Genomic DNA, 72,089 nt, shown 5'->3' on the forward strand with positions numbered 1-72,089 from the left:
ATATAATAATAATATTTTCATTGTTTACATTTATTAATGTAATTATTTTGTAATGATATGTTTCTTTCAAGAAATTATATAAATAATAATAAAATGTATATTCTATTTTATAAATTATATTTTATTAAATTATATTTTTTTAAATTATAGTATTTTCATAAATATTATTTTCTCCAGTCATTAACTCAATAAAAAAGGTCAATTATTAAATGGATATTTTTTTAATAAAATAAAATAAATAATCAAATCCATTTCTTGTTATAACTATTTAATAATAATATTTAAAAAATAATTTAATAAAAATATAGTAATAATAATACAATTGAAATTATTAAATACATGTTTTAATGAATATAATTTTCATCAGCTACTAATACTATATCATGAGGTACCTGCCTATAAATATCACATAATTCCCAAATTGACCGTGAACCAGGTTGTGCATATAGGTAGAATATATACAGGTGTGCTTGGATGACACACTCTAAGGTACAGGTATCAGATGGAGGTGTATATGTAGACGAAGACCAGCAGGAGGATGTTGAGGACGATGACGATGACTCCCAACATGGCCAGGAATTGCTCCTCCGGTGTGCCCAGGTGTGGACACCTGAGGTCCATGTAAAGCTCTTCCACTTCTACTAACCACAAAAACTAGTATTTAGGTGAATACCTGTATATTTGTGTAAATGTATATTTAATTGGGCTAAGAAGTGAAAAGGCTAATTGGTTATCTGTTGATAATAGTCTCAGCATCACATATCATCTCTCACTATCAACTTGTTTTGTCAAGTTACTTCAAAGGTGTGAAACTTTTAAAATGAGTCTGGAGTAAAATAAATTTATAATATCTTGATTGTTGAAAGACACATTTTTTACAAGTTCTGCAACACAGTCAAACATGGCCATCGTCAGATCAGAGACATATGAGTCATATGAAGACAGAGGTCTGGTAACAGTATTTTTACACCAGAGTGTGTGATGATTCCTTCTGCAGCTCCTTCTCCGTGATTGGTCGGCAGTCTTTAGCTCTTTATCTGGTGTAGATAAATAGGCCGACTATCCAGCTGAGCACACACACTGCTGATGACCCGCTCGCATCTCACTCTGAATAATTAAAATCTTGATATAAATACTTAAAAGAGGAGAAGCTGGAAGGTTTGGAGAGACATTGGAGCGACGCTGAAGAGACGTTGGAGAAACGTTGAAGAGACGTTGGAGAGACGTTGGAGAGATGTTGAAGAGATGTTGGAGAGACGTTGGAGAGATGTTGGAGAGACGTTGGAGAGATGTTGGAGAGACGGTGGAGAGACGTTGGAGAGATGTTGGAGAGACGGTGGAGAGATGTTGGAGAGACGGTGGAGAGATGTTGGAGAGACGTTGGAGAGATGTTGGAGAGACGGTGGAGAGATGTTGGAGAGACGGTGGAGAGATGTTGGAGAGACGGTGGAGAGATGTTGGAGAGACGGTGGAGAGATGTTGGAGAGACGGTGGAGAGACGTTGAAGAGACGTTGGAGAGACGTTGGAGAGATGTTGGAGAGACGTTGGAGAGACGTTGAAGAGACGTTGGAGAGACGTTGGAGAGACGGAGAGATGTTGGAGAGACGGTGGAGAGATGTTGGAGAGACGGTGGAGAGATGTTGGAGAGACGGTGGAGAGATGTTGGAGAGACGGTGGAGAGACGTTGAAGAGACGTTGGAGAAACGTTGGAGAGACGTTGGAGAGACGGTGGAGAGACGTTGGAGAGACGTTGGAGAGACGGTAGAGAGACATTGGAGTTGAGAGACATTGGAGAGACATTGGAGAGACATTGGAGTTGATAGACGTTGGAGAGACATTGGAGAGACGGTGGGTGACGGTGCCAACGTCTCTCAGGTGACGGTGGTGTAGATGTAGACGAAGATGACCACCAGAAGGTTGAGGACGGTTCCGACGATGCCCAGCACGGCCAGGAATCGCTCCTCGCGGTCGTTCGTGGCTCCTCCCTCTCGTGCGTGAGCGCTGCAGAGGTATTGGCCTCCGGGGACCATGGTTACCATCATCGGGCCCCGCCCCCGCAGGGCGCCACGCCTACAGGTGGATAGTGATGGGCGGATGAAGGGGAGGACCGAGTGGAGAGTAAAGGGAGGAGAGAGGCGAATGGAAATGGAGGGAGGGCAGAAGAGAGAGAGACCGGTCATTTCTTTCTCTCTTTTTTAAATATATTTTGTATCACATTCTTTTACTGTCATCTTCATCTTCGTCATCTTCTTTTTCGCCTCCTCAAATATTTCTCCCACCGTTCTCAACTTTCACTCGCCCTCCTTTTGCAACAATTTAGATCACAGATCACATTTTTATTTATTTGATCAACACTCAAAGCTGATTTTAAAATACGTTTGAGTACAAAGAACCTTTAAAACCAGGGTTCTTTAGAACCATTTCCTTAAATATTTCTTTAAAGAACCTATAATGGTGTCTCAAAGAACTTTAACAATGGTTCTTTAAGGCACCATATCTGGTTCCACGAAGAACCTTTCAAATCAGGGTTCTTTAAAGTACCATTTTCTTAAAGAGTTCTTCAAAGAACCTATAAAGGTGTCTCAAAGAACCTTCAAAAAATGGTTCTTTAAGGCACCATTTGTGGTTCCACAAAGAACCTTTCAAACCAGGGTTCTTTAAAGAACCATTTCCTTCAATATTTCTTTGAAGAACCTATAAGTCTCAAAGAACTTTTAAAATGGTTCTTTAACCCTTGTATTGCCTTAGGGTCATTTTGATCCGATTCAATATTTAAGGCGCCATATCTGGTTCCACGAAGAACCTTTCAAACCAAGGTTCTTTAAAGAACCATTTCCTTAAGGAGTTCTTCAAAGAACCTATAAAGGACTTTCAAAAAATGGTTCTTTAAGGCACCATATATGGTTCCACAAGGAACCTTTCAAACCAGGGTTCTTTAAAGAACCATTTTCTTAAAGAGTTCTTCAAAGAACCTGTAAATGGTGCCTCAAATGAAAAAAATGGATCTTCAGTAGGTAATGGTTCTTCGTAGAACCACAAAGAACCATGTAAGAACCATTATTACCTTCGCATTGAAAATGCCGGAAGGTTATGTTTTGATCGCTGTGTATTTATTTATTTATTTATTTATTTATTTGTATGCGTGTTATTCGCAAAACTCAAAAAGTATTGAACCGAATCGCATGAAATTTGGTGGGATGATTGTTTATTATCCGGGGACCAGTTGATTAGATTTTGGGATCGATCGGGTCAAAGGTCAAAGGTCAAAGGTCATGAACAGGTCAAAATCTTTCGCAGAACTCAAAAAGTATTGAACCGAATCGCATGAAATTTGGTGGGATGATTGTTTATTATCCGGGGACCAGTTGATTAGATTTTGGGATCGATCGGGTCAAAGGTCATGAACAGGTCAAAATCTTTCGCAGAACTCAAAAAGTATTGAACCGAATCGCATGAAATTTGGTGGGATGATTGTTTATTATCCGCGGACCAGTTGATTAGATTTTGGGATCGATCAGGTCAAAGGTCAAAGGTCATGAACAGGTCAAAATCTTTCGCAGAACTCAAAAAGTATTGAACCGAATCGCATGAAATTTGGTGGGATGATTGTTTATTATCCGGGGACCAGTTGATTAGATTTTGGGATCGATCGGGTCAAAGGTCAAGGTCAAAGGTCATGAACAGGTCAAAATGTTCTTGAATCGCATGAAATTTGGTGGGATGATTGGTTATTATCCGGGGACCATTTGATTAGATTTAGGGATCAATCGGGTCAAAGATCAAGGTCAAGGTCATGGAAAGGTCAAACTCTTTTTTTACCATAGCACGATACATTTTGTCCAATTGGCATGCAACTAATGCCAAAATGTTCATAATTCAATGCCCAATCTTGTGATATGCGAAGGTATGCGCTCTACCGAGTGCCCATTCTAGTTTTTGTGTATGAAGGTCAACTATAGTCGGTTTATCTTAGTAAATAATTCACTTTTCTTCATTAACACAGACATAACTAGATAATTGAACATGCACTGTTTTTTTAATGATGTATTGTTATGTAAAATCTCAACCCCACGCCCCCCCCCCCCCCCCCCCACACACACACACACTTCTACTCCGCCCTCCACTTGTTACCTTAGCATTGAAAATGCGGAAGGTTATGTTTTGATTGCCGTGTATTTATTTATTTGTATGCGTGTTATGCCATGTGATTAGATTTTGGGATCGATCGGGTCAAAGGTCAAGGTCAAGGTCATGAAAAGGTCAAAATCTTCTTTTTACCATAGCACGGCCAATTTTTATCCAATTGGCAACTAATGCCAACATGTTCATAACTCAATGCCCAATCTTGTGATATGCGAAGGTATGCGCTCTACCGAGTGCCCTTTCTAGTTGTCTTATCTTTTCGTTTTGTTGGTGCAGCTGCTTGAGGAGCCCGAGGTGTGTGTGTGTGTGTGTGTGAGTGTGTGTGTGTGTGTGTGTGTGTGTGTGTGTGTGTGTGTGTGTGTGTGTGTGTGTGTGTGTGTGTGTGTGAGTGTGTGTGTGTGTGTGTGTGTGTAGTAACACAGCACTGTCTCTTTTGATGCAGCTCAGCCATTCAACAGTGTAACGTGATTATTTCCGGCCCAATTAGAGGGAATGAATGGAAACACGGCAACACTCTCTCAGGGAAGAGAAGAAACAGAAAGAAGATAAAAGAAATGTTAAAAAACAGAATCCACGTGAACATCCGGACATGTCCCACCTTTATTCATATTTATTTATAAATAGACGTGTTTAAATATTGATTTAAAGGCTGACCGGTCGACCGGTACGTTAGGATGTGTGTTCTCCAAGGGAGGAAAGGAGGCAAGGAAAGAGAGTAGAAGAGGAAGCATTCTTGGAATAACTGCTACCGACAGACAGGACACACACAACAAAGAACAACAACAACAAAACAACATTAAATGATCATAATTTTGGGGCATATTTAGCCTCCTGGTGACATCAGGGTCAACGTGATATTTCTTCGGGGCTGTGCTGACCTTTGACCTTTGACCTTTGACCTTGTGTTTCCAATGCTGGAAACTGACATACATGATGCACAACACAACACAACTCACCACACATTGCACCCGGGGGGGTCCGCCCCCAAACTCCCTCCTCTTCTTCTTCTTCTTCTTCTTCTTTCTCTCTATCAGAGCATGTCGTCGGTTCTTTCTTCTCCTCCGTCCTGATGGTTCCTTTCACCTCCCTCTCATCCTCCTCCTCCCCTCCTCTTCCTCAAAAAGTTGCGATCGGTCCAAAAATAAAAAGAGGAACCGTTTATGAACGCTTCAGTTCTGGCTCAACCCGGTTACTGTAGTCCACCTAAAACAATATGGATCTGGTTCTGGTTCTCGAAGCATAGAAGTAGTTCTGGTTCTGGTTCTGGTCCTGTTTCTGGTCCTGGTCCTGGACTCAGGGATCTCTCTTCCTTCAGATGAAGGTCTAGTTTTCTCTCTCAGTTTTCATCCCCCTCTCCACTAGAAATATAAAAATCGCCACAAAATAAAGACGAAGCTCGTCGTCTCGTCTTCGTTTGGAGATTTAAACTCCGCCTCCCTCAGAGTGAGGATGTTCCCTCCCTCTGTTTCCTCTGAGCTCTCTCCCGATTGGCCGGTCTGCGTCTATATTTAGGAGACGGCGTCCCCGTGGTTCCCTCGTTCCCCGGGTTCTCGCGTCCCTCAGGTGGTCCTCACACCTCGTGTTGAGCATCTCTCATCCTTCTGGTCTTCTTCTTGAAGATTTTCTTCTGCCATCAAGAAAACCTCAGTTATGTTCCATGAGACATTCCGGACTCATTTCATTGAGTCTTCTGTCCTTCTGTCCTTCCTTGTTTCTGTCCTTCCCTGTCCTCTATCCTTCCCTATCTTCTGTCCTTCTGTCCTTCCCTGTCCTCTGTCCTTCCCTATCTTCTGTCCTTCTGTCCTTCCTTGTTTCTGTCCTTCCCTGTCCTCTGTCCTTCCCTATCTTCTGTTCTTCTGTCCTTCTATCCTTCCCTTCTGTCCTTCCCTGTCTTTCTATCCTTCCCTATCTTCTGTCCTTCTGTCCTTCCCTGTCTTTCTATCCTTCCCTGTTGTCTTTCCTTCTATCCTTCCCTGTCTTCTGTCCTTCCCTATCTTCTGTCCTTCCCTGCAGCAAACCTTCATCCAACCTTCCCTCAGCCGTCCTCCACTTTTCTAGACTCACCCTCTTCCCTCCTTCCCTCCCTCCTCTCCTTCCAGTGGGCTGACTCACGTGACCTACATCTCACTCCCTCATCATGTGTCTCACCATCACGTCCTCCTTCTGTCTCCTGACGGCTCAATGCTATGTCTCCTCTACCCTACCCCCCCCTCACCCCCCCTCTATATATCTCCTTCTTCCTCTTCTCTTACATTCGACATCTCTGACTCACACCGCTCTCTCCCCCCTTCTCCTTTGAAGTGTGCTCCCTTCTTTCCTCTCTTCTCCCCCTTCGGGTTTTCAGAACTTAAACTGATGAGTTACGTGTATTTAAGTGTATTTAAAGGGGAGAGTTCAGTGGGAGGAAGAGGGAGGAGGCGGGGAAGGATGAAGGTGGAGGGTTGTGGAGAAAATCGTGTTTGTGAAGTGATTGTAAATATATGAAGAAAAGGAAAAGAAAGGAAAGAAAAGAGTGGATGAGTGGATGGAGCACATGGATGGATGGAGGGTGCATAGAGGGACGGATGCTCTGACGGGTTGACTCCTCTTCTTATCAGTTTAAACATATATATACATATATATATGTATATATATGTATAGTTTTTTTATTTAAAAAAATATATAACTGTTTGATATTAGTTTGAAGCCGATATGGGAATCTCTCCTCTTTCTTATTTTCTCTCCTCTTTCTCCCAGTCTCAGTCTGTGCTGTCACCAAAAAGGCAGCATCCCTCTTCCCTCCCTCCTCCACCGCCTGTCTTTCCCCCTCTCTATATATATATAGGTTTTTAAAAATATTTTCTTTATATATATTTATAAATAAACATATATATTTAATTACACATATCTATTTATATATATATTTATTCATATATATATATATTTATTTATATATACATATGTATTTATATATATATTTAGTTATATGTATTTATATATATATATTCAATCTCCACCTCCCTCTTTCCTCATCAAATAAACATATATATTTAATGATATGTATTTATTTCTATATATATTTATTTAGTTATACAAATATATGTATTTATATATGTTTATTTAGTTATATATATATATATGTATTTATATATATATATATTTATATATATTCAATCTTGGCTCTTGGAGTTGAAAGCTCTCAGGACATGTGAACACCATTCATAACCGTGCCACATGAATAATACACACACATACACACACACACACATCTTTCATATGCATGTGAGTGTGACAAAAACACAAACACACTCCCTCTCTCTCTCTCTCTCTCCCTCTATCTCCATCTGACGAAAACAACCAGACGTCCTTCCGAAAAACTAAACATACAGTTTTTATTATGCATGTACGCCACACACACACACACACACACACACACACAGTGTACATGCTGAGTAAACACCACTCTCATTTGAAATTGGAATTCTGTTTGAGAAACAACAACAAAGTTGTTGAATGTGTGTTTGTGTGTGCGTGCGTGTGTATATGTGTGTGTGTGTGTGTGCGTGTGTCTGCATGATGTGTGTCAAGATCTATGCGTCGCTGTGTATTGACATCATATAACTGTGGCATGTATCACAATGTGTGTGTGTACGGTATATGTGTGTGTATGTGTGTTTGTGTGTGTGTGTGTATAACTGGTTAAATCTGTCCATTTGGCTTCTAGCATCACTCACTGCCTCCATCTGCCCTGTGCCAGCCAGATGGGAAGGGTGTGTGTGTGTGTGTGTGTGTGTGTGTGTGTTAAGATCAGTGCGTTGCTGCGTATTGACGTCATATAACTGTGACAAGTATCAAAATGTGTGTGTGTGTGTGTGTGTGTGTGTGTGTGTGTGTGTGGTCATCATTGGAAATGCTGGTTGTCATTTGGTAGACGTTATACTTGAAGTTCGATAAAGACTCAGGATTAAACCTCAGTGAAGAATTATTCACTATAACTCTTATAATGATTATCTGGTCTAAAGTTGTGCGTTGTGAACTACACACTACACACTACACACTACACAGTGTTAGTGTTGCCTTTCTTCTTCTTTCTTTCCTGTCAGAAACTGCAATTTTTTTTATAAAGTCTGATAAATAGTCTAATAAATATTAAAATAAATAGTCTGATAAATATTAAAATAAATAGTCTGATAAATATTAAAATAAATATTCTGATAAATATTATAGAAAATCGTCTGATAAATATTATAATAAATAGTCTGATAAATATTATAATAAATAGTCTGATAAATATTATAATAAATAGTCTAATAAATATTAAAATAAATAGTCTGATAAATATCATAATAAATAGTGTGATAAATATTATAATAAATAGTCTGATACATATTATAATAAATATTCTGATAAATAGTTTAATAAATATAATAATAAATAGCCCAAATGTTGTTCTCTTCTACGGTGACGTTGGTTAATTTAAGGGACGTATTTCATCGGGTTAATGTTCCGCTTTTTAAATCCTCTCCGGGTCACATGACTCACATGTTGCTTTAAAGCTATACGACCTTTCAATGAGAACGCATGTATTATTAATAATGTTTGATTCTCCCGTGAGTCACAACACAAATTATTCATTCTGACATCTTCACTGAATGTTTATGTAACTCTGGAAGTTTCTTCTCTTTTTTCCCCTCAAAAGGTTTTTTTCTATTTTTGGGGGAGTTGTTCCTGATCCGATGTGAGGTCAAAGGTCAGGGATGTCGTGTATGGTTAAAGATTTGTAATTTGTGATATTGGGCAATATAAAATAAACTGAATTGAATAGAAATTTAAAATATGATAACAGCACCAACACTTTAAACGCACTAGGCGGTTAGAGCGTCATTTTTTACCCAGAAGCCTCTCTGTCTGGGGCATCAGCGCTGTAGCTCTGGTACCGCCTGTCCATGGACTCGTTGGTCTCATTTCTTTAATGATTTAATGGTTTTGATGGGAAAAAAATCTGTTTTTTTCCTGTTCTGCAATTCTGCTGCTCCCTTTTTCTTTTTTGCATTTTTTTAAATTTTATTTAAATTTATTTAACCAGAAAAAGCCTAATTGAGATTAAAAATCTCCTTTACAAGAGTGTTGGATGAAGTTTCAGACGTGAAATGTGAAACAGTGACAGACAATAAAAAAAATAAAAAAATTGGGGGAGGCATTCGACAAATAGCCCGATGAACTGCGAATAAAAAGGTGGTAAGAATGATTTAAATACAAGTGTTACGTTTCTGTCCGTGTTCTTTTTCTTTTCTTGTTGTTGTGTATTTTTATTCAGTGAATCATTGCAAGACAATATTATTCAATATAATGTACAGAACAGAAAGACTGAAAAGGTAGAAGCAAAAATGCTTATATATTCCTATCCTACGTTATTATTATCAAATAAATCAGAAAATTAATATGAAACAAGAAAAAAAGAATAAAGAAAAATAAAATATATATATATATATACATTTTCCATATACATACGCTGTTACGCAATTTTTATTTATTTGTTGTTGTTTTTTGTTGTCTGGTAATGCATAACTTGTAAAAACTTAAAATAAAACGATTGAAAGAAAGATTAGTCTCTCTACACATGAATATGTCTCTCCATCTCCATCACTCCTTCTTTCCTTCTCTCCATCTCTCCGTCTCTCATGGTCTCTGATGCAATATTCATACATTTAGGGGCCGGAAGCATTTTTTTTTTGTGCCGAATCCGTCGCTTCCAGTCATCGTGGCCACGGCCTATTTTTAATTTTTAAATGCGAAGGAGGAATTCATCTTCATCTGCCTGACTGCCGATGATCCGCTGCCCCTCCCCCCCCCCCACTCCCCCGTCTCCACTGCTCATCGTCCACCACACGCCTCACTGACTCCGCCCCTTCTCGTCTCTCAAAGACTCTTCTTTTAAAAAACCAAGTATAATACATATTTATTTGAAGAACCCCCCCATGAAGGTGCCATCTGGAACCGAAAATGGTTCTTCAGAGTGATGCCATAGAAGAACCATTTCTGGTTCCACACAGAACTTTTGAAACCAGGGTCCTTTAAAGAACCATTTCCTTAAAGAGTTCTTCAAAGAACATATAAAGGTGTCTCTAAGAACCTTAAAATGGTTCTTTAAGGTACCATTTCTGGTTCCACACAGAACCTTTCAAACCAGGGTTCTTTAAAGAACCATTACCATAAATAGTAACTTCAAAGAACCTATAAAGGTGTCTCAAAGAACCTTCAAATAATAGTTCTTTAAGACACCATTTCTGGTTCCACACAGAACCTTTCCAACCAGGGTTTTTTAAAGAACCATGTCCTGAAAGAGTAACTTCAAAGAACCTATAAATGTGTCTCAAAGAACCTTCAAAAAATATAAATAAATATTTGTTCCTGATTTTGTGAATAAATGAACTCATGTTTCTGAAGATGCAGCCTGTGGCTCCTCAACACAAAGTGGAAGTTTACATCCAGAAGCAGATCCACTGGGAGAGTCGTTACATCTTCCTCGTGTGCTGCAGCGTGACGCGTGACTGCCCCCTGCTGGTCTGGAAGCAGAAGCAAAACAATTATAACGGAATATTTTGTTCACAATTGAATCTATAAACACTTCTGATTCCGTTTATACAGATTATTTTAATATTTGATGAAACTAAAATCTTCTTTCTGCAGATGTATTCAAATTCTACACTGGAAACACGGAGGGACGAAATAAGACGCTTGCTTTTCGCCCCTCTTCATTTCCTCCAATGCCTCCTTACCGTGTCTCCTTACCTCCTCACTGTGCCTCCTCACGGTGCCTCCTCACCTTGCCTCCTTACCGTGCCTCCTTCCCTTGCCTCCTTACCGTGCCTCCTCACTGTGTCTCCTTACCGTGCCTCCTTACTTTGCCTCCTTACCGTGCCTCCTCACCATGCCTCCTTACCGTGCCTCCTTACCTTGCCTCCTTACCGTGCCTCCTCACCTTGCCTCCTTACTTTGCCTCCTTACCGTGCCTCCTCACCTTGCCTCCTTACCGTGCCTCCTCACCTTGCCTCCTTACCGTGCCTCCTCACCATGCCTCCTCCTCACCTCCTTACCGTGCCTCCTCTGCCTCCTCACCTTGCCTCCGCCTCCCTTGCCTCCTCACCATGCCTCCTTACCGTGCCTCCTCACCTTGCCTCCTTACCGTGCCTCCTTACCATGCCTCCTTACCGTGCCTCCTTACCTTGCCTCCTTACCGTGCCTCCTTACCTTGCCTCCTTACCTTGCCTCCTTACCGTGCCTCCTTACCGTGCCTCCTCACCTTGCCTCCTTACCTTGCCTCCTCACTGTGCCTCCTCACCATGCCTCCTTACCTTGCCTCCTTACCTCCTTGCCTCACCGACTCCTGAGCCTCCCTTCTCCCACCGATATGATTCATCTACTCTACCATGTATGTTGCCTCAGCCTCTTCCAGGTCACATATTGCTTCATAGGTGAGACGCCCTTCAGACCTCAACACAAACAGCTGAAATTGTAAGATGGCTGTGTCCAGACGCTGTCGAGGGCTAGCTCCTGGAGATTGTGCGCTCTTTAGTTTTTGTGTTTATTTTTAATGTTTTCTTACAAACACATCGGCCACCTAACAGCATACCATGCGCAGTATACACACTTTTGGACATAAACTTTTGCGCAAAACAAGGGTTTTTGTCCACTTTTTCCACCGATCCAGCTGGCCGGCAGAGATCGTCGATGAGCCAACCACATCAACAACAGTGGAGCCGCTTATCACCTCACAGGGGAGACGGTTTAAAAACATCGAGGAAACGGAGCGGAATTCGGAACAGACTGAGAGTTCAAGCCCACTGCCCACCTCTGCCCAGCATCCTTAAGCGTACACTGCGTCAGTCTCTGGAAAATAAGATGGATGATGTTAGGGCAAGGATCAGATTCCAACGGGACATGAGGGACTGTAATATCTTTGTCTAGCGGATTTGAACGTGGCTGACCCCGGTGCTTGGATCGAGTCATATGCCCAACCAAAGTCCTTCTCTGTTTTTTCCGACGTGCAGACAGAACGGAAGAAGTACTGGTAAATCTATAAGTGGAGGGGTTTGCTTCATGACGTAACAACATGTGAATTAGCGTACCCCAAGAGTTACATTAAGACTCTTTCTCGTTCCTGTTCTCGCCGAACCTGGAAACATCTGACGATCTCATGCAAATCCATTCTACCTCTTCCCCGGGAGTTCAGCTAGAGTCATCACCACAGCCGCTCACATACCTGGCCGGACACCGACGTAGGCTCACTATCGACCCACATGATGTGTTATACTGGCATCAGGGCCTCAAGTATCCCGACGCCGGGGCTGTGGTGGTGGCTGGGGACTTTAATAGAACTAACCTAAAAAGTCATGCCGAACTTTCCGCAGCACATTACGTGTGCTACCAGAGAGGAAGAACGTTGGACCACTGCCTCGTACGCCATTCAAGAGAGGCTACAAGGCTGTCTCTCTCCTCCAGTTAGGAAAATCAGACCATGCCGCCATTTTCTTAAGCTTCCGGGATACCGGCAAAAGATCGCTGAAGCGGGTAGTGACGAGGAACGTGAAGCGGTGGTCTGACCAATCAGGCCCAGGCTGGGGCTACATTTATGCTGGCTGCGGCATCGTCGACTGGGACACTGATCCAATCCAGTTCCAGTGACGCTAGCGAAGTTCTGAAGTAGCAATGAGCCTGCATAGCAACGCTTAACGGACACCATCGTCCCCCACGGTGCAAAGATTAGGGTCTTTCCTAACCAAAGCCGTGGGTTGATAGATCCATCCATTGAAGCTGTGAATTGCGCCCGTGCTGCTGCCTATAACTCCGGGTCTTGTAATCCGCAACATGGGCGAGTACACGGTGCTGGCAGCGGTCTATGGACTGAGGAGGCGTGAAGGAAGCAAGAGCCAGGAAGTACCGAGACAGAGTGGAATCACCCAGATGGAGCAGCGCGACAATTGAGGCGCCCTATGGCGGGAGCTACTGGGACTATCACAGACTACCAGAGCAGACCCGCATGCTATGGTGAGTGCCCGGCGCATCCCTAGCGGATGAATTTGGACCTCATTTTATGCACGGTTTGAGAGCTAGGCAACAACTCTTGTAGCTTAAGCTCGCTGCAACAATACATACACGTGTAGCATGCGAGGTGAGTTCTACCGCTGGGGATGAACACACACACTCTGTGACCGAGGCACACAGTGTGGAGGAGGGCTCTGTTGAGGGTGAAGACCAGGAAAGCTGCAGGTGCAGATGGCATATCTAGGCGAGTACTGAAAGACTCTGTGCAACCCAGCTAGCCTCCAGTGTTCACTCACAATATTCGGAACCTCTCCTGGCTGGAGTCCTGGGTGGGTCCCCTTACTCGCTTCAAGAGATCCAGTACTATTGTCCCTGTGCCCAGAGAATGCTTCTCCAGCATGTATGAATGACGCTACCGACGGTGGCCCTGCACCTCGGGTGGTCATGAGGAAATGCTTTGAGAGGCTGATAAAGGGACTACATCCTCGCCTTCCTCCCTTCCTCCATGGACCCGCCTGCAGTTTGCTTATCGCCCCAAACAGATCCAACGGATGATGCTGTCTCCAGGTACTGCACACCACACTCTCTCTCATCTGGACAGCCAGGAGGGGCTATGTGAGACTGCTGTTCGATTGATTATAGTTCAGCTTTCAACACCATGAGTCCCCTTCAGACTGGCCGTGCAGCTGATTGAGCTGGGTTCTGAACACCCCTGTGTGCTTGGATCCTGGACTTCCTGACCGCCAGGCCACAGGTGTCAGGGTGGAGCGAACATTACCTCCAAACCTCCTCACCCTGCCTCCCACCCTCCTTACCTTGCCTCCTTACGTGCCTCCTCACTGCCTCCTTACCTTGCCTCCTTACCGTGCCTCCTTACCGTGCCTCCTCACCATGCCTCCTCACTGTGTCTCCTTACTTTGCCTCCTTACCGTGCCTCCTTACCTTGCCTCCTTACCGTGCCTCCTTACCGTGCCTCCTTACCGTGCCTCCTTACCGTGCCTCCTTACCGTGCCTCCTCACCTTGCCTCCTTACCGTGCCTCCTCACCTTGCCTCCTTACCGTGCCTCCTTACCGTGCCTCCTTACCGTGCCTCCTTACTGTGCCTCCTCACCTTGCCTCCTTACCGTGCCTCCTTACCCTGCCTCCTTACCGTGCCTCCTCACCTTGCCTCCTTACTTTGCCTCCTTACCGTGCCTCCTCACCTTGCCTCCTTACTTTGCCTCCTTACCGTGCCTCCTCACCTTGCCTCCTTACTTTGCCTCCTTACTGTGCCTCCTTACCGTGCCTCCTCACCTTGCCTCCTTACTTTGCCTCCTTACTGTGCCTCCTTACCGTGCCTCCTCACCTTGCCTCCTTATCGTGCCTCCTTACCGTGCCTCCTTACCGTGCCTCCTCACCTTGCCTCCTTACCGTGCCTCCTCACCTTGCCTCCTTACCGTGCCTCCTTACCTTGCCTCCTTACTGTGCCTCCTCACCTTGCCTCCTTACCGTGCCTCCTTACCGTGCCTCCTCACCTTGCCTCCTTACTTTGCCTCCTTACTGTGCCTCCTTGCCGTGCCTCCTCACCTTGCCTCCTTACTTTGCCTCCTTACTGTGCCTCCTTACCGTGCCTCCTTACCTTGCCTCCTTACTTTGCCTCCTTACTGTGCCTCCTTACAGTGCCTCCTTACCGTGCCTCCTTACCGTGCCTCCTTACCTTGCCTCCTCACCTTGCCTCCTTACTGTGCCTCCTTACCGTGCCTCCTCACCTTGCCTCCTTACCTTGCCTCCTCACCGTGCCCCCTTGCCTCCTTACCTTGCCTCCTTACCTGACTTGAGCTCTAAGATATGATTCATATACCTACCATGTATGATGCTTCAGCCTCTTCAGGTCACATGTGCTTCAGGTGAGACGTCCTCTCAGACCTCAACACAAACAGCTGGAAACAGGTTTTTTTTAAGGTTTACACTCTTGCGTAAGATGACATCACCGCTGGTAGTTTCCTCACATTCAAAGGACTTCAACACTTCCCATCGCGGAGGTCCTCTCTCTGTTTAGGCTACGAGTTATGAGTTCATTAATCCAGGAATGCTTCTATCGGATCTTGTTTTGAAGTCAGATATTTACATTCTACAGATGTTCTCGCCTGAACCTTGAACGCATCGTCTCATCCCCAATTATCTTTCAGATTTGCAAGATTTGATTAAATATTAGAAATTCCATTATTGTATCTTCTGAGAAAAAATTGTACTAAACGGGCAGAATACTTGCATTGTGGTAAAAAAAGGAAAAGGTGACCAAAAAGATGCTAATCAGTAATATTTCTGTTTCATTTCACTTTTATTCTCACAGGGTTTCCTGAACGTTGTGACCACAGTGGATGATTTAGGAAAATCCAGTAACAGAGGACACCATCTCACCAGGGTTGCCAGGTCTGTGTGACAAAACTAGCCCAATGGCCAAAAAAACCAGCCCAAAAACCAGCCCAATATCAGAACTCAAAATATGCCCGTGCCAAACCATATCCACTGCTTTTAAAGTCCATGTCCATGTGTGTACGTGCTGATCTGGAGTCAGTTTAGTAGGATTTGGGTATAAATAAATTATTTCATATAAAATATGGATTTTTATTTAAAGATATTCATGTAATTTGCATGCAAAATAGGTCTACCCGAACCAGCGGACAAAAAATTCAACCCGCGGCAACACTTCAAAAGTAGCCCAATTCCGCGGGAAAACCGCGGACCTGGCAACACTGCATCTCAGAGAGCCATAAAATGGGAAACACTATTTTATTTTGAGAGGGTGTGTTCATTTTGCAGTTGAATTTTTATTGTTATAACAGACACTCAAATGTCATTAAAGTGTATACATTTAATTACATTCATGGTAAAAATCCAGCATTTCCTTCTTAAAACTCTTAAGATTTTAAAAGAAAAATGTGTTTTTTAGAAAATAAAACTGCTGAAAATATCCAATAAACACTCAAGACGATATGATTAAAGTTTCTCCAACACTCAGTCATTTGATCCTTTTCTCTCAATTTCTTAATCTCAATTAACAATCATGAACAGCTAATTAAATATTATCTCAATTAACTAACTATATTATAATATTCACTGAAACCATGTGTCTTTTGTTGAATGCGTCACAGTCTACGCTGCAGGGTCCATATAATTGGATGAGCAACGAGGCAAAAATGTCTGTGAAAAGTTCAAATATCTGAACGTCATTAATAAGCGTCCACAAGCAACTCCACCGAAAATATAGCTGGAAGGAATTCTGATATGACCTGATTCTTCAGTCCACAGCTGATGGAGAAGATTATGAGGTTGGCTTGGCTAGAGAACACAGACTGTTTTATATATATACAGGACTGTCTCAGAAAATTAGAATATTGTGATGAAGTTCTTTATTTTCTGTAATGCAATTTAAAAACAAAAATTCATGCATTCTGGATTCATTACAAATCAACTGAAATATTGCAAGCCTTTTATTCTGATTTATTGCTGATTATGGCTTACAGCTTAAGAAAACTCAAATATCCTATCTCTAAATATTAGAATATCATGAAAAAGTATACTAGTAGGGTATTAAACAAATCACTTGAATTGTCTAATTAACTCGAAACACCTGCAAGGGTTTCCTGAGCCTTGACAAACACTCAGCTGTTATAAATCTTTTTTTTTACTTGGTCTGAGGAAATATTAAAATTTTATGAGATAGGATTTTAGAGTTTTCTTAAGCTGTAAGCCATAATCAGCAATATTAAAAGAATAAAAGGCTTGCAATATTTCAGTTGATTTGTAATGAATCCAGAATGCATGACATTTTTGTTTTTTCAATTGCATTACAGAAAATAAAGAACTTTATCACAATATTCTAATTTTCTGAGACAGTCCTGTATATATCAGCGTCTTTGGGTCATTGAAAAGCGCTTTACAAATATAATGAATTATTATTATTATTATTATATATATATATATATATATGGATATAATTAAAACATTTGATATATATATATATATAAAAACAATAATCATATATATACCGTAGATATAATTATTGTTTTTTTAATAGATATATATATCTATAATTATTTTATTTATTATATCCATGTCCACTTCTTATATATATTTTTAAAATATTAAAATATATATACTAAAATAAATATATATAGATTAATTTTTTTATTATACATATAGAGAGATTTTTAAAAGTAAGTATATATATATAATAATAATAATAATAGAAAAATCTATATATATTTACTTTAATATATATATATAATACATTATGTATATTCAAAATATATATATATATTTTTTTAATATATATATTATAATAAAATTATAAATATTGAAAGAGTATATATATTTATTTTAATATACATGTTGATTGTGACATATACACATGTCAAATGTAATTTAACTAAATTATGTCTCAATTGCCGGGTGACGTGCAGGTTCATTAAAAAAAAAAATCTGTAGACCTTTGATTCTATCTTTCTCTTTTCAACCTTTTTAATCAAACCCGTTGCATAGACGTCTTCAGTGTGTGCTTCACTCTCTTTTTTTCAAAATTGTAGATCATATTTATTCAAGAGAGTGTAAAATTCGTGACTCCAGAGTTTTGGAGAAACTCTCAAGGTCTATGCTCCTCTGAAAGGTGGAAATAAAATCCCCAAAAACAGAACATTTTAATATATGTACGGACATCATTTTTGCATTCGGCTGTGGGCGAGAAATTACAAATCAAACATCAAAATGAAAACAGGAAAACAGAATAAAATACAACTTGTTGACATTTTTTGCTAAACTGCCATCACCAACATCAATGAGCAGTCTGTAAAAACCTTTTACTCCTTCAAATGATCTCTCATCATTTTTGTATTCTTCTCAGGGAAACATCCATTTATTTCTCCATTTTCTCTCCTCTTTTCTTCTCCTCCTACCCGCAGATCACCCCTACGTCCTCTCCGTGTGAACAGTTGTGTTTCCCGACCCGCGACCTCTTGCAGTCCAGCAGCGACCTCTCCCCGCCCTCACACTCCACGTCGTCCAGCAGGATCTTGACGCCGGCGTCCGCCTCCCCCATCGCCGCCCTCTTCATCACCGCCAACGCCGTCGTGAAGCCGACCTGCCGACACACCACCGTGCCCGCCCTGCTGGTGAAAAGGTCGTCGCACACCGTCCCCCACTCGCCGTGGATGAAGACCTCCACTCGGCCTCGATCCGACAAACCGTCGACGCTCACCAGTCGCACCGAGCCGGCGGGCGGCCTCCTCCCTCCTCTTCCTCTCTTGTGGCCGCGACCTCTTTCTCGAGGCCTCTTATAGTCTTGGTTACCCTCCCCGCCGCTCGCCAGCTTCTCTCCGAGCCACCGCTGGTCTTCCCGTGTCTTGGGCGCCGTCGGGTCGATCGGCGGTCTCCGGGGTTTGGAGCCCGACGATGTCGTTGGTTTCTGGCTCCAATACGGCGCCCGCGGCGTGGTCAACGCTTCGGGGCGCTCGGAGTATCGTGAAGAAGAGGTCAGAGCCGTCTGGGGTAGTTTAAGGGATGAGGTCAAGGGTTGGGAGGTGGTAAAATGGGGGTACTGAAGGGGTCTCCAATGACCTGATGGAGAGACAGAATCACCCTCTTTATATGTAGTTTAACAATTTTTTTCTTTTAAATAATTGTTTGTTCATTTTTTGGAAATGCGCCTGTTTGCTTTCTTGGCGAGTGTCAAGTAAATAAATGAGATATAAGATATAAAGCGTTAATTAGTCCCATTGTTTCCTCGTCTTTAAACTATAAGCGTAGCTAACTGGCTGCTGTTTGGGATGAAAACATCAATAACTTTTTCCTATCTTCTCATCTAAAGTTGCAAGAAAGCAAATAAGCACATTTACCAAGAATGTCAAACATATCTTTAATTAATAAATTGGTCATTTTGAGTTATTCTTGAAAAACAAGACGAGGAGAAGACGTAAACACAGACAACACAAAGATGAATGTCCAAACTGAAGCTGATGAAGAACCATTTATTCAAAATAAATAATGCCAAAGTAACCCGATTTAAATTAAATTAATACCCCCGAAACATAAATAAGCAACATTTATCCTGCTTTATACTCTTGTACCAGCCAAAGAATATCGTTCAAGCGGGAATTAAAAGTTGCCAAATAAGAGCTAATTCCCCCTGAGTTTGACTTGAAAGGCTCAAGCTGCATTTACATGAAATCAGGCAGGCGGCCGACGGAAGACATGTTGGTGAATGTGCTTATATTCGGGGTTTTCCGTCCACCTTATCCATGTAAATGAAGCATTATTCTCACCCTCTAACTCCGCAAAAGGCAAATTGTCTTTTTGGTCAGTATGCAGAACATAAGCAGACATTTAGACATTGGAAAACTAAATGTACTTTATGCAAGTTTTCTAACAACTTGACTTAAATGAAGTGAATACTTCTAATATTGGGAATTAGTGACCTTTTGGGGGTTTTCTCCCCTTGCTTTTCCAGTTAAAGTGCTAAGACTGATACATAGCAGAAGTAAAGAAAGGAAATTTGATTAAAGAACTTACTACTGGATCGATGTACAACGGTTTGCGTAACGTCTTTTAAAAAGTTACTTCTCCTACAAATGTCAAAACTACTTAACCTACATAACCGCCATAGTTGGCGTTAGCTAAGAAATAAGTTATGTAACTAAAGTAAAATATGTCATTGTTCACGAGCTCCGGGGTTTCTATCCACCGCCTCTCCTCATCACCACTATTTAAGACTTTTTTAGGCCTGCATGTCTTGGCTCACAATGTTGTGGGTTATATACAAATTACAGTTCATAATTGTTAGTCTGTTAAAAAGCAAGCAGTGGATGAGAATAGCCTGATTGGCTGCATATTGATTTATGGACTCTCAGAAGAGGTAAATATGAGTATTAAGATCTTGAATATACATAACGCTTTAATAGCCAGAAGACAGTTTCTACCTTGCAATATTTTAAACTTGTGTGCAAACCAAAAACTGGTTTAAAAAAAGGGGAATAATCCATATTTACACTTAACCAACTTCGACTTAGCTGCCAAACAACTTCAATTCATATTTACTATTCATATATAACGTGTAGCTAACGCGTGCAGCAACCCATATGGCGACTTTCAGTTATAGTTTCTTAATTTTAAAGTGGTTTGATTTTAGAGAAAATTTCTATTGATCGTCCAAGGAAATTAAATTGCACAGACGTTAGCTAAACCAGCTCCTAGCATGTTAAAATGTGAAGCAACCAACTTCGACTTGCCTGCCAAACAATTTAAATTCATATCTTCTATTCATATATAACATGTAGCCAACACGTGCAGCAACCCCTCTGGCAATAATTTGCAGCTTCAACTCATATTTTTTAAATTTTAAAGTGGTTTGTGCAAATTTATATTAATCGTCCAAGGAAAGTAAGTTGCACAGACGTTAGCTAAACCAGCTACTAGCGTGTTAAAATGTGAAGCAAAAACAAAATGCAGATGAAGAAAGGGTTTCTATCCCCTGACTTTCTTTTGGCCTGCATTTCTTGATTCATAATTTTATATATTTAAATATATTTTATAGATTTATATACAAATTATGGTTAGTAATTTAGCCAACACATGCAGCAAACCCTCTGGCAGTTATTTGAAACTGCAACTTATAGTTTCTTTCAAAGTGGTTTGTGGAAATTTCAATTAATCGTCCAAGGAAAATAAATTACACAGACGTTAGCTAAACCAGCTACTAGCATGTTAAAATGTGAAGCAAAAACAAAATGCAAAGAAAGAAAGAAAGAGTTTCCATCCCCTGACTTTTTTTAGGCCTGCATGTCTCGGCTCACAATTTTGTGAGTTATATACAAATTATGGTTAATAACTTAGCCAACACGTGCAGCAACCCCTCTGGCAGTTATTTGCAGCTTCCACTTATAGTTTCTTAATTTCAAAGTGGTTTGTGGAAATTGCTATTATCGTCCAAGGAAAGTAAGTTGCACAGACGTTAGCTAAACCAGCTACTAGCATGTTGAAATGTGAAGCAAAAACTAAATGCAGAGGAAGAAAGGGTTTCCATCCCCTGACTTTCTTTAGGCCTGCATGTCTTGGCTCATAATTTTATATATTTAAATATATTTTATAGTTACACTACCGTTCAAAAGTTTGGGGTCACTTAGAAATGTCTTTATTTTTCAAAGAAAAGCACTGTTTTTTCAATAAAGATAACATTAATCAGAAATACACTCTATACATTGTTAATGTGGTAAATGACTATTCTAGGTGGAAACGTCTGGTTTCTAATGAAATATCTCCAGAGGTGTATAGAGGCCCATTTCCATCAACTATCACTCCAGTGTTCTAATGGTACATTGTGTTTGCTAATCGCCTTAGAAGACTAATGTCTGATTAGAAAACCCTTGTGCAATTATATTAGCACAGCTGAAAACAGTTATGCTGGTGATATAAGCTATACAACTGGCCTTCCTTTGAGCTTGAAGTTTGAAGAACAAAATTAATACTCCAAATATTAATCATTATTTCTAACCTTGTCAATGTCTTGACTATATTTTCTATTCAATTTTCAATTCATTTCATAAATAAAAGTGAGTTTTCATGGAAGACACGAAATTGTCTGGATGACCTCAAACTTTTGAACGGTAGTGTATATACAAATTATGGTTAGTAATTTAGCCAACACATGCAGCAACCCCTCTGGCAGTTATTTGCAACTGCAACTTATAGTTTCTTTCAAAGTGGTTTGTGGAAATTTCAATTAATCGTCCAAGGAAAATAAATTTCACAGACGTTAGCTAAACCAGCTACTAGCATGTTAAAATGTCAAGCAAAAACAAAATGCAGAGGAAGAAACCGCTCGGCTTGTTGCCGGTTGCTTCTCCCAGCAACACGGCGTGCACCAGAGGACCGGTGGGTTCAATGTTAGTAACATTTGACTTAGTGGTTGTGTACATTGTGGGTCTAGTGGTTGAATAATCAGCGGAGCTGGTTTGGTAAACAGCTGCACCAGGAGGCCTACCGGTGGGTGAGGTGGTGGCGGGGGTTGTTGCCATGGTGACCTGGACCGATGTTGGTACGGACGCTGTTGTTGTTGTTTTTATTGTCGCTGCCGCTTTTAAGGTCGGTGGTGTTGTTGACGGTGGCGGCGACGTCGTTTTCCTCGGCCGTAATATATTTGTTGTTGTCGTTCTTGCTGTTGTTGGGGGTTGTGGCGTTTTTCTTAACGTTTTTCTCGTCGGGAACGGTGGTTTCATGATTATTATCGGGAATTTTCTTCTCGCCGGCGCTTTCGTGGTCGTGGTTGTTCTCGCGGTTGTCGTGGGAACGGCCGTGGTGGTCGGTTTCTTGTTGATTACGAACTCTGTCAACAAGAAAGACATTTTTTATTGATTTGTTTTAGCTAGAGAGACTATGTAAACATATATTAACTAAATATTGCACATTGACAAGATTATGAGAATTATAGACATTATATTTTATTTAGCATACAACAAATAAAGCTCCGATGTGTGGCTTAGAGTCTAATGTTATTATACACAACAACAACTAAAGACAAATGAGAAAACACAAGTGTAACCAGAATGTTTCAATGAAACCAAAACGTTATTTTAAGATGTCCGAACCTTCTTTGGGGTAGAAGTGAATCAGTTTCCCTTTTATCTTCACGTGTGACGGCTTGATGCTGCATCTCCCTGGCGCTGCTCGCCTGAAACAAACAAGCATATTCAATGCACCTCTTACATGCTTTTATTTTTTTAATGTAGCTTTTAAAAGTTTCTTGGTCATAATTCTATTGTATTCTAAGATCAGTTGTTCTACATTGATATTAGATTAGTGGTGATACACGTGTCCATGTGTATCGCAGTCACTAAGCAACAAGAATGATGAGCACAGAAAAAAAGATTAAAATTAAAAAAAGTATGTGTGATCATTTAGAAAAAAAATCTATATGTATATATATTTCTACTTTATAAATACATGTGTATATATATGTAGTTCTTCTTTTTTTCATTTATATATATATATCATTTATATGTATGTGTGTGTATATATATATACATATCTTTATATATATATATATCTTTATATACATATATATACATATATTTATATATGTATATATATCTTTATATATATCTTTATATATATCTTTATATATATATATATATATATATCTTTATAAATATATATATATACATATATACATATATACTGTATATACAGTGTATATATAAATGTCCTGCTCACTTCAAGTCTTGTTCAAATTTTTTTGATAACATTTAAGAAGCGTAGACAAAATAATAATTAGACAAAAACGCGCCCTGGATATATACATATATATATATGTATATGTATATAATGATGAAACTGTGTGTGGCGCTGCCGTTCTCTACCTGGAGGGGTCCACGATCTTATAAATGACTCCGGCTCTGGCTGTGGCGCTCGCGGTTCCAGTGGCTAAGAAATACATTTCCCCTGAAAAAAAAGAAAGAAAAAAAAGACGAAGATGGTCGACGGCAGGGAGAAAGATAAGGAGGAGGGACGGGAATATTTAGAAAGTGAAGAAAAAAGGAGAGAAACCACTTAACAGACTAAAAATGTGTGTTACGACTAAATTTGAGAAATCTGGAGGGGAGAAAATCTTTAAGACCAGTTCAGGTGAAACTGAAACCTGTATTGTGAATTTAATATCGTCAACATGTTAAGTAATTACACTGGAAACAAACCCCTTAAGCCTTAAGGAACCATATATTTGAACTTCACATCTCTTTGATCTCGCTGATGTCGAGATGTGAATCTCTTTTCGCGATGCAGCATATGTGTGAAGGTTGTTAACTCACCTGCTTCATCCTCAGCAAAAGAGATGATGTATTTGTAGTAGCTGTTGATGAGTTTGGGGAACCTGCAGGTCTGGTCTCTCCCCATGCAGATCTCATTGTACTCCCATTCGCCTGAAGTGACGTTCTCCTTCAGAGACATCAGGCGCCTGGAACAGAAACAATGGGACATGAACCCGAACAGCCCCACCAAAGTATTTGGTTTTCTACCTATAGATCTTCTACCTAGATATATCTGTGCATCTTTGAATGAGGCTTTGTATCACACTCAGCGCCCGTTGGACCAGGTCCAATGGTCTCTTCAGGGATCGGAGAGACTTCTATCCTTTCCAAAGTTTAGATTTTTTTTTTGAATAACGCAGAATCACGAACCCGCTCATGAAATCCCCGAAGATGTAGAGTCCGTTGAGGTTGGGCATCTGGCAGCCTCTGTATACGTAGCCTCCCGTCACCGACTTGCCCAACTTGTGGGGGTAAGCGAAGATCGGCAAGACGTCGTCTAGAGGAAGATAAACAAACGCATCGGTTCATCATCACCGCGACGACGGCAGCAATATGTACAAAGAGAAATGAAGTGTGTGTGGAAAGTCACTCAAACACACACACTTGCAGTATGCGTGCAGGATCCACCAGTATGAGTGCAGGACGCACCAGTATGCATGCGATACACACCAGTATGCATGCAGGATGCACCAGTATGCATGCGATACACTCCAGTATGCATGCAGGGTGCACCAGTATGCATGCTGGATGCACCAGTATGCATGCAGGGTGCACCAGTATGCATGCTGGATGCACCAGTATGCATGCGATACACACCAGTATGCATGCAGGATGCACCAGTAAGTGAAAGCAAAGTGAGCTCACCCAGCGAGGAGTTGTGACAGAGTTTCCGGTCGTAGCAGCTGAAACCTTCTCTGGCTCGCCAGCCGTAGTTTCCTCCTTTGAAAACATGCAACGACAAAGTTAGAGCAACTTCTCAAGGAAAGAGATTATCCTCCTGTTGTTCACAACGCAGAACATATACTTTTGAAACACACGTCTCAGAACTCTGAGGCCACTTTTAGATCTCTAGATAATACGATCCCAATGACCTTCATCCTGAGAGAGAAGACGGAGATTAAAATGATCTTAAACACGCACACAGAAACATGAAGGTGGCATCTGGAACTGAAAATGGTTCTTCAGAGTGATGCCATAGAAGAACCATTTATGGTTCCACCAAGAACCTTTTAACCCAGGGTTCTTTAAAGAACCATTTCCTTAAATAGTTCTTCAAAGAAACTCTGAATGTGTCTCAAAGAACCTTAAAAATGGTTCTTTAAGGCACCATTTCTGGTTCCTCAAAGAACCTTTCAAACCAGGGTTCATGAAGGTGTCTCAAAGAGCCTTAAAAAATGGTTCTTTAAAGAACCATTTCCTTAAATAGTTCTTCAAAGAACCTATAAATGTGTCTCAAATAACCCTACACAAATGTTTTTTACGGCACCATTTCTGGTTCTTTAAAGAACCATTTCCCTAAAAAGTAGGTGATGGTTCTCCATAGAACCACAAATCCTTTTAAGGAACCATTTTAAGAACCATTATTCCTCCGTGTGCAGAAGAAGGGGTTAAATCTCTCGCCGTCACACCTTTGACGATGAGGTCCACTTCTTCGTATTTGTTCTGGCCGACGTCGCCGCAGAACATCCGGCCTCCCCCGCGGCCCGTCGCGGGGTCGCCGCGGTCGACGGAGCAGCGCCACATGTTCCGCACGCCGTACGCGAAAATCTCTGCGCGGAAATGTAGACGATGACACAAAATAGAGCGAATACGTCCTCTGTGCTTCTCGACCGACGCAGGTCTGATAGCGTTCATCAAGTTCATCTTACAGGCGACTTAAAGGACGTAACGGCTTCGTTATGTCGTGAGGAAGAGTTTTAGGGATTCACCAGATCGAGAGTCCTTCTCCCTCAGGAAGGGGTTGTCTGGCGGGATGCTGTAGGGGGCGCCGGCGTCGTTGTTGTCCACGTCCACGCGAAGCACCTTGCCCAGCAGAGTGGATCTGGAACACAGCAGAGGAGGAAGAGTCAGAGAGGAGGAAGAGGCGGAGAGGAGGAACGAGTCAATGAGGAAGAGAGTCAGAGAGGAGTAAAGAGAGGAAGAAAGAGACAGAGAGGAGGAACGAGTCAGAGAGGAAGTGAGAGGCAGAGAGGAAGAGTCAATGAGGAAGAGAGTCAGAGAGGAGGAAGAGGCGGAGAGGAGGAGGAGGAGAGGAGGGAGAGACAGAGAGGAGGAACGAGTCAGAGAGGAAGTGAGAGGCAGAGAGGAAGAGTCAATGAGGAAGAGAGAGTCAGAGAGGAGGAAGAGGAGGAGAGGAGGAGGAGGAGGAGGAGGAGGAGGAGAGTCAGAGAGGAGGAACGAGTCAATGAGGAAGTGAGTCAGAGAGGAGGAAAGAGAGGAAGAAAGAGACAGAGAGGAGGAACGAGTCAGAGAGGAGGAACGAGTCAGAGAGGAAGACAGAGGCAGAGAGGAGGAAGAGTCAATGAGGAAGAGAGTCAGAGAGGAGGAAAGAGAGGAAGAAAGAGACAGAGAGGAGGAACGAGTCAGAGAGGAGGAACGAGTCAGAGAGGAAGAGAGAGGCAGAGAGGAGGAAGAGTCAATGAGGAAGAGAGTCAGAGAGGAAGAGAGAGAGGAAGAAAGAGACAGAGAGGAGGAACGAGTCAGAGAGGAGGAACGAGTCAGAGAGGAAGAGAGAGGCAGAGAGGAGGAAGAGTCAATGAGGAAGAGAGTCAGAGAGGAAGAGAGAGGCAGAAAGGAGGAAGAGTCAATGAGGAAGAGAGAGTCAGAGAGGAAGAGAGAGGCAGAAAGGAGGAAGAGTCAATGAGGAAGAGAGAGTCAGAGAGGAGTAAAGAGAGGAAGAAAGAGGCAGAGAGGAGGAACAAGTCAGAGAGGAGGAAGAGTCAGAAAGGAGGAAAGAGAGGAAGAAAGATGCAGAGAGGAGGAACGAGTCAGAGAGGAGGAAGAATCAGAGAGGAAGACAGAGTCAGAGAGGAGGAAAGAGAGGAAGAAAGAAGCAGGGGGGAAGGAAGAGTCAGAGAGGAGGAGGATAGTCAGAGATGAAGAAAAAGAGGAGGAACGAGTCAGAGAACATCAAATGATGCGAGCAGCTCCCAGACTCCGTTTACAGGAAGATAACGTCTTTAAAAGCTTTAATTCATATAAAAAGAGCAATTTGAACTCTGAAGTTTATCTTCTGCATAATTGTAATTTTTAACTTTTAATATATGTTTATGTCGGCAACATCTCACGTCACCTGACACCACGGTGAGCTTTAAAACTGTCAACAACCTCAGAAAAATCTAAAAAACGAAGATATACGTTACTTTTTTGTATATAATATTAAATTACACACAAGGCCGGAGCTTCTGCGAGGAGAATGATTTTCGTCAAATTTTTCCTTTTGCTCACATTTTCAAATGTTCTAAATATATTTCGTCACCACAATGAACCACTTGGAAAAGACTGAAGTGGCCGTCATCAAGCGCCTTCATTTCTCACTTGTTCTGTGCGTTGCCAAACTTTCCAAACGGGTCCCCCGCCCGCCCTCCGTCACCGATGAAGACGTACAGGTACTCGTCGTGGCCGAAGAGAAGCTGTCCTCCGTTGTGATTGGATGCCGGCTCTCTCACCTCAAGAATGGTCCTAAACCAGAAAGTACGAGAACCAGAGCTTACAAGATATTCCTTTTCATCCAAACATCTAATAATAATATTAATAATACTAATATTATTATTATTAATAATTATAATAATTTTATTATTATAATAATAATTAATGCTATTATAATAATAATTATAAAACATTTATTTTTATAGCGCTTTTCAAGGTACTTAAAGACATTTTACGTCACATAATTAAAACATCCTTCAAATCTATCAAATTTCTATAAAAAAATAAGTTGCTGTTTACACACATAACTGAAACATTGTTAGCAGCGTAACTTTTTTAATAGATATTTGACTGAAGGAAATTAAAACTTCCAGGTCATGTGAAGCCAGAAAGAAAGACTCTTAGATATTTATTTTAGGTATGATTTTTAAGGGAGATCAACTGTCCACTTTGAACCAATGAATTATTCTTATTTATTTTTAATTTGTATTTAAACATTTATTTTACCAGGTGAATACTATTGAGATTAAAAATCTCTTTTTCGAGGGTGACCTGGACAAGACAGGCAGCGACATAATAAACACATAGTTACAAACAAAAAAACATAATAAACACATAGTTACAAACAAAAAAACATAATAAACACAGTTACAAACAAAAAACATAATAAACACATAGTTACACACAAATAAACACAGAACAGGATGAGTTAAAAGGAACTAAAAGTTAAGAGACTGACATAACCTGAGTTAATTTAAGAAACATTGACATGTTTGGGAACCTGCCTCCATTTCGTTCCTTTACATGTAAAATGTAAAAACAGTGAGTGGTATCAGTTCTTTGAGTTTTAAATGGTACTTATTTAAGTCGCTATGACTTGACCGCGTGATGCATATGTTTGGATAATCTCCTCATAATTAAGCTCCTGAAGCTGTTGTCTGGTCTCCCTCCTGCAGGTGAGCGCTCACCTCTCCGAGGCGTGGTCCAGCTGGTTGTCGTCGTGCGTTTGCAGCGTGAACTCGCTGACGCGGATCCTCTCCTCCTTCTTCACGGACACAGAGTAGTACACATAGGCCTTTCTGACCGTACTCATCCTGTCAGCATGAGAAGAAGCACGAAGAACACTTCACAAAGGGAGCTTTTACTTTGAAAATCCATTGAAAATCATGCAAATAATGAGTATATTCAATTTGAGTACACCTGAAGTCTTACTAATCATAAGTATACTTAAAGTGTGTTATTTTGGAAGAACTTATTTTTTACTTAATATATAAATAGTATTTCGGTACTATTTGAAGTATACAAAGTACTCTTGGTGCACAATTAATATCAATGGCATTTTTCTTTTGGGTATATTTAAATCTGTATTTATCAAATGTGATTTAAATACATTGTTTCAATGATAATTTAGAGCATATATTTTGAAATATACAAAACATATGTTTGAAAACAAAGTTTAAAGAAGTGCATTTAAGTAACTGCACAGAACTTACACTTAAAGTATATTTTTCTTAAAATATATTTCTTGAAAGTATAAACTACAGAACAATTATTTTAAAGTGTGTTAAAAGTTGAATTTTTAAAATAGGTGAAAGCGTGACTAGTATTATTTTTTATATATTTTCTGGAAGTATATTTCTTTGATAGTACATTTTAAATGTACTATTGACATTCTAAGTATATTTTAAATACATTAAAGTATATATTTCACCTATATAGCATATATTTTGAAATATACAAGAAATATTGTTTGAAAACAAAGTTTTAAAATGTACAATTAAGTTGTTGCAGATAAATTACACTTAAACTATATGTTTCTCATATTTCTAGTACAATTATTTTAAAGTGTATTAAAAAGTAAATTTTTAAAATATGTGACTTTACTATACGTTTTATGTATTTGCAGAAAGTACATTTCTATGATAGTATATTTGAAATGTACAATTGACATTTTAAGTATATTTTAAAATACATTAAAGTATATTTCTTTGCCCGGGTTTAGAGCATATATTTTGAAATATACAACAAATATTGTTTGAAAAAAAAGTTTAAACAAGTACATTTAAGTAATTGCAGAGAAATGACACTTAAACTATATTTTTCTTATATTTCTTATATTTTAAAATATTTCTTATATTTTAAAAGGTGAATAAAAAAAAAAAGTTGACTTTACTATATGCGTTTGCAAAAAGGTACATTTCTATGATAGTACATTTGAAATGTACAAATGACATGTTAAGTATATTCTAATTTAGCGTATACATTAGACATCTTAAGTATATTTTAAATACATCAGAGTGCATGTATTTGTGCACCTGGGGTGCAGGGCGATGCAGAGGAAGCCCCTCTCGTCTCCGGCCCACGGCGAGGTGAGCACGGCCTGCGTGAGGTTGAGGAAAGGTCGGTCCAGCCTGGAGCCGTTGGCCAGGTAGACCCAAACGTAGCCGAGCTGCTCCGCCACGAAGAACCGGTGGGAGCCGTCGTTGGCGTGGACCATGGCCACCGGGTTACGCAGCCCGTTGGCCACTTCCTGCAGGCACAGCTCCAGACACCCTTTGGGGTCCTCGCGCACCAAGCCCAGGTTAGCATTGAGCTCTGGGGACAGAGGAGAGGACGCAGGAGGTGAGGAGGGAGGACAGGAGAGAGGACGCAGGAGGGGGGGAGGGAGGACAGGAGAGAGGACGCAGGAGGTGAGGAGGGAGGACAGGAGAGAGGACGCAGGAGGTGAGGAGGGAGGACAGGAGAGAGAGAGGACAGGAGGAGGTGAGGAGGGAGGACAGGAGAGAGGATGCAGGAGGTGAGGAGGAAGGACAGGAGAGAGGACGCAGGAGGGGGGGAGGGAGGACAGGAGAGAGGATGCAGGAGGTGAGGAGGGAGGACAGGAGAGAGGATGCAGGAGGGGGGAGGGAGGACAGGAGAGAGGACGCAGGAGGTGAGGAGGGAGGACAGGAGAGAGGATGCAGGAGGTGAGGAGGGAGGACAGGAGAGAGGACGCAGGAGGTGAGGAGGGAGGACAGGAGAGAGGACACAGGAGGAGGGAGGAGGACAGGAGAGAGGATGCAGGAGGGAGGAGGAGGAGGAGGAGGAGGAGGAGGAGGACAGGAGAGAGGACGCAGGAGGTGAGGAGGGAGGACAGGAGAGAGGATGCAGGAGGTGAGGAGGAGGACAGGAGAGAGGATGCAGGAGGTGAGGAGGAGGACAGGAGAGAGGACGCAGGAGGTGAGGAGGAGGACAGGAGAGAGGACGCAGGAGGTGAGGAGGGAGGACAGGAGAGAGGATGCAGGAGGTGAGGAGGGAGGACAGGAGAGAGGACGCAGGAGGTGAGGAGGGAGGACAGGAGAGAGGATGCAGGAGGTGAGGAGGGAGGACGGGAGAGAGGAGGCAGGAGGTGAGGAGGGAGGACAGGAGAGAGGACGCAGGAGGTGAGGAGGGAGGACAGGAGAGAGGACGCAGGAGGTGAGGAGGGAGGACAGAGGAGAGGATGCAGGAGGTGAGGAGGGAGGACAGGAGAGAGGACGCAGGAGGTGAGGAGGAGGACAGGAGAGAGGACGAGGAGGTGAGGAGGGAGGACAGGAGAGAGGACGCAGGAGGTGAGGACAGGAGAGAGGATGCAGGAGGTGAGGAGGGAGGACAGGAGAGAGGACGCAGGAGGTGAGGAGGGAGGACAGGAGAGAGGATGCAGGAGGTGAGGAGGGAGGACAGGAGAGAGGATGCAGGAGGTGAGGAGGGAGGACAGGAGAGAGGACGCAGGAGGTGAGGAGGGAGGACAGGAGAGAGGACGCAGGAGGTGAGGAGGGAGGACAGGAGAGAGGATGCAGGAGGTGAGGAGGGAGGACAGGAGAGAGGACGCAGGAGGTGAGGAGGGAGGACAGGAGAGAGGATGCAGGAGGTGAGGAGGGAGGACAGGAGAGAGGACGCAGGAGGTGAGGAGGGAGGACAGGAGAGAGGACGCATGTAGGAGGTGAGGAGGAAGGACAGGAGAGAGGACGCAGGAGGGGGGGAGGGAGGACAGGAGAGAGGATGCAGGAGGTGAGGAGGGAGGACAGAGGAGAGGACGAGGAGGAGGGAGGAGGAGAGGACGAGGAGGGGAGGAGAGGAGGAGGACAGGAGAGAGGATGCAGGAGGTGAGGAGGGAGGACAGGAGAGAGGACGCAGGAGGTGAGGAGGGAGGAGAGAGGACGCAGGAGGTGAGGAGGGAGGACAGGAGAGAGGACGCAGGAGTTGAGGAGGGAGGACAGGAGAGAGGACGAGGAGGTGAGGAGGAGGACAGGAGAGAGGACTCAGGGACAGGAGAGGAGGAGGACAGGAGAGAGGACGCAAGAGGTGAGGAGGGAGGACAGAGGAGAGGACGCAGGAGGTGAGGAGGGAGGACAGGAGAAAGGACTCAGGAGGTGAGGAGGGAGGACAGGAGAGAGGACGCAGGAGGTGAGGAGGGAGGACAGGAGAGAGGATGCAGGAGGTGAGGAGAGAGGACAGGAGAGAGGACGAGGAGGTGAGGAGGGAGGACAGGAGAGGACGCAGGAGGGAGGGAGGACAGGAGAGAGGAGGGGAGACGCAGGAGGTGAGGAGGGAGGACAGGAGAGAGGACGCAGGAGGTGAGGAGGGAGGACAGGAGAGAGGATGCAGGAGGTGAGGAGGGAGGACAGGAGAGAGGACGCAGGAGGTGAGGAGGGAGGACAGGAGAGAGGACGCAGGAGGTGAGGAGGGAGGACAGGAGAGAGGACGCAGGAGGTGAGGAGGGAGGACAGGAGAGAGGACGCAGGAGGTGAGGAGGGAGGACAGGAGAGAGAGGAGGAGGAGGAGGAGGAGGGAGGAGGGAGGAGGAGAGAGGACACAGGAGGTGAGGAGGGAGGACAGGAGAGAGGATGCAGGAGGTGAGGAGGGAGGACAGAGAGAGGAGGAGGAGGAGGAGGGACGGAGGGAGGTGAGGAGGGAGGACAGGAGAGAGGACGCAGGAGGTGAGGAGGGAGGACAGAGGAGAGAGGACGCAGGAGGTGAGGAGGGAGGACAGGAGAGAGGACGCAGGAGGGGGGGAGGGAGGACAGAGGAGACGAATGAGTCCTCATGAGCACACGAGACAGAATGAGGTGTCTCAGGTGTCTCAGGTGTCCGAGACTCAATTAGTCCAGATTCCTTTCTCAGGTTTCATCAGGTGAGCGATCAACAACACACCGCTGCCAGAATTTGATGTTTAGCTGCCCCTATTTTGCCTGTTTTGCGGACCCTTTTATTGCCGGTCTTGCTCCCCATTTTTTGCCTGTTTTTCTACCCTTATTTTGCCTGTTTTGCTGCTATTTTAGCTGTTTAGCTGCCCCTTGTTTGCCTGTTTTGCGGACCCTTTTATTGCCTGTTTTGCTGCCCCTTTTTTTGCCTGTTTTGCTGCCCTTATTTTGCCTGTTTTGCTGCTATTTTGCCTGTTTAGCTGCCCCTTTTTGCCTCTTTTGCTTCTGTGGCAGCTGTGTCTGATTTGGCCTCGGCTGCTGGTGATTGTTAGTCAGCGCAGCAGCCCCACCTTATAAATGCTCCCACTTGAGAGTGGAGGGGAGAGGAGAGCAGAGCGGCACGTTGCTCGGTCTGCTCGGAAGCGTAAAAGTGCTAAATGGAACACAACTCTTCTTGCTAACTGGTGTCTTCTGTCTGGGTGGATCAGCTTCTGTTTCGCATGGTTATGAGTTGTGCATCTTTTGGCTTTTAATTGTTTATTTGTAGATTATTTTCATGGTTTCTTGTAATAATCTCCTGGTTCCTTTGACTAAACATGTCTCTGGACAAACATCAGGAATGAATCTGTGTCCTTAACACTTCTCAAACTATATATTGGGGTTGTTAAACTCTATTTCTTGGGGTGTAAGCCCCCAGGTGGCGCTGTTGCGTCCCTTCCATCCCCCTCCCTTCAGGTCTCGCCACATTCAAGTGAAGTTCAGGTTCCTCCCATTGAGACATTTATTTGTCTGTTCACGTCGACTGAATGAAATAAGTGTGTCTCAGTCGATGCCCCCGCCAGCTGCTGGACATAAACACCTGTCCCCACATGTCCACCTGCACACCTGCGTTGGTCAGGACATTCGGATAGCAGTACTGTTTGTCCTTCAGCTCCAGGAAGTTGCAGAACTTCCTGCGGTCGTCCTCGATGGACGCCGTCAGGTTGGCGAAGCTCTGCGCGCTCCCCGAGTCCTCCAGCAGGAGGCTGAGCGTGTAGCGGCAGCGCCGCCAGTAGTCGGAGCAGTACGCGCCGCACAGGCCGGGCAGCGCGCGCATGGGCGTGTTGGCGTCTTCGGCGTCGTACAGGTGGGCGGCGTACGGAGAGCACTCCTGCAAAAAAGAGAGATGAATATCGGGGAAACTCTCGAGAGCGATTTAAAGTTACAAAGAAGCCGTCACTGCACCGGTACGGGGGCGGAGCTCAGAAATTACACAGGGGGAGACTCACAAATACACACAGAACAATTCACAAATATATTGGATTTACGAATAATAATAATAATAATAATAATAATAATAATATAATAATATAAATAATAATAATTATTATTATTATAATAAAAATAAAAATTATAATAATTATAATAATTACTATTTGTATAATACAAATTATTATTATAATAATAATTATGATAATAATTATTATTATAATAATAATATAATAATTATTATTATTATTATTATTAATAATTATTATTATTATTATACAAATTATTATTATTATAATAATAATAATTATTATTATTATTATTATTATTATTATAACTTTATTTATAAAGCACCTTTCAAAACAAAGTTTGCAAAGTGCTCTACAGAGAGTCAAGGCAAAATAAATAGAATGGTAAGATACAAATATAAAATTTTAAAAATAAAATGAATTAAAAAACACAAACAAAATTGGGGGAACCACAGAACTGCATAAAAGGACGACATCACTTAAAAGCTGTTCTATAAAAATGGGTTTTAAGAAGTGATTTAAAAGAAGTTACTGATTCAAATGCACGCAGAATCATTCAAAAGTACATTCCAATGCAAACATACATTTTCTATGTGGATTGTTGTGCATTTGTGGGTTTTTGAGACTCCAAATTGTTTTCAACCAGATCAGATGTCGCTCTCATTTTCAACCAATCACATGAGCGTGGGCGGGGCTTATCTCCGTGGCTTTACTCCGTGGAAACAGTTATCATCTCCTTCATCCACCGTGAAGAAATAACCACTATTTCTGCTTTATTCTTGTCGTGGACGTCCCACAAACACAATCTGTGGTTGCGTGTGTGTGTCTGTTAGAGCCGATGTGTTTATCTTTCGTTAAAGTTAGGGAGACACGTATGAATACGGGACCGCTGCTCGCCGCCTCGCTGTGATTGGTCGGGGTTACACGCAGGAGAGCCGTGAGAGCCTCCGGTATAAATGGATCCCAGGAAGGTCCACTCAGTGATTAAGTCACGACCACACCGTCCACACGCAGCCGAGCTGCAGTCACGTCATGTGGTCGCCGTGGTGATCGTTCTCTCGGCGGCCAGAGCGTCGTAACCGAGAAGATGAGAACCGAGAGAACCGAGAGAACCGAGAGAGACACGCGAGTGGAAAAAGAAAACAGATACAAACAATTCAGTTCAGTTTATTTTGTATCGCCCAATGTCACAAATTACAAATTTGCCTCAAAGGGCTTTAGAGTCTGGACACATGCGACATCCCTGACCTTTGACCTTTGACCTCACATCGGATCAGGAACAACTCCCAAGAAATAGAAAAAACTCTTTCACAGGCAAAATAAAGGACAGAGGAGGATCCCTCTCCAGGATACAATAGATGTCATGTGACCAGATGAACAATAGATGAACAATAGATGTCATGTGACCAGATGATCAATAGATGTCATGTGACCAGATGAACAATAGATGAACAATAGATGTCATGTGACCAGATGATCAATAGATGTCATATGACTAGATGAACAATAGATGTCATGTGACCAGATGAACAATAGATGTCATATGACCAGATGAACAATAGATGTCATGTGACTAGATGAACAATAGATGTCATGTGACCAGATGGAATCATTACAGAGTAACAACACATTCAATGAGTATGACAGAGTGTATGAATAGTTGGTAGTCGGCAGGTAGTTTTGCGGGCGGCTGAAGCTCAGTGGGGTAAGAGGGCCGTCCTGCAACCCCAAGGTTGTCGGTTCGATCCCCGCTCTCCCCATTAGTTGCAAGTCGAAGTGTCCTTGAGCAAGGCACTGAACCCCCAGTTGCTTCCCGGGCGCATCACTGAAGCCCACTGCTCCTTAATAACTAAGGATGGGTTAAATGCAGAGAACTAATTTCCCCTTGGGGATTAATAAAAGTGTATATATATATTTTTTTAAAAATATTTTAGTCGGCATGGACCACGATCCAGACCTCCGTGACCCATCAGGCAGGTGGAGGTAGAGAAGAGGAGTGGGCGGAGCTTCAACAGGGCCATGGCAACTGACTAGATGGTCACCTGATCCAAGACTTCAGATTAAGGGCAATACATTTAATTTCTCCTGCCCGGAGATGAGCTCATCTTTATTAGAGATCATTTTTGGAAAAGGAAAATAACTGGATGCAAAAAAGTTTGAATAATTCAGAAGACGTTAGAAAAACTTTGGCAAAGAATTCGTATATATAAGTAAGTCGAAATAATGAGATCGTGTCGAAATAATTATGACTTCCAGGATCCTCCTTTGTTTTCTCTCAGTGGCGGCAGTGGGCTTCCACAGCTGCGCCTGCAGTGGACCTCCAATATATTATAAATAAACCTTTATTGACCCCAAACAAAGAGACACAGAGAAGCTAACTGTGAAACAAAGACTCTTTATCACATGACATGAAAGAGCTTCACTGGACCGAGATCAGAGCAAAACAAAAATCTGTGTTCCGTCTGCAGATTCTGCTGACGCTGCAGTTTTCGCGGTGACCTGGGATGCGGAGCATGATTTATTAAACTTTGATTTATTACGCAATCATCCAATAGGATATTTTAGTAGAGAAGCAAGAGCGATGCAAATGTTTCACATCAATGTGTCTGATGCATCGTCTTTATATTCAGGAGACGTATCACATTTAAAGGTGCAGTACAGAGTTCTGTTATTCGTCTACGTGCCTCTCCTGTTCGACCCACTGAAATATATTTTTTTTAAAGCCATTGTTCTGAGTTTTATTTTGGCTCCTCGTATCATAGGTTGGGATAAATGTGTGTAAGTACTAACAGCTGTTCCCTAACAACGCCGCCTCTTCTAACTACAATAATGTGTGTTTACGCGCAGTTTTTAGAATATACTGAAATAAAAAAGCAAATAAGCCTCTTTTTTTTCTGACTTCACACAATGCAATGGAAGGTTTTATTAGAGAGAGAAAAGAGATGTACCCCAAAAACATTTTTGACAAAGAGAAATATTAAAATATTAAAAAAGAGAAGTAAACTGATCTTATTGGACTAGGACCGACCCGACTGGAGCCAGTTATTGAGTTTGAAAAGCTCGGCTGCCTCCAGGGATCGAGCTCGTTGTTGTGGTGCATTCACTTCGTGTCGGGAAACTTGAACATCTGCAATGTTCTGCTGCTGTCACAGCAAGCCGGGAGGACGGCCTGGAACGTATTAACAATGCAACGTGGGGAAAGCAATGAATTCAATGTTCTGTTGTTCTCACTCTTTGTCTGCAAGTGGTTTTATAGTTGTATTACATTTTAAATATTGAATTTACTTGAATCAGAAATCAAGTTAAAACACACACACACACACACACACACTCAAACACGTCATTCTAATATAGTCAAAATGTACAATTTGACTTTTAAACTTGTTTATTGATCTTCGGTTTTTTAAAAGTTTTCTCTTCCTGCTTTTCTTTTTATTTTATCTTTATCTATCTCTTTATCTAACTTCACTGCTTTTATCTCTCTTTCTTTCTTCCCCTTCTTTCTCCCTCTCACAGGAAGTCGATAAATCCTGCGTGTGTGTGCCCTCGGCCGGAGGAGGAAACGGTTGTTTGTTTGGTCAGTTGAGCTCCGGGGTGGTGACAATCTCCCTCTTGTCTCCCTGACACACACGCGCACACACACACACACACACACTTCTATCTGTCTCTCTCTCTCTCGCTCCACATCGTTTACCTCAAACAACACAACGTGGAGTTCTAGAGAAGATTTGGAAGTGTTTATGAAAATATATATAATACGATTACAATCTTATAATTTGTATACATATATAAATATATATAAATATATATGTAAATATAATATATATACATATATATATATATTAAAACAAATATATATATAAGTATATATAAATATATATATATTTATATACATATAAATATATATTATATAAATATATTTATATGTATAAATGTATATAAATATATATACATATAAATATATATATAAGTATATGTACATATAAATATATATGATATATATAAATATAAATATATATATATATTTAATATATATATATATATATATACATAATATATATATATATTATGAGATTGAAATTGTAAAATATGGAGAATTTTTTTATCCAAATTGTTAATTATTATAAATTATTATACTGTAATGACTGCTCAATGACAGTATAGGAGCTTGTTACTATAAGTAGCAGCTCATGCATTTAAAAAAAATAATATTTACATTATTCTGGATTCTATATCTCTCTATCTAACTCAAACTAGACTCCCTGTGAGCTGCAGGGCTGTCGTAACACACACAATCCACACAACCACAGCGGGCTATAATTACCACTATGATGGAAACCTATACTTTAGGAGTCACGACTTCAACATGACGTACAACTTCCAGGAAGATTTAAGGTTGTATTCACTGCTTTTGCAGAATGAAAGATCTTCACATGAGTAATATGGGCCGGGACGAAACGTTGCACACACCATCTGCACAGAGTTAGTGTTTTCTGCAAAGTCAGCACCTAATTATGCAATCAGCATGTTGGACTATAAGCTCCCCGGGCTCAGTCTGCCAGGGAAGGAGAGGTGAATCTGTTTCAGATCAGGGAGCTCAGAAAAGAAATTAAAAAACTTAGAGATACCGATACAGAAACTCTGATTGAATTACATCACAAATCAATGCCACTCGGAAGGAGCTGCAGTGGTGAGATTCTACTGCATCCCTGAAGCTATGATCACAACATCATCAACACCGGACCGAGTTGTGATTGGTTATAAAAAGGTTGCATGCACTGTAAATGTAATTATATATATATTAGGGCTGTCAATCGATTTAAAAAAATTAACTAATTAATCGCATATTTAGAAATTCATTAATCGTGAATTTTTTTCTTTCTTTTAAAGACTAAATCTTCTAAATGAACGAGTAATCCCTTCAGACAGCGTGTATTTTAGACACTTGTTTAAATGTATTCTTTTTTAAAGACAAAACTTCACACAGAGCTGTGTTTTCAAAGAGGCTGCTACATATAAAGTGCCAGCGAGGTATTTAATATTGTGGATGATAAATTGTTTCTTCAGTGAAACATCCAGATCAGTAAGAAAAGGTGTATTAGAGACCCCATTGGTCCTGTCATCTTTAACATTGAACAGCAGCAGAACCAGTGGCCTTGGTAAACTGACTGACATTCAAATATGTAATGTTAACCCTCTGGAGGCTGGGCTCATTTTATACATTTTACAAAAACATGTAAATTCACCTTTTAAAGTCTTTTGCATGTGACACATCCCAGTGTTTCCCCACCATTCTATCAGGTTGAGGCCCCGCCCCCCTGTAATGTTCTCTATAGCGCCAGATTACAGCAGAAGTAATGTACGGTTCTTTCCTTAAAGACGTCTTTGTTCTTTTATTAAACTAAACGTCTGTTGTTGGTCGTCTCTCCAGCAGCGTGTCATTCTGTCTCGACGTGTCGTTCACACTTCTCGGCTCTCCGTCTCGCGCGCCGCAGAGCTCCATGCCGGCGTGTCTGCGCGAGCATCGGGGCGGAGCAAAAAAAAAGAAAGTCACCGACACGTCGCCCTCTGCTTCTCTGTGAATATCGAGGAGCAGACGGGAGGAAGGAGGCGGACTGCCGCGGCTTGACACTCAGAGGAGTGCAAAAACTTCAACGCACACCGGAAGTAAACAAAGTTGCGTTAATTGCGTTAAAATATTTTAGTGCGTTAATCGCGGCCAAATTAATCGCATAGATTAATGCGTTAACGCTGACAGCCCTAATATATATATACATACATATTTATATATATCTAAATATATATCTAAATACATATATATAATATATTATATATATATATTATATATTATATATATGTATTTATATATATAAATGCATATATATATACATATATATGTATTTATATATAAATATATGTATATATAAATACATATATATATAATATATTACAGGACTGTCTCAGAAAATTAGAATATTGTGATGAAGTTCTTTATTTTCTGTAATGCAATTAAAAAAACAAAAATGTCATGCATTCTGGATTCATTACAAATCAACTGAAATATTGCAAGCCTTTTATTCTGATTTATTGCTGATTATGGCTTACAGCTTAAGAAAACTCAAATATCCTATCTCTAAATATTAGAATATCATGAAAAAGTATACTAGTAGGGTATTAAACAAATCACTTGAATTGTCTAATTAACTCGAAACACCTGCAAGGGTTTCCTGAGCCTTGACAAACACTCAGCTGTTATAAATCTTTTTTTACTTGGTCTGAGGAAATATTAAAATTTTATGAGATAGGATTTTAGAGTTTTCTTAAGCTGTAAGCCATAATCAGCAATATAAAAAAAAATAAAAGGCTTGCAATATTTCAGTTGATTTGTAATGAATCCAGAATGCATGACATTTTTGTTTTTTTAATTGCATTACAGAAAATAAAGAACTTTATCACAATATTCTAATTTTCTGAGACAGTCCTGTATATATATGTATTTATATATAGATATATTTATATATGTACATATATACATATATATATATATATATATGTATTTATATATATATATGTATATATATAAATATATATATACATATATAATATATATATATAAATATATATTATATATGTATATGGAGTGACCGGGCCTTCTCGGCAGCTGCACCCCCCCTCTGGAACGCTCTCCCCATCCACATCCGTCAGGCTCCCACGCTACCATTATTTAAGCAAGCCCTCAAAACACACCTCTTCCAAATCGCGTTCACCTGCTAATCCCTGACCCTGATACGACTCATACAGTTTCTCCAGTTTGTCACCCTGTTTGTTTTCCTTTCTTCACGTTACTGTTTGTTCGTCTTGTCTGCTAACTTTTTGTTTTGTTCTGTCTGTCTCTTGTTCCCTGTAAAGCATCTTTGGGTACTTAGAAAAGCGCTATAGAAGTCCGAATTATTATAATATATATATATAATTATATAATCACAACATTATTTAACATAAGACAGTTTTTGATGTGATTGGTTATAAAACGGTGGCATGCACTGTAAATGTAAGATGATTTTAACTAATTCACAGTGGTTTTCCTTCACTCATTATTTATATTTCTATAGAACTATGGGTTAAATTTAGTTTTTAAGGTGGAACAGAAAGACTGGGATATGATTGATAGTAGAAGCCTAAAAATAAAAAAAATTCTTCCAGCTCATTTTGATCGGGTAGTTAAAAACTACAACGTGTAATTTTGTGGGATTTCCAAAAAGTTAAATAAATGTGTTGTTATTCTCCCTCTGAGTCTGGAGTTCAGCTGACTTGTGTTGTTTATATGTATATATATATATATATATATATATCTATATATAAATATATAGATCTATATATTTTTATTTATTTAAATATATATATAAATACATATATATATGGATATTAAAACATATATATAAAATTCTAGATAATTATATGATCACAACATAATTTACATACACATACACATACATACGTTTTTAATGCGATTGCTTTTAAAAAGGTTGCGTGCACTGTAAATTTAAGATGTTTTTGACTAATTCGAAGTGGTTTCCTTCATTCACGATTTATATTCATATAAAATGACGGTTTAATTTAGTTTTTCGAATCCACAACTTAAGGTCGAATAGAAAGACTGAATATTGTAATGTTGTGGTATTTCCATAAAGTAAAGTAAGTGTGATATTATTCTGCCTGAGTCTGGAGTTCAGATGACTTACGCCTGTGTTTGCCTCCCGTGAGAGAAAATACACCCAAAAAAAGTGTTTTCTGGGAATCTGGAAGGGATGATGCATGAAGCAAATAATTCTTACAGGATGCTCTGCATGAGAAACTGTAATACAGTGAGTTGTTTTCAGGTCGGGACTTTTTCTTATTGCATATCTGGCTCAAAGGATTCCCTCCGAGTTTAGGTGATGTTTGATATTCCAACTCTTGCTTTATTCCATGTTATTATTTGGCTTGTTTATTGTTCCCAGGCTGCAATTAGCAAGCAAACCCATTAAAATTATCAATAATTAAGATGGTTACAATCTCCACGTCGCCTTTGAACCTCACATTGAGATCGGATTCATACCGATGAATCATCCCTAGGGGAAACAACTTTGAGGATGCATATCTCTTGGAAAGATGGAGCGCAAAGGTCCAAACTAACTCAGACCATAGATACATATGTGAAAAATCTATGCTAGAAGTTTGACTTTGAAAAAGTGAAGCGGGACAAAGTTAGAGAGGTTTTAGTACAGAGCATTTCCGTTAGCTAGTTGATAGACAAGTGTATGTGTGTATATATATATATATACGGCATGGTTTCAGTCACATACTCAAATTTAAAAACTTTGAGGATGCATATCTCTTGGAAAGATGCAGTGCAATGGTCCAAAATAACCCAGACCATAGATACATATGTGAACAATCTCTGCTAAAAGTGTGACTTTGAAAAAGTGAAGCGGAACAAAGTTAGAGAGGTTTTAGTACAGAGCATTGACGTTAGCTAGTTGATAGACAAGTGTGTGTGTGTGTGTGTGTATATAGGTCATGGTTTCAGTCACATACTCAAATTTAAAAACTTTGAGGATGCATATCTCTTGGAAAGATGGAGTACAAAGGTCGAAACTAACGCAGACCATAGATACATATGTGAACAATCTCTGCTAGAAGTTTGACTTTCTTTGACAAAGTTAGAGAGGTTTTAGTACAAACAATGTAGGTTAGTTATTTAGTTAGTTGATAGAAAAGTATAGGTGTGTATATATATAGGTCATGGTTTCAGTCACATACTCAAATTTAAAAAATTTGAGGATGAATATCTCTTGAAAGGATGTAAACCAAAAGTCCAAACTAACCCAGATCATAGATACATATGTGAACAATCTATGCTAGAAGTTTGACTTTGAAAAAGTGAAGCGGGACAAAGTTAGAGAGGTTTTAATACAGATCATGTAGGTTAGTTATTTAGTTAGTTGAGTGTGTGTGTGTGTGTGTGTGTGTGTGTGTGTGTGTGTGTGTGTGTGTGTGTGTGTGTGTGTGTGTGTGTATATAAATAAATCGTGGTTTCAGTCACATACTCAAATGTAATTAATAACACATATTATCCCTCCCTTGAACATCTGGAGTGTAGACACACATTCACGATATAACAGGTGGGTGCTGGGCTCACCTGGCAGAGGATGCTGCGTATGTACTGGGCGCAGGTGGTGTACCCCGCGTGGTCGAAGTTGGCCATGATGGTGTAGAACTTGACGGATATCTCTCCGTCCTTCTCCAGATCGCAGCATCCGAACTTGGAGTACTCCTTGCAGAACGCCAGGGGCTGCCGGGGTTCGAACGGAGGCTTGTAGTCCAAACACTGCGGGTGACAGCGCCCCCGCCTGGCCTGGAGGAGCAACAGCAGGACGAGGACGAGGAGGTGCCGCAGAGTGCAGGTCCGTAGGGTCATGATGGGACAGGGTATCGGCTCTAAAGGCCGCCTGGGTGTGATATTTCACTTCAATGTGTGAAGAGAAGAGGGAAGCTTTGTTGTTGGACAGTGGACACGTGACATGTCCACACACGGCTGTCAATCACGCGCGTGACGCTCTAAGCGATCTTTCCTGGAAGTTTGGATGTCCTCATTCGATTGCTGGCATTGGATCTCGGCCACCATGTGTGTGTGTGTGTGTATCAAACACACGGACCCAGCATCACACCTGCCCTCAAAACCAACACATGGTAGATGGCGAGCCGCCTCGTGGCGTGTTGGAGAAGAGGTCACGTGAGGTCGGGCAGGTCCGGTGGATTCTTTCGATGCTGATGGTGAACCGACGTCCCCGAAAAGTCCCGACGACGTGGAGAGAGTCGGTCCGTGGTGTCGGTCGTGGTGTCGTCCAAAAGAAAATACACACAACTTCTTGCGAGAGTGTCCAAATCTTCCAGGAAACTGAACGTCCGTCACATGGTCGTTTCTTGTGGATATTCAAAACCCTAGAAGTAATGCAGCAGGAGGAGAAAACATGAATTCAAGTTGCCCCTTCGGCCCGAAACTTTCTGCAAAGATATTTCCGTCCCTCGGAGAGTCTGACATGAGCCGTGTGGCGGCGGCAGACATGCAGAGTGGGAGAGAGAGAGCTTTCCTTTCATTTAGACACACACACACACACACACACTCACACACACACACACACACACACACACACACACACTCACACACACAGCCACGCTGCAGAACTTAGATCCCTCCCTTCTCTTTCCTGCTCCTCCTCTTTTCATTTGCTCTTTCACTCTCTCTACAAAGGACACGTGCATGCCTTGACATAGCATGTGGTCTATATTGCCCTGAAGTTGCAACTTCCCACCCCCCCCCCCCTCCCCCCGCCGCCTCCCGACAGCATTCCCAGACCTCCTCTCTTTCTCTACCGTTTTCCAGACAAACTCACTGGTGTGTGTGTGTGTGTGCGTGTGTGTGTGTGTGTGTGTGTGTGTGCGTGTGTGTGTGTGCGCGTGTGTGTGTTCAGATGATTCAGGAACCGATGGGTTCTCCAGGCACGGATCCAAATCTCCTGTTGGAGAACAAAGCCGGACGGCGTTTGCATCTTAATTTATCGCTTTAAGTATTTGTAGCCACGTTAACTTTTTTTTCCCGAAGCAGCGCTTAAAATATAAATAACTCAAAGAGCCGTAAACACTGACGTTTCGTTTTTTAATTTCCGGTTTTCAGGTTGCGGCTTGAATCAGATTAAGTTGTCACGGGTGGAATTTGCCTTGTTGTTGTTTTGGGGCTTTAAAGTCAAAAGACAGCGTGTTGATCTTAAATATGAAATAGAAATTTACAATAACATTTTATTTTTAAGTAAAATGTGTGTTTACAATGGAGAGGGAGCAGTGTGTAAATATATGCTTGAGACGTGACTACTTGCTTATTATTGAAAAAATCTGTTATGCTAGGTTTGCATTAGCATAAGCAGCTAACGCAACAGTTAGAAAGCAGCTAACGTAACACTTAGAAAGCAGCTAACGTAACACTTAGAAAGCAGCTAACGCAACAGTTCGAAAGCAGCTAACGCAACACTTAGAAAACAGCTAACGCAACAGTTAGAAAGCAGCTGACGCAACACTTAGAAAGCAGCTAACACAACAGTTAGCATGTCAGCGTGGTGTCATGTGTAGTTAAAATGAGTTCTCATTGTAAACTTCACAGAATCGGCTTTAAAAACTAATTCTATTTTTATATCCTCTTAAAAACAGATAATGACCCAATGTTAATGGAACATGACATTATATTGTGTGTATGTGTATGTGTGTGTGTCTGTGTGCATGTGTGTATGTGGGTGTTCAGGTGTCCAGGTGTCCAGGTGTCCAAGTCTTCAGGTCTTCAGGTCTTCAGGTGTCCAGGTGTCCAGGTTTGCTGGGCTTTTTTTTTTTGCGCCCCCCCCCCCATCTATATCTCCAACCAATATTTTGACATTAAAAAAATAATCTAACATTAGGGTAAAATGAGCCAAAAATCGAAAACGGAAGGAAACAGAAAACAAAAAAAGCATTATTTGCAGGCGACGAGGGAGTGAATGTGCTCCGTTGATCAGGGGGGCGTGGCCGGAGCCGAGTTCAGCACAAGACGTGACATTTTTTCAGGGATTTTGTTCTTTATTTAATGTTTGTTCATTGTTGCGATCGTTGTTCTGTTTATTTGAAAGAAATTCAGTCTTGCAGTGCAAAATAGCGTTTGAAAGTGCAAAATCGTTTTTTGGGGGGGGGGGGGGGGGGGCGCCACGAGTGAAGCTCGCCTAGAGCGCCAAATGTGCTAGGGCCGCCCCTGCCCCCACACACACACACACACACACACACACACACACACACACACTCACATCCTTGACAAGATAAAGAGGCCCTCACACCGATTTCTAGATCCACATATCTGCCTTCTTCAAATTCTGCCAACAACTACACACCTGTAGTGTTGTGTGATTGTATGTTGTGGAAATAAAATCACTGCATTGACTTAGTGACTCTCACACACACACACACACACACACACACACACACACACACACACACACACACACACACCCTTGTTTCTATTGAATAGCTGTAACTTATTTGAGGAAACCCAACAAGGGCCCTCTACTGCCTGCATTCCACCAATACTCCACCAGAGGGCAGTAGAGGTGCCTTATTGGATCCAGTAGGGTTGTCACTGTGTGGCTGGTTCTGTTTCGCACAGTGTGTGTGTGTGTGTGTGTGTGTGTGTGTGTGTGTGTGTGTGTGTGTGTGTGTGTGTGTGTGTGTGTGTGTGTGTGTGTGTGTGTGTGAGTGTGAGTGCGAATGTGTCTGTGTGAGTGTGTGTGTGGGGGGGTATGTGCGTGTGTGTGTGTTTCTGTGTTTGTGTGTGTGTGTGTGAGTATGTGTGTGTGTGTGTGTGTGTTTGTGTGTGTGAGTCTGTGAGTGTGTTTTTGTGAGTGTGTGTCTGTGAGTGTGTGTCTGTGTGTGTGTGTTTCTGTGTTTGTTTGTGTGTGTGCGTTTGCGTGTGTGTGTGTATAAAAAATAGTCGCATACTTCAGTTTATTCACTATTTAAAGGAGCATTTCATAAACATCATCATTGCACATTTTAATTAAATAAACACGTCCACCGACCTGTAAAGATAATAATTGTAATCTTCTGTGTGCACATTTCTGCTCAATAATTTCACTTTTCAAAATAAAATGTATTTCTCTAACTGCATATTAATTTTATTGCAGAAAACCGTGGCAGCAAAAATTTTATTTTATTTTGAAGCCTTGGCTTTTGTGTTCAATATTTGCACATTTAAAATCTTAAATGAAGTCCAAAGCATTAATTAACTGTATTTAATAAAGATGATTAAATATAATTAAAGATGAATAAAGATGATTAAAGATGATTAAAGATGAATAAAGATGATTAAATAAAATTAAAGATGATTAAAGATGATTAAATATAATTAAAGATGAATAAAGATGATTAAAGATGATTAAAGATGAATAAAGACGATTAAAGATGATTAAATATAATTAAAGATGAAGCCATGTTACCATTAATTAACATGGAGTCAGTTCCAGGAGAATGAAATCCTGTAGTTTCACATTCGCTGGTAGAAATCTTAATTCATAATTTCATTCATACACATATAAGACCAATTATAGGAATGTGACCTCATAAAGTGAGAATGATGAGCACTGATTATCACGCATGTCTTATCAGTAAACCAGTAGATCACAAGCAGTTGGATTAATATCGGCATATTCATAAACAACCCTGATGCACAAACTTCTCACATTCTTATCAATTTATTGAAGATATATTACAGAAGTTCAAATTAAAAAAAGGTCCTTCTTTACAAAACGTCCTTGTAAGATAAGGAACCGTGATGAATTCCATCAAATACAACATAAACATGACATATGGAAGAAAAAATAACATGAAATATAGATTCAAACCCCGAAAAATATTCATTAATAAACCTCAGATGCTGTTATTTTTATGACATAAATGACTCGTGGAGAGGCGAACGTGTGACTCCACGAGGTCGACAGTGATGGGAAAGAGAGAAATCTGCTGGTAGCCATGCATGTCGCAATCTTCACCTTTAATATCCAGTTCTTCTTCATGAGATGTTCATATTTCTCATGTATTGTCTGGGGGGTGTTTCATCGTCCTCCTCCGTCTGTATCCGTGAGCGTATGTTTTATAACACTTTTTTTCCTCTTTTTTTTGGTAAAAACCATCTGTAAAATATAACGTCTTTCTCACTTTGGGGCCTCCCAGAAGAAATCATCGTCACGGTTACGTCATCCTGTGCTCAGCAGGTGTCGCTCGTCACTTTTTTTTGCATTATTAAAGCTTGAATCGTAGTTTTGAACGTCTCGGCCGTCCAGTCATGTAAATAAATCCCTCGTTCTTTTACTCCCTTCTCCAGAAAGTGGGCGTGGACTTCATTTGAAGGGTGGAAAATCTTCCATAAATCCCAAATATTTGAATATATCTCAGCAAAAATATGTCTCTCTATCAGATAATTAGGAAATAAAGCAATATTCCAACGTTTTTTACTCCATCTTCATGCAAATCCATCATGGCCACCATGACCCAGCCCTGTCTCCACGTGCACTTCTTTCTTCTTTTCGGCGGATCAGAACAACGTCCGTGCCGCTCGCCATCTCGTCGTCTCCGAGATGTTCTCAGAAGTTCTTCCTCGGAGGTCGAGGCCGTGGGTCTTTCTACGCAGAAAGCAGGCAGAAAATATTCAGTTTATTTCTTTTTCAGAGCAAAAGTCCCAAATGTTAAAAGAAAACGTTTGCCATCATAGTTTTTATTATTGGTTTTTTTCCAACTTTTGTGGCAGTTGTAATTGGTCGGGTTAATTTTCTGTCATTTTTATGTCCATCGTGTTAAAAGAAATACAAAGAAAATTGGGAAATGGCCAAAAACTCTGAAAATAAGAAGGTTTGGACGTGTGAAACTCAGAGTTAAAAGTAAAGGAGGAAGTTAGGGAGTGAGTAAATAAGTAGGTAGGTAAGTAAATAAATTAAAAAATAAGTAAGTTAGTAAGTAAATAAGTAAGTAAGTAAATAAGTAAGTAAATAAATAAAAAAGTAAGTAAATAAGTTAGTAAGTAAATAAGTAAGTAAATAAATAAAAAAGTAAGTACAAAAGTTAGTAAGGAAATAAGTAAGTAAATAAATAGGTAAATAAGTTAGTAAGTAAATAAGTAAGTAAATAAGTTTGTAACTAAGTAAGAAAATAATGAAAGTTTATATATGACATAGAATATGTAATTTAAGTCAGGTGAAGGAGTATGAAGAAAGTCCCACAGGCGGGATAATTAGATCTTTATGTATTTTATTCTACGTATGACGAGAACCCAAACGCTGAAAAAACTGCAAAACTCGACAGCGTTGACCCCATCAAACTGATCCAGGAGCTGCTCAACAAACTCAGAGCTTCATGTTCAAGGTACCTCATCTTTAAAAATGAACCACAGCAGTTCTATCATTATGACTTTAAAGAGTGTAAAAGATAAAATATGTAACCTTTAAATTCACATAAACAGCATTCTGCTCTTTGTCATCCGTGTTTTTGATCAATCAAGAGGAGACGGCGGAATCTGGAGGCCCTCATTAAAGTCGCCGCACCACACTTCCTGTCTCACCTCTCCGGCAGCTGCTGATCGTCTGGAGATCCTTCCGGATGAAAGGATCGGCGAGGCGCGCTTCCTGCCTTCGCGGAGGCCGCCGAGTGGCTTCGGGGGTCTCTTATTGGTCGATACCGTACAGCTCTGCTTTCGGCCTCCGCCAAATCTGGCTGCCGATTGGACGGCGAGGGATTTGGGGGTGAAGACGTTGACCTTTGACCGAGGATCGCAGACGCCCTCTGTCTGCGGCGTGCGTGTACTGCGTGGTCGTGTTCCTCGCCGCGTGTTGCATAGTGTAGAAATATAGCGAAATTAAAGAGAACAAAAAAGAAAGGAAAAAAAGGCTTTAAAGTTTAAATTTCAGTTTTTAGTTTGGTGGGATGTCCGGAGCTCGAAATTCCATCTTTCTATAAATATATATTTATTAAGTTGGCTCTATTCTGTCTGTATAATTATCTTCTAATAACGTCAAAAGATACGACGAGGACACACTTCGCTCTGGAATAATGAGCGAGGGATGAAGGGGGGGGGAAAGGAAAAAAATGGAGAGGAAGCTCATTACTCGACCGCAGCGTCGGAAACTCACGAGGGCAAAGGTCAAAACTGCCCCTAAGAGATATAATGTGGCCCCTGATGTCACTAAAGATTAACCCCGTAATTTCCTCTAATAATTCTGATAATTTAATAGCGTTTTGTTTTTGTTGTGTGTGTCCTCTCTGTATTTTCGGTACCAGGTAGGTACACGAAAAATATATAATTTAAATATAATTTGTAAAAAAAAAAAAATTCAAGAAATATGTTAATAGTTGTATAAAAAATGTAATAACAGTAAATAACCACAAAGAAATAATGATAACATTGAATATGATTGTCTGATTTAGGTTTTCTGTTAAAAATAATCTAAGAAAATACTTCTTATTATTGCATAATAGTCTTATTATGCAATAGTCTTATTATTGCATAATAGTCTTATTATTGCCATTTTTACGACAGTTGCTCATACACTGTAAGCCTAATTAAGTATATTTATTTATTGTTGAACAAAGGTTAAATGTTATGTGCCCCCAATTTCTTTTTTTAATGCCCCTGGATTTCAGTCATTGGGGAAAAACTGCCCTCTAAAAAATGTGTAAATGTCGTCCCCTGAAGTGCGTGTGCAGAGGCGTGTGTACATGAACACACATGTGAAGTATGTTATCTGTATCGCTTCATTGATCTTCCTCTGCTGCTCTCCTGAAGGTTTCTTCACTTTTGAAGGGTTTTTTTCTGTATTTTTTGTGAGATTTTCCTGCTCCGATGTGAGGTCAAAGGTCAGGGATGTCGTCTGCGTACAGATTGTAGAGCCCTCCGAGGGGAGTTTGTAATTTGTGATATTGAGCTGTGTCAAATAAACTGGATTCAAACTGACTGCACTGAGTTAAAACTGCATAGTAATCCCGTCTGTTGGCATCTGAAGGAGTTGCCGGTGGCAACACAGAACTAAACGGTCGCTCACCGCCTCTAAACAGTATTATGACATCACCGTGTTCACGGTTTGGTTCGATGTACTTTGCGTCTACTTTGAATATTTGTGTTGTATGAATCACCAGACTGACCTTCTCTGACCTCCTCTTCCTCATTCTGTAGCTCCACCTCCTCTCTCTCTCTCTCTTTTTCTTCACCCGACCAGCTTAAAGAGATTGTTGTCTCCTCGCGAGCGTTCGGAGTGACTTGAAGAGAGGAGAGTGGGCGACGCTGCCTCTTCCAATGATGCCTTTATCCTTATAATCGGGTTAGAGTTATCCCGATAGAAAGAGATCCCTACGTCAGGGAGATGACCTTTGACCTTCGGGGAAACTCCTGTGACGTAGGCCACAGCTTTAGCCTCAGACCTTTAGCCTCAGACCTTTAGCCTCAGAGCTTTAGCCTCAGACCTTTAGCCTCAGAGCTTTAGCCTCAGACCTTTAGCCTCAGACCTTTAGCCTCAGACCTTTAGCCTCAGAGCTTTAGCCTCAGACCTTTAGCCTCAGAGCTTTAGCCTCAGACCTTTAGCCTCAGACCTTTAGCCTCAGACCTTTAGCCTCAGACTATTAGCCTCAGACCATTAGCCTCAGAGCTTTAGCCTCAGACTATTAGCCTCAGACTTTTAGCCTCAGACCTTTAGCCTCAGACTTTTAGCCTCAGACCTTTAGCCTCAGACCTTTAGCCTCAGACTATTAGCCTCAGACTTTTAGCCTCAGACCTTTAGCCTCAGACCTTTAGCCTCAGAGCTTTAGCCTCAGACTATTAGCCTCAGACCATTAGCCTCAGAGCTTTAGCCTCAGACTATTAGCCTCAGACTTTTAGCCTCAGACCTTTAGCCTCAGACTTTTAGCCTCAGACCTTTAGCCTCAGAGCTTTAGCCTCAGACCTTTAGCCTCAGACTATTAGCCTCAGAGCTTTAGCCTCAGACCTTTAGCCTCAGACTTTTAGCCTCAGACTATTAGCCTCAGACCTTTAGCCTCAGACCTTTAGCCTCAGAGCTTTAGCCTCAGACCTTTAGCCTCAGACTATTAGCCTCAGAGCTTTAGCCTCAGACCTTTAGCCTCAGACTATTAGCCTCAGACTTTTAGCCTCAGACCTTTAGCCTCAGACCATTAGCCTCAGAGCTTTAGCCTCAGACCTTTAGCCTCAGACTATTAGCCTCAGACTTTTAGCCTCAGACCTTTAGCCTCAGACCTTTAGCCTCAGACCTTTAGCCTCAGACTTTTAGCCTCAGACTTTTAGCCTCAGACCTTTAGCCTCAGACTTTTAGCCTCAGACCATTAGCCTCAGACCTTTAGCCTCAGACCTTTAGCCTCAGACTTTTAGCCTCAGACTTTTAGCCTCAGACTTTTAGCCTCAGACCTTTAGCCTCAGACCTTTAGCCTCAGACCTTTAGCCTCAGACTTTTAGCCTCAGACCTTTAGCCTCAGACCTTTAGCCTCAGACCTTTAGCCTCAGACCTTTAGCCTCAGACCTTTAGCCTCAGACTTTTAGCCTCAGACCTTTAGCCTCAGACTATTAGCCTCAGACCTTTAGCCTCAGAGCTTTAGCGTGACATCGTAACCATCAAGTACATATGTAAAACCCTTTTACACTGTAAACACATGTTATCGAGCTACAGTGGAGGTCTGTGGGGGACAGTCTGTGGGTTAGGAATCTGTCTCTAACTTTCTCTTAAATCGAGGAACCAAGTAGTGAATCTATCATTTTAATCCTTGACTGCTGAGCAACAGTCAGTTTGAGTGTGTGTGAGAAGCACAGACACTAGAGGTTTAAAGTGGGGCGCAACCCTCTGGCCTCTCTAACTACTAAATCACACAATCACACTCTTAATTACAATTGGCAATCTTCTGGCTTCTCGTCCCACCCTGAGACCCCACTCTGATCTCCTCGTCTAATCCTTCTGATCTTCACTGAGCTCGTGGTGTAACCGGGACTGAACGGGTTATATAACACCGGCTCGACTCGCAGAACTAACCCACCAGCCAAGCACAGTCATATTACGTTAAGGCCACCGCAAGCCCGGAATCCAAAATTAATAACGATAATGTTTTTGCTCTGGGACCGTTGACCCAATTAGAGTCTCCTCATGAGGGGCAGACCATTACCTCATTGTTACGGTGATTAGAACACACGTAGTGTCACATGTTTAGTTTTAGTTGTTTCCCCAGGTGTTTCATCTGGTTGGTGCAGAAAGATGGGATGAGTTAGGAAACCTGTAAAGCTAATGATTAGCTCTGGTGATTGACAGGTTGCTGGTAGCATAGAGATAATCTGAGCGTGTGAAGTGAATGCACAAAGATGTCCTTAATAAGCGAAGCATCTACAGTAAGTTACAGTAAAAATAACACGGAAGGATTGTCTAAACTTTCTGCAAATCTGTCGGTTTGATTTGGTTTATCCAAATGTGTGCGATAGAATGTGCAACGCAGTATATACACGTCTCTGTGTGTGTGTGTGTGTGTGTGTGTGTGTGCGGTCCTTATTGAGTTTTTAAAGTAATATCTGCTTCCGTAGACATTGTAGAACCCATTCAACCCAATATATTTGTGTGTGCTTTCCTATTTTAAATGTAGTTTAATATCTCTTCTATTTTTGGAAAAAAAAGAGATTTAATGCAAATTACCTAAAGATAAAATCTAATTTAAAGTTGAGAGTATTTTACATTAATTCCGAAAATCATATTTCCAGTATATACAAGATGTCCATATATGTCTGTGTGTGTGTGTGTGCTCCTTATTGTAGTTTATTATCTCTTCTCTTTGTTGAAAAAAGAGGCTAATTTAGTGCATATTCCCTTTTTTAAACTTAAAAAAAAGAAATAATCTAAAATTGAGGTTATTTTACATAAATTCCGAAGAACATATTTTCAGTATATACAAGACTTCCATACGTGTGTGTGTGTGTGTGTGTGTGTGTTTGTGTGTGTGTTTAATATCTCTTCTCCTTGTTGAAAAGAAAAAAATCAAATTTAATGCAAATTCCCTTAAAAAAAATAACTAAAAAAAATCAAATTTAAATTTGAAGCTATTTTACATTAATTCCGTAGAACATATTTCAAGTATATACAATATTTCCATCCATGTATGTGTGTCTGTGTCTGTGTATATGTGTGTGTGTGTGTGTGTGTTTAATATCTCTTCTCTTTGTTGAAAAAGAAAAAATTCAAATTTAATGGAAATTCCCTTAAAAAAACCTAATTTAAATTTGACGCTACTTTACATAAATTCCGTAGAACATATTTCCAGTATATACAAGATTTCCATCCATGTATGTGTGTGTGTCTGTATGTGTGTGTGTGTGTGTGTGTGTGTGTGTGTGTGTGGTCCTTATTGTAGTTTAATATCTCTTCGATAAAAAAAAAAGATAATTTAATGCAAATTCCCTTTAAAAAAAGAAAAGAAAAGTTGAGGCTATATTACATAAATCCCGAAAAGCCTATTCCCAGTATAAACAAGACGTTCCCCTCTTCCGTCAGAAGGCGAAGACGCAGACCACCGCCACCACCACGATGTTGCTGATGGTCGCCATCACGGCGACCCACAGCCAGATGGTGTCGCTGGACATCTCCCCGCCGTGCACCGGGGGCGCCGCCGGCGCCGGCTCCGGGTCCGCGGGTCGGGTGTAGCCGGCGTTCAGCTTGGAGGTCGACGTCTGCAGCGACGCGTTGCGGTGGTTCGGAGAATCCATGAAGGCCTCCCCGCTCACAGCTGGGGGTGATGCTGTCGGGTGAGGGAAGGAGAGAGGAAAGGAAATGACAGAGGAAAGGACAGGAGGAGGGTGTGAGATTCAAATCAACCGTTATCGTTTAGGGGAGTTTAAAGACACGTGAGAAAGTCGTTCAAATAGTTTGCGCTGTTATTTTGATCGAGATGCAGCAAATATATTAATTATATTAATAAAAATAAATATACAAACAACCGTTAAAGCTCTGAACAAACAGAACGACACGCGGCAGACATCTTGTCCACTTTCATGTTTATCTTTTATCTTATTTGTTTTTTCACTCAACAAAAACAACTCACATTGCAACATGTCTTTTGGTGCATGATACCGTCTTCAACGCAGATAAATATCTGATTAGAATCTGAATTCCGGCCTTTTTTGTGAACGCGGTGGTCTTTTAATTTATTCGTCACAAAAAGCCTAAAAAGCGAGACGCATTCAGCCGAATGTATAAATCACCCGATGACAACGAGCACAGCGCGAACAATAACCTGCTCTGTTCATCGTTACCGTACAGGGAATAGGAATCAATTCTCAAAGGAGTGCAGTTCACACACACACACACACACAGAGGGAGAGAGCGAGAGGATGGAAGAGAAAGTAAGCGAGATAATAAATCCTCGTTGTATCTCAGCTGGACGTGTTTTGTCTCTGGGGGACTTCCACGGTATCCGGTCTCCAAAACCAGGAAAGAGACTCAATCAGTTCAAATGAAGTCGCAATTAATAACCTAACACGTCAGTTAATAACCTAACACGTCAATTAATAACCTAACACGTCAATTAATAACCTAACACGTCCAAACTAAGAAGCGCACTTCCTGTTTGCATTGCTTTCTATCTCTCTCTCACACACACATATTTGTTTTTGGATGGGTGAAACCAACACAGAGAGGTGGTGGGTGGGTCAAACCAACATAGGGCTGGAGGGAGAGGTGGTGGGTGGGTCAAACCAACATAGGGCTGGAGGGAGAGGTGGTGGGTGGGTCAAACCAACATAGGGCTGGTGGGGGAGGTGGTGGATGGGTCAAACCAACATAGGGCTGGTGGGGGAGGTGGTGGATGGGTTAAACCAACATAGGGCTGGTGGGGGAGGTGGTGGATGGGTCAAACCAACATAGGGCTGGTGGGGGAGGTGGTGGATGGGTCAAACCAACACAGGGCTGGAGGAGGTGGTGGATGGGTCAAACCAACATAGGGCTGGTATGGGAGATGGTGGATGGGTCAAACCAACATAGGGCTGGTGGGGGAGGTGGTGGATGGGTTAAACCAACATAGGGCTGGTGGGGGAGGTGGTGGATGGGTTAAACCAACATAGGGCTGGTGGGGGAGGTGGTGGATGGGTCAAACCAACATAGGGCTGGTGGGGGAGGTGGTGGATGGGTTAAACCAACATAGGGCTGGTGGGGGAGGTGGTGGATGGGTCAAACCAACATAGGGCTGGAGGGAGAGGTGGTGGGTGGGTCAAACCAACATAGAGCTGGAGGGAGAGGTGGTGGGTGGGTCAAACCAACATAGGGCTGGAGGGAGAGGTGGTGGGTGGGTCAAACCAACATAGGGCTGGTGGGGGAGGTGGTGGATGGGTTAAACCAACATAGGGCTGGAGGGAGAGGTGGTGGGTGGGTCAAACCAACATAGGGCTGGAGGGAGAGGTGGTGGGTGGGTCAAACCAACATAGGGCTGGAGGGAGAGGTGGTGGGTGGGTCAAACCAACATAGGGCTGGTGGGGGAGGTGGTGGATGGGTTAAACCAACATAGGGCTGGTGGGGGAGGTGGTGGATGGGTTAAACCAACATAGGGCTGGTGGGGGAGGTGGTGGATGGGTCAAACCAACATAGGGCTGGTGGGGGAGGTGGTGGATGGGTCAAACCAACTAGCTTCAATCAGTCTGTCTTTGCACCTCATGGTTTACTGTAGGGATGGGCATCGAGAACCGGTTCTGTTTTAGAACCGGTTCCCAGTGAACCGATTGTTTGGGATCGTCAGCCAAATTCCTTAACGGTTCTTTAACGGTCCTCTGTGGCGTTGCGCATGAGCGAACTTTTTTAGTTTCTTCTTCAGACTGCAGCAAACATGGCAACTAGGCAGAAGCGTTCTAAAGTTTGGCTCCATTTCACACGACAACATGACAACTACGCCACTTGTTACGTGTGTAAAAAGTCTATTTCGTCGAAGGGAGGAAATACAACAAATATGAAGAAACATTTGAACACAGCGTGGAATGACAGGAATGTCGTGTGTTCGATGCAGCAGCTCAGCTAACGCCGGCTTCATCTCTTTCTGTCCAAGGTAAACTCCTCACAAGTGATCACAACCACTCACTGTGTGAAGCCATTTGCCTTTATTGTGTGGAGTCGATCAAGTTATCTTCTGTCCTTCGTTTGAAGCAGACATTTGAGCTCCGGCATTGGTCCCATTATTGATCACTTCACGTTTGGATTGAAAGTCCAGTTTTGAGAAATGTTTGATCGTAACGGTATTAATGATCGGCGGGCGTGTGTTATCAGCAAACGTTCGCGTTATCGTGTTAACCCATTATTAAACTGAGCATATCGATTTTTAATCCATTATTAAACTTAGCATATAGCTACGCTAGCTTAGCTCCAGAATCTTCCATTTTCAGCCCACTACATTGAGGCAGAGGTCGTGTTTGCCTCCCCTCTTAATGTGGCTTTATGTCAGCTCAGCAAATTCAGCGATTTTGTTCGTGCCATTTGTTTCATTGTGTAAACCAGCTTTCACTATATGAATAATCTCCATTGCCATCCAATTTAGCTGATGAGGTTCAGAGTCAGACCGGTTCAGAGGCTGGTCGTCTGGGTCACAGGCTACAGCACGTCTTGTCCACCTCCTCATATCTTTGTGTTCATCCTCCATCTGAGAGAGTGTTCTCCATGGCTGGAGACACAATAAGTTCTGAGAGATCGCGGATCCTCCCGGAGAAAGCAGACATGCTTATTTTTCTGCACAAGAATTGTTGATGATCCATACAATCGATGGTTGCACACTTGGTATTTGCCACTGCTAGTTTCATTTTTGGCAGCTCAGTTCATATACCCTTTAAAAAAATGAAGGAGCACTGTAATTTCTAGGAACATGTTTAAATTAAACAGAATACATTTTATTTAAGTTATGTAAGTTTTATTTTAAGTTCTAGAGGAATATGTATGAATGTTTTTGGTTATTTAAAAAAATGTAAATGTGTATGTATACAAACTGTATATGGTGTGTGCAGCATTATAGAAAATTATAGAAAAGAAAATTAATGTAAATAAACCCGTTTGTGCTCTTTTTTCACCCCTTGCCCAATAAGAATCGATAAGAGAATCGATAAGGAATCGAATCGATAAGCAGGAATCGATAAGGCATTGGAATCGTTAAAATCTTATCAATTCTCATTCCTAGTTTACTGTCCGGGACTCTGAGGCTCTTCCATAAAAAAACTCAAGGAAACCAAACAGAACCATGAAGGTGCATCTGGAACCAAAAATGGTTCTTCAGAGTGACGCCATGGAAGAACCATTTATGGTTCCACAAAGAACCTTTCAAACCAGGGTTCTTTAAAGAACCATTTTCTAAAAGATTAACTTTAAAGAACCTATAAAGGTGTTTCAAATAACCTTTAAAAAATGGTTTTCCAAGGCACCATATCTGGTTCCACAAAGAACCTTTCAAACCAGGGTTCTTTAAAGAACCATTTATTTAAAGAGTTCTTCAAAGAACCTATAAAGGTGTCTCAAATAATCTTTAAAATGATTCTTTAAGGCACCATTTCTGGTTCTTTAAAGAACCTTTCAAACCATTGTTCTCTAAAGAACCATTTCCTTAAATAGTTCTTCAAATAACCTTAAAACAATGGTTCTTCAAGGCACCATATATGGTTCCACAAGGAACCTTTCAAACCAGAAAAGAACCATTTCCTTAAATAATAACTTCAAAGAACCTATAAAGGTGTCTTAAATGAAAAAATGGTTCTCCAGTAGGTGATGGTTCTTCGTAGAACCACAAGGCCTTTTGAAGAACCATTTAAGAACCTTCATTGTTCTGCGTGCTGCTCTCTGTATCGTCTACATTATGCAGGTGCACAGCAGTAAACTCCTGAAATGTTCCAGTGAGGACACAAACAACATTAAAAACACACACACACACACACATTGCAACTTGAAAGGAAATGGACCGGAACCAAAAAGCATCAAAACTCAACCTTTAATATTGAAGAAGAGTTTAACTTCTATTAAAGTACCCGTGACCCGTGGTTTCCCAGCCTATACATTACATCCCAAGAATGAGCCTTTATGCATGAATATTCACTCACATCCCATAATGTAAAAAAACACACACACACACAGCCGGTTGTGAGGTTAATACAAGGCGACATAATTCATAAGAAGAAAAAAAGAGCTCTCAAATCAATCACTTAATATGTATATTTAACTCCCCGCCTCCCGGGGTTTTCCATGAGTGAAGGAGAAGCAGAGTCATTTCTGCTGTGTGTGTTTAAAAAAAAAAGCATTTAGAGATGGAACTGACTTTTTAATAGTATAGTCCCCGAAACCTGAAAGACATTTGGACTGGACTTGTTCTCCTCATCAAAAAACAGAAATAAAGCCGTTGCCTGAAGCGAGTCTCACGCTGCGAGGAAAGCGGCACAGAAAGGTCATCGGGGGAAACGTCAGCGAGCCGAACATGTGCGGAGATAGAAGACGCTTCTCAGAGCTGCACGCCGCACGGGGCGATTAAAAAGTCCCACTTTGGGGGGGCTCTTCATGCGGAACGTGTGGTAACTTCACCTTAACTTCACCTTAGCTTCACCTTAACTTCACCTTAACTTCACCTTAACTTCACCTTAGCTTCACCTTAACTTCATCTTAACTTCACCAGGGCTCTCAAGTGTCGCGTTTCGGTCTCAAGCCACGCACTCCCGCCACACATCGTATTTCTCACGCTGAAAAAAACTCTCGGCTATTTAATGTTTTAATGTGCCGCAGCACGCCAACATGAGCCGCGCTGCCCTCACCGTGGTGGAATCAAGCGCTCCCCTGGAGTTCTGCTGTGAGGAGCCACTTATCAGCCAATCAGAAAAAGAAATGGGCTACATAATAGCCAATCAGAAAGAAACCCGTATCTGGGTAGGGGGGGGGGGGGGGGCGGTGCTGATGGAAATGTCACTCTTGCCTGTCTTCAAAACTTGAGAGCCCTGCTTCACCTTAACTTCACCTTTCTGTTGATATGGGAAAGTGGTCGGATAATTGACCCTCCTATTACCTTTGGGGTCAATTTGATCCCATTCAATGTTTAACGTGTCTAAATAAATGACCTAATTTTTTTTGCTTCATATTTCATGACTTTTCCTAATTTATTGGGAACAACTGGGAAAACATAAAATTCACATGATGATATGTTTTCAACGTCCTGTACACAACTTGTACGCATCGATGTTCTTTGGGGTCAATTTGACGCCAGGCTGTTTTTCACTGTGTAAAACATATAAGAACTAGAATGGGCACTCGGTAGAGCGCATACATTCGCATATCACAAAATTGGGCATTGAATTATGAACATTTTGGCATTAGTTGCATGCCAATTGGATAGAAATTGACCGCGCTATGGTAAAAAGAAGATGTTGACCTTTTCATGACCTTGACCTTGACCTTTGCCCCGATCGATCCCAAAATCTAATCAAATGGTCCCCGGATAATAACCAATCATCCCACTAAATTTCATGCGATTCGGTTTAATACTTTTTGTGTTATGCGAGTAACAAGCATACAAATAAATAAATAAATAAATACACGGCGATCAAAACATAACCTTCTGCATTTTCAATGCAAAGGTAAATATCAACTTTTTTATTTTTTTTAATGGCTGTTCAGGTCGTCAACAAACAAACATAAAGTACATGATACTTAAACTTGGGAAACAATATTAATTCCAATAATTGTCTGGAGTTTGTAATTGCTGTAGTCAATTTGAGGACAGGAGGGTTAATACAAAATGCAACTTTAAAATCTGCCCATTCTGCTGAGATGACGCGTGACTGACGTTTGTCACGACGAGGCAGAATCTTTGAAAACGGATGTTTGACTGTGACGGAATTAATCAAAAGAGAATGATTCAAGCGGCAGACGGAGGATTCTTTTGCACATCGTCGCTCACGAATTCGTCAAAAAAGACGAGGTCAGTGTCCCAGAGCTTCAAACTGTACGGAGGCGTGTGGGCCTCAAGCGTGAGTTTTGTATGTTTCCTTTTAGTTACATGCGTCGAAATAAACGTATGAATAAATAAATAAAATAAATAAAATAAATAAAATAAATAAAATAAATAAAATAAATAAAATAAATAAAATAAAATAAATAAAATAAATAAAATAAAATAAATAATTTGTTTTAATGTTTCAATACAAAAATGCTTTTAAAAAATGACAATTTAAAATGTTTTAAAATGTAAAACAATTTTAAATTTTAAATGTTTTTTATTTTTTAAATGTTTAAATACTAATAAATAAATAAATACTAATTCATTCATTAATAAATGCTAATAAATATTAATAATACATAAAACACAGGCATAACTGTTATTGTCTATTGTTGTCCCCTTGTGTGAGCTGGGTTGTGTGTGTGTGTGTGTTAATGGAGGTGTTGCAGTATTTACGCATTCATCTTTGCCTCCATTGTTCATCCAGGTTCTTCATCTTGTAACAAACTGCAGGAAGACGTTTAACGCGTTGGGCTTCTAAAGAAACCTCACTGCAGTGGCCACTTGTCCAATAAATCAAAAACAATCCAAATTTGCACAAAAAAACAAATTGCCACTAGAGCCAAAAGAAAGTATTGTCCATTCAGGATTCAGTTTTTCTGATAATTTATTTAACTTAAGCAAACTAAAGAACAAAGGAACTCCTAACGCTGCCTCCTCTCCACAGGCCTACCCAGGTGCATGCTGGTCCTGTACCTGCTCCTCCTACATATAACCACATGTGCCCACAGTGTTACCCAATTAGTGAACATCAAAAGACTAAATATATTTAAACAACAACAACAACAACAAAACTAAAAACTATCACAAGAAAAAGCTATTCTAATATATCAAAACAACCTGAATGATTACAAAATACTACTTGTCAATAAAATAACTTAATACAAATGTCTATATACTTCTATTATTCCTGAATAAATGCACCAAAAAGTCCAAACAAATAACTCGAGTGAGTTTCTATACTCTCTAGGAAGATGAACCCAGACAGCTGCGACCATCCCTTTGATGAACTTCATGGCCACACACACACACACACACACGGGCACACACACACAGACATCAATCTGTTCATTCAGAATAGAATTATAGATATATAAGGAACTGAATTTTTGTTACTTTATAAAATGTGTACCTGTATTTGATTGAAATGACTTGCTGTGATCCTTTTCTTACAATTCTTTAAAGGTAATTAAACTGTGTTATAATCTGCTTATAACACTGTAACGACACAGTTGTAAGCACTCATGCATATGCTTTATAACAATAATAACACATTGTAAAGCATTATTTAAACAGACCAGGATTAAAAAAATGTTAAATAAAAGCTTGTGCATCAGAACACAGACAATATTAAACGGGATTTAATTAGTTTTAAACTGCAATAATGAACTAATAAATAAACTATTTACATGGACATGCATGTCAAAAATTTAAGAAAAGATGACTCCTCAAATTCATATAATTTTGACCACACACTGACACCAGCTGCTAGACCACATGACGCCATGTGAGCTCAGGAACCACACAGGGAAACGGGGATTGTAGGAAGTTAGCACGAGCCGAGAGAAAAACAGAAGCAGAGCAGCCTAAATATAAATTGTGATTTCAAAAGAAAAGCTGTGAAGTCAATCCTGATGAAACTAGAGACCTTCTGCCCCTTAAAACAACAACAACATCACAGGAGTAAGTGGCATAACTCTCCACGTCACATCGACTCACACGACCGTAAGCACATCTTGATGTCTTATAGATTATTAATATTAATAGACAACAACGCCTGAAATATGTTCTTAAATGTCACGCGTGTGCCACAAACACTATTCAACTCCTTAAAAGAAAGAAATCCTTCCACCTATTCCACATCTGAAAGAAAAGCACATAAATGTAGCCACAAAAAAGTAAATAACACCCGTTAAAACTTTTAAAATCATCATGTGCCTGAGAAGATGAGCTCAGAAAAGCAGTCAAAAGATACGCCTGCATAGTTTGTGCAGTGTTAGAAGAGAAGAGAGAGAGAGAGAGAGAGAGAGCTTGAACTCTCTCTCTCTCTCTCAACCGAGAAGACACACACAGCCATGCAGCATGAACACAACACCGATAACACTAATAACAGAGTGATGGAGAGAGTTTTACCTTCTGCCGGCTGTATGAGAGGAAGGAGCTCAGCTGTGGTGTTTTCTGGCTGTCCTGTGCTACACTGTGACTGAGGCTGAGTGCATCAAAGAGAGGGAGGGAGGGAGGGAGGGAGGACGCAGGGAGGGAGGGAGGGAGGGAGGGAGGACGCAGGGAGAGAGTGGGAGTGCAGCAGTAATGATATAAATAAATGTACACTGAGAGAGAGAGAGAGAGAGAGAGGGAGAGAGAGGGAGAGAGGTAGAGAAAGAGAGAGAAAGAGAGGGAGTGAGAGAGAGAGCGAGAGAGAAAGAGAAAGAGAGGGAGTGAGAGAGAGAGAGCAAGAGAGAGAGAGAGAGATATCGCTCCCGGAGAAGTAAAGGGAGTCGAGCGTGCACCATGCAGAGCATGTGTGTGTGTGTGTGTGTGTGTGTGTGTGTGTGTGTGTGTGTGTGTGTGTGTGTGTGTGTGTGTGTGTGTGTGTGTGTGTGTGTGTGTGTAGAGATGGATTAAGACCTGCTGTGTGATGAGAGGCAGAGACACAGACAGAGAGAGACAGATCCAGCCGTTGGACACGTGTAAGTGTATGAAAGTGTGTGTGTGTGTGTGTGTGTGTGTGTGTGTGTGTGTGTGTGTGTGTGTCTGTGCGCAGGAGAGTTTTCCATCTGTGAAAAACTGCTGAGCTGGGTGTTTGTAAACCGCACACATATACACACACACACACACACACACACACACACACACGCACTGGCTTTTGTTTTTTCATCCTCGATTTCATTTCCTGGTCAGATATCTGTGTTTTTTGGACCAATAAGCAAATAATAATTTTGGCCCCTTTTGTTTCATTTGGATGTAAAATTTTAAAAAAGGAGGTGGATTCAGCCTTGCTGAGTCACCGGGATGATCAGCTTCTCTGCCTCTACATCTGGGACTGTGAGGACATGCACAGATCAGCGGGCAGCCACACAATCACACGCATATATATATATACATATATATATATATGTATATATATATATATATGTACCTGATGTGCAGATGGCATGCACCTGCAATATGCGTGGGGGCCACATGCAAATTGATGCGTGTGCTAAATAAAAGAATATTAATAGCATAGCATCTGTCCGGATGGGTGAATGCAAAGGTTAGAGAACATGTGTGCATCATATTCACAGTTTGAGTTCAGGAACGAAAAATATAGGACAGAGAACTTCACTTGAGATTTGTCAAAGTGCAACTCCTCGGGAAAGGTTCAGGTGTTCCCTAAAACACGTCACAGATGGCGTCTTATTTGTTATCTTCCAATTACTTTCCTTTCCCTCTATCAAACACTCTGAATGACTTCATTAAAGAGAGTGTCTCCTGCCATCACTTGCTTGTCTTGAGCTTTTCTGCTCAAAAAAGGACATGTTTATAAGGAAATGATATCTTGCCATTTTCATCTTTTCTTTTCCTCTCATGAATTCTAAATTTAGAATTTTTATTTTAAATGTGTGTGTATATATATATTCTTTAATGTGTTTATTTTTTATTGTATTTATATATTAATTCTTTAATTTCTTATGGTAAAAAAAAAAATGCAATTGTAATATATATATATATTAATTTCTTGTTTGCGTATATATTCGTTTAATTTATATATTCTTTTAAATATATAAATATAGTTTTATTTTTTTATTTTATATAATTTTTTTATTTGATCAAAATGTTTCATTTGATACATTTTTTTATTTTTATTTAATATATTTTTATTTTATTTAATATTATTTTTAGATATTTAGAATAATTCTTACAAAAAAATATTATTTTTATTTTTATTTTTTATATATATTTATATATTTATTCTTTAAAATTATTTTTTTATTCTAATATATATATATATATATTCATTTATTTATATATTTTTTTATTTTCGTCTTGGTCCTTTCTCTCACCTTTCTCTTTGCTGCCCTTTTAATCTTTTTAAAAGCAAACATGGCCGGCTGATGGCTATCACTATCATCTTGTTCTTTACATCCTCACATCTGCTAACCTCCACCCTCTCCTCTCTTCCTCTAGATGCTTCAGGCCTCTCCATCCTCTCATACGTCGCCCTCCACCAACACGATCGTCCCAATCCAGGGACAGATTAGAGAGAACATCCCGGTATTGCGTGCAGTGCTGCAGAGCTTGTGGGATTAGAGACGTACACACATCCAGCTAATCTCTGAAAATGAGAATGTTTTGCTGCATGATGGATCAAATGCACCCCGTTATCATTATATATATACACACCATATAATAAGTGGGCATATGAGTCTGTTTCCTGTGGCCATCCTTGAGTCTCATGGGGGCTTAGATGGATGAGGCAATATGTATGTGTGTGTGTGTGTGTGTGTGTGTGTGTGTGTGTGTGTGTGTGTGTGTGTGTGTGTGTGTGTGTGTGTAGTGATGGTTTGTAAAGTTATATAATGTTCTTCTTAGGGGAAATGCAGATACTGCCTCAGGGGATCTTACACACCTACACGCACACACACACACACACAAACACACACAAACCTGCACACACACACAGATGAAACAAATGAATCCTCATACATGTGCAGCGGGAACACGTAATAATGAATCACTGATAATCGATCACACACACACACACACACACACACACCACACTGGAGACTATAGAGGTTATTTTTATATAAGAGGGGATTTTGGTTGAAGAAAAAAATAACTCTCCCACAATTAGCTCTGGGGGAGGGGGGAGGGGGGGGACGGGGGGGGGGGGATGGGGGGCAGAACTCAGATAGCATTCATGTCTCACAAGCTATTCGTGTAGCCTGTGACGTAAACTTTGCTCATGGGCAAGTACAATAACTAACTTCACCAAGCAGAGGAGGATTTCATTTGTATTTTATTAATTACAAAATGTGGGTCTCCATCTGTCTTCGCTTTAACAGGGAGAGAAAAAAACAAGGATGAAAGAAAAGAGGGGGAGGACAGAAGAGAAGAAAAAAGGAAATGAAAGGGTGAATAGGCAGCCAGATGTTCCTCTTCTTTCTAAGACATCTGTCGTGAAGAAGAAACACAAAAAGACACTGGAAAGAACATACAGAAGGGATGAAAAGCAACTAGAGAGAGGGCAAGAAAGGGTGAAGAGAGAGAGAGAGAGAGAGACTGCATCCAGCGTACCCTCCTTTGCTTAACCACGGCCCAACCTGCAAAGCGTCGCTCTTCCCCCAGTTTACCTTTGCTGAAGACGTCCTCTCAAACAAAGCTAACTGCTACCTGGGACATGGACATCCCTCTGGTCTCTGACCAACACACTTACATCATCAGCATATGGTGACATCACCAGCGATGGCCGCTGAGGCAGCCCAGGTAACATGAGGCCTGACAGACGGGATCTCAACCTGTGTAGAAGAGGCTCAAAGGCCTGATAGAATATAGCTGTCCAGAGATAGGACATTCCTGTGTGATGCCCCACTTTCACCAGACAAGAAGCTTCCTCGTACATCAAAGCCACCAGTGACACGAACCCTTCAAAGAACGCCACGATGGAACCGATGAAAAGCCTTTGCTTGACCAAATGATAGACATCAACATCGATATTATACAGTTTACAAAGGTTCAAGAAGTCTCTCATGAGAAAAATGGTGTCCATGATGGACCTGGTCCTGGTCCCTGTGGATTATCGTCTCTATACAGTGCTTAAGCCGGTTGGCGAGCACCTCGGAAAGAAGTTTATAGCATAACAACGCCTCCGGTGTTCAGTTTTTCAGGAGGGAAACATCCCCCGTTTTGGGTCTCAGTGACAGTACTGCATGACTGTAACAGGCCTGTCTGTGAACACTCCTGCAGTACCTCCAACAGGTCGACTACCAAACACTTCCAGAAGTCCTTAAAGAGGTCCGCAGGCAGTCCGTCCAGTCCAGCAGTGTTAAGAATATAAAAATACATACATAGTCCCCCATGCACCTCACTTTGCATTAAGGCCCCGAAGCACCAAACCTCGTGTCCTTCTATGACTCGATTCCGTTTTCGGGCTCTGACCAGAGAGAACAGCTCATACTCAGCTCACCCACATGTTTTGGAACAAACTGACACTGCTGGATAAGAAGCACAGATACTGTAGGGACAAACACTTCTTGACCTCGGCCAGAAGATGACACATCCACACAGGGAAGATAATCAGGAACTCTGTGCAACCCTTGGCTCTGACCTCACCCTGACCGCTCAGTCGTAGAATTGAGATTTAAATAAGAGCCGTACCTGTCACCGTCAAAGAATTTGTTTATGAAAGCAACAGATAGTTTCAATGCCTTTTAGTTTCTATTATATTAAAGAAACTGCACAGCTCCTGCTTTAGATGGAGAACAACATACACACACACTGATTATGATGATGGCGAGAAGATCGTGAGCCAAGAGGGTGGCACCACTCTGAGCTCCATCAGAAGGTGTTCAAAGTCTAAACCAGGAACACCTCCATCTGTTTTAACCAACCAGTGCTGCTGTCGTGAGCCCAGAGGGTGGGACCACCCTGAGCTCCAACGATGAGACGGACAAAGATTAAACCGAGTGACGTCTCCATCTATATTATCTAATCACGCTTGCTCTTAAAGATATAAAGAGTCATGTTCTCCTGGAGAAGGCCAGTCTGTTATCGAACGATGCTTTGAGCTGACTTCATCCAGGCCCGTGCTGCACGTTAAATGTTTTGTGTCTTTGAGACTTTTGTTCTACCACACTTAATTAAATCCACTTTGTCTTGAATTTTACTTTGCCGTCCTGGTCATCTTTTCCCAACCTTCGACAGCAGCCACCTGACCCACAGCTCCTCCAGGACAGCTCTGTCCTCCAGGCCGAGCTGAGGAAGGTCAACACTCTCTCTGATGGTCGTCCTCCTTCCTGAAGAGGGCGCTGTAGAAACCTTACGGCACGTCGTCTCATTTCAACCGGGGTCAGTCGTCATCTCACCATCAGGGAGGCGGAGGGAGACCATTTGTTTGGAACCCGAGAGACGGATTTCTCCAGATTGAAGAAAAAGGAAGTAGGAGCATCCATGTCCCGAACACACGAGAACCTCGGCCCGACCAAAGCTCCCTTAGCTCGTCCTCGTAGAAATGAACCTAGTTGTTCTTTCTTCTGCTGAAGCCGGTGTGTGTCTGTCCTGGTGTGAGTGAGTAGACTGCGCTCCAAATCCCTGATCTCATTCCCTAGATCCTCAATGAGCCGCTTCACCTTCATTGTGGAGTGACACGTGTATTGTTGAACAAAGACACGTATGTGTGCCTTTCCTACATCCCACCGCTGACTCAGGGACTCAAAATCGATCTTCTTTCCTCTTAGAAAGCCTCAAACCGTGGACAGAAAGCACCTGTCCTGAAGTATGTGAATGTCAAAGTGCCAGTCAGAGCCGCCCCTGGTGGTTGGTGAGGTGTGCACATCTAAAGTTACTAAGCGATGGTGAATCCTACTGGGTAAATGTGACTAAAAGTTGCTAAATCTATGAGAGATCTTCACCCATGTGCACTGCCTAGCCTTGGGATCTTTGACCCTCCATACATCCACCACACCTGACCCTGCAATCACCTGTGATAACCTGGTAGATGAGGTTCCTCTCCAGTTCTGTCCACTAAGGGATCTATGATGCAATTGTGGAAGACGTCCGTTCTGTGTTTGGAGCATATAGATGTTAATAAGAACCGATGAAATGCTTCGTATGGAGGCTCAGACCACCGGAGCCCTGCCTGTCTACCATCTCTGTGGAGGAGATGACGTTAACATCCAGGTGGGAACAGGCCGGCTACACCTGCAGACAGGTGGGTCCCGTGAGGCGGGTCACACCGGCCCCGGTCCGACTCGTTATGTGGGTCGCTGTGTGTCTCCTGCAGGAAGACGATGTCTCGGCGTCTCTGTGACCCCTCTCTTCTCTCAGGTGTCATGGGAATTTGATATATTCTTCATTGTCTTCATTGACGGGATGAAGACTGATTGATAGGTGTTATAATTCACAGGATCTTTCCTTTGAGTATCCTCATAAAACGGACCTGATCATTTGGTTACTCATCGGACGATCTGATCATTTGATTACTCATCAAATGACCTGAAGACAAAGGTCTCCTTCTGGATCCTCCTTCTTTTTGTTTCCCTAAAATAAATGTTGTTTCATTGACTCTGAGAGAGAGAGAGATTTAAAAGAGGCAGAAAGAGACAGGGGAAGACAGAGAGAGAGAGACAGAGGAAGACAAAGAGAGAGAGAGAGAGATTTAAATTGAGACAGAGAGACACAGAGAGAGACACAGAAAGCGAGAAAGAGAGAGAGGCTTGTTCTCATGGCTGGTTGAATCTCTCTAGTTTAGCTGGAGGCTTCGGGGCCTGACAGATGAGTGAAGAACATCCAGTGACATCATGAATGACCTCATGCATGACCTCATGAATGACCTCATGCATGACCTCATGAATGACCTCATGAATGACCTCATGAATGACCTCATGCATGACCTCATGAATGACCTCATGAATGACCTCATGCATGACCTCATGAATGACCTCATGAATGACCCCATCCGGCTCCATGAGGGCCTCCACGCCTCAAACACACGCAGCTCTCATCACATATACAGACGCACATGACTGTTTTTGGGAGGTCTGGCCAAATGCAACTGAAAGGTGCATGCTGGGTAATCAAAATGCACCTGGTTCGTTTCTGGCTGATCTTTAATAAGACTGTTTACATAATGACCCTCTAGTGGCCAGGGGAGTTATGACGGGAGCGAAGGAGGAAATGAGGTCCAGGTAAGAACACGGGACTGAGGTCAGCAGCAGTAAATTTTTTAGCATGACCTTCATCATTGGCTATCCTTAATATAGTGATTATTAATGCAAAGTACATCTGGTGCCAATAATTTCACAACAAGACCCAATGAGCCCACAACCAAGACCTGGAGAGCCGACAGTTTCTGTAAAAAATAATATATTTTTGAACACGCTGTACTACCTGATTATTAAAGCTTCTAGTCCTGTTAACCAACAATGTCTCTGGGGGGTTGAGTCGAGCCACTTTGTCATGGAGTACAATGCAATATAAATAATGTACGCCGTGTGAGAGAGATTATCCTACCCTTGAATAGAAATATAGATATCTAGAGAAATTGGATTTGAGATAATACTAAAGAAGTATTCAGATGTGAAATAATGTTTCTGTTATTATAAAGAGGCTAATCCTTGAGGGGAAGCCCGGGTTGACGATTGACTAATTTACATAACTCAGTTCAGTTGTTTCCACGCACATACATGTGTGGCGTGTGAGCACGCGTGTCATCTGACATGCCATGCGCGCTGAATGAATAAAGTATTATTACGGCTTATTCTCTGCGTGCCACGCGTGACTCACATCCGCCTGCTTCATGTTTAGTCACAAACCTCCGCTTGTTACCGAAGAATATTATATAATAATATAAGAGATGACCGTAAAGAGGCTTTTCCACATTCACCCACGTGAAGGAACCTCATGCATAAAAATACAGACTTCCCTCCACCTCGTATGACTCAGATGGCCCTTACACACAAAACAAGAATGGTTCTGAAATGGTTCTTTCGAAGGCTTTGTGGTTTTACGAAGGACCATCACCTAGTGAGGAACCATTTTGGAAATGGTGCCATAAAGAACCATTTGTGTAAGGTTCTTTGTGGAACCAGAAATGGTGCCTTAAAGAACCATTTTTTGAAGGTACTTTGAGACACCTTTATGGGTTCTTTGAAGAACTATTTAAGGAAATAGTTCTTTAAAGAACCCTAGTTTTAAAGGTTCTTTAAGAACCAGAAATGATGCCTTAAAGCACCCATTTTGAAGGTTCTTTGAGACACCTTTATAGGTTCTTTGAAGAACTCTTTAAGGAAATGGTTCTTTATAGAACCCTGGTTTGAAAGGTTCTTTAAGAACCAGAAATGATGCCTTAAAGCACCCGTTTTGAAGGTTCTTTGAGACACCTTTATAGGTTCTTTGAAATTACTCTTTAAGGAAATGGTTCTTTGAAGAACCCTGGTTTGAAAGGTTCTTTGTGGAACCATAAATGGTTCTTCTATGGCATCACTCTAAAGAACCATTTTCGGTTCCAGATGGCACCTTCATTGTTCATTTATAGGTTCTTTGAAGAACTCTTTAAGGAAATGCTTCTTTGAAGAACCCTGGTTTGAAAGGTTCTTTGTGGAAACATAAATGGTGCCTTAAAGAACTATTGTTTAAGGTTCTTTGATTCACCTTTATAGGTTGTTTGAAGAACTCTTTCAGGAAATGGTTCTTTAAAGAACCCTCGTTTGAAAGGTTCTTTGTGGAACCATAAATGGTTCTTCTATGGCATCAATCTGAAGAACCATTTCCGGTTCCACATGGCACCTTTAGTGTGGATACCCAGACAGTGCATCAACACTACTCACCACCCCTGTGATACAACAGAAGCAGACACTTGGGGACAAGTGAATATTAGTTTTTACTTCTGGACTCCATAAATTCAGACTTCCTGACATGAAGAGCCTCATTTTGCTGAAGACAGCACTGCGTGTGTGGAAGTATGAAATACAGGATATTCACGGCCTGAGCTCGTCGCTGTAAGTAAATTATGTTTCTTTCAGATCTCCCGTATGTGTCAGAGAGATGCCGCCTGACGTCTACCTGATTAACTACTGGCAGATGGTAATGTGACCTCACGCTCCGTCACACACACCCTGATGGACACACAGTTAATTAAGTTCAATCAAACATTCACTCACAGAAAACAAGAAGAGGTACCGCACAGAGAGAAAAGAGCCTCGTCACCGGCTCAAGGGCACCGGTCCCTGTTGAGCTCCAGGATCTTCATTTAATAAAGGACCGCGTACGGTGAGAACGTCACCGTCACCATGCGATGCACTAGACCAGATTATAGCTACACAGCCAATGTGCATCAGTCCCTTGACAGACCATAATAAACAAAACACAACAGTACAGGATAAGACACTATACCAGTATATGTGGGAGGAATACACACAATGTGAAGCTACAGTACAACACATTACATGTAAATAATACATAGTATTACAAGTGAGGAATACAAAACATGAGATCAGTGATTGAGACAGAAACACCAGAAATCATCTTTATGATGATTTACATACAAACACATTCCATGTTTTCAGAAGTGAATGATGTGCCACCTGGAACCAGAAATGGTTTTTCAGAGTGATGCCATAGAAGAACCATGAAGAGTTCTTCAAAGAACTTATAAAGGTGTCTCAAAGAAACT

General features: G+C 41.5%; 1 protein-coding gene and 1 long non-coding RNA gene across 3 annotated transcripts; both read right to left on the reverse strand.

Moving 5' to 3' along the window:
* Window positions 1–17,668: 17,668 nt before the first annotated feature.
* si:ch211-136a13.1 (HHIP-like protein 1) lies at window positions 17,669–44,213 on the reverse strand. 2 transcript variants are annotated; one of them, XM_056441789.1, is made up of 14 exons: window positions 43,269–44,213; window positions 33,699–33,963; window positions 29,967–30,246; window positions 28,620–28,745; window positions 27,541–27,684; window positions 25,932–26,044; window positions 25,632–25,772; window positions 24,868–24,942; window positions 24,373–24,499; window positions 24,004–24,149; window positions 23,557–23,638; window positions 22,786–22,868; window positions 22,182–22,523; window positions 17,669–18,763 (listed from the first exon to the last, which is right to left on the reverse strand). In XM_056441789.1, the coding sequence occupies exons 1-14, from the start codon at window positions 43,545–43,547 to the stop codon at window positions 18,099–18,101; spliced, it is 2,868 nt and encodes a 955-aa protein (XP_056297764.1). In that variant the 5' UTR covers window positions 43,548–44,213; the 3' UTR covers window positions 17,669–18,098. The 2 variants fall into 2 exon arrangements, with proteins under 2 accessions (XP_056297764.1, XP_056297766.1); XM_056441791.1 differs by lacking the exon at window positions 25,632–25,772.
* Window positions 44,214–47,371: 3,158 nt separating this feature from the next.
* Window positions 47,372–51,212, reverse strand: LOC130210781 (uncharacterized). The gene is made up of 2 exons (XR_008834858.1): window positions 49,251–51,212; window positions 47,372–48,318 (listed from the first exon to the last, which is right to left on the reverse strand). It is a non-coding gene; the product is annotated as an uncharacterized LOC130210781 (long non-coding RNA).
* Between the last annotated feature and the right edge of the window lie 20,877 nt (window positions 51,213–72,089).

This window comes from Pseudoliparis swirei, chromosome 20 (assembly GCF_029220125.1).
Source record: "Pseudoliparis swirei isolate HS2019 ecotype Mariana Trench chromosome 20, NWPU_hadal_v1, whole genome shotgun sequence".
Classification (NCBI taxonomy): Eukaryota; Metazoa; Chordata; class Actinopteri; order Perciformes; family Liparidae; genus Pseudoliparis; species Pseudoliparis swirei.

What these genes read in the sequence shown, in the direction of transcription:
- si:ch211-136a13.1 (XM_056441789.1), bottom strand. Translation starts at nt 43,547, where the DNA reads ATGACCCTACGGACCTGCACTCTGCGGCACCTCCTCGTCCTCGTCCTG. An exon ending in TTTGGCAACGCACAGAACAA is followed by an intron (nt 26,045 to 27,540) that starts GTGAGAAATGAA and finishes GCTGTGTTCCAG; the next exon opens with ATCCACTCTGCTGGGCAAGG. An exon ending in AAGATCGTGGACCCCTCCAG is followed by an intron (nt 22,869 to 23,556) that starts GTAGAGAACGGC and finishes TGTTTGTTTCAG; the next exon opens with GCGAGCAGCGCCAGGGAGAT.